Genomic DNA, 72089 nt, shown 5'->3' on the forward strand with positions numbered 1-72089 from the left:
AAGAGATTTCTGGTTCATTGAGGAGATTCATTAAATATTGTATATACACAGCTATGTTTGTCCCTGTGTATAGATATATTTTAAATTTGATGGACTACCTGAAAGATTACATACCATTTTTGGGATAATATCAAATTGTATTACTTTAAGCACATTTTTAAAAAGGTTGCCTAGGTTCAATATGTGGCCAATGAAGTACATATGGTGAAAAGTATCTTAATATACAGATTGCCAAATAGAAACAAGAAATGTAGTTTTTACTTTTAAAAGGACTTTCAGATATCTAGAACTGGGGCTATGAGTCTGAATTTCATGGATTTTTGTCTCCAGACTTACTGGAAATTCTAGACCTCAGATAAGAACTACATTCTAGGGTAGTCAGGGGTGGGAGGAAGAATAAGGAATGAAAGATGGGACTTCCTTCTACTAATTATACCTTTATGTCAGCGAATGCTTAGTTCTCTTTCCTTTTCTCTCTCCTGAAGTGGAGGTGGAGCTGGATCCTGATCCTGGTGTGGTCAGCTAGTTGTGGGATCAGGATATAGGTCTCCACAAGAAGCCAGTTGTAAGAGGCTCCTAGGCATGTGTGTAATGAGGATATTTGACCAGAGAAGAAATATATTTTTGCCATCAGTTTGGAGTTGCACTTGACATTGCTGGGAACATGTTCATGATTCATTTATAATTGGAGGCATTTTGTTTTGTCCAAGGAGTCCTCTCTCCTCCACCTCCTCCTCCATTGTACACAAACTCTGTCTCTCATCCTGTGAAAATGATTTCATGGAGGAAACTCTCCCGGCATTATCACTTATGGGCCCTTGGCGGTTATATGCTGCTGGCCGTTGTTGCTCTGAGACTTTCTTTCAGATTGAAGTGTGATCTGGACTCCACAGAATTTCAAAGCCAATACTGTAGGGATAAGTTGTACAAGTCCCTAAAGCTGCCAGCAAGGAGGTCCATCAACTGTTCTGGGATCATCCGAGGGGACCGGGAAGCAGTGATCCAGGCTATTCTGAATAATCTGGAGATCAAGAAGAAACGGGAGCCTTTCAATGATATTGACTACCTTCGCCTGACCAGAGACTGTGAGCACTTTAAGGCTACAAGGAAGTTCATACAGTTCCCATTGAGCAAAGAAGAGTTAGATTTCCCTATTGCATACTCTATGGTAGTTCATGAGAAGATTGAAAACTTTGAAAGGCTGCTGCGGGCTGTGTATGCCCCTCAGAATATATACTGTGTCCACGTGGATCAGAAGTCCCCAGAAACTTTCAAAGAGGCAATCCATGCGATTACTTCATGCTTCCCAAATGTCTTCGTAGCCAGTAAGCTGGTTCGGGTGGTTTATGCCTCATGGTCCAGGGTTCAGGCTGACCTGAACTGTATGGAAGATTTGCTCCAGAGCCCAGTGCCATGGAAATACTTCCTAAATACATGTGGGACAGACTTTCCTATAAAGACCAATGCTGAGATGGTCCAGGCCCTCAAGATGTTGAATGGGAAGAACAGTATGGAGTCAGAGATACCTACTGAGTTTAAAAAAAGACGCTGGAAATATCACTATGTGGTGAAAGACATATTGTATATAACTAATGAGAAAAAGGATCCTCCTCCTAATAATTTAACCATGTTCACTGGGAATGCTTATATTGTGGCTTCTAGAGACTTCATTCAGCATGTCTTAACGAACCCTAAATCCCAACAACTGATCGAATGGGTAAAAGACACCTATAGCCCTGATGAACACCTTTGGGCCACCCTTCAGCGGGCCTCATGGATGCCTGGCTCTGTTCCCTTAAACCACAAGTATGACATTTCTGACATGATTTCCATTGCCAGGCTAATCAAGTGGCAGTCACATGAGGGAGATATCAATAAGGGGGCATCTTACGAACCTTGTTCTGGAATCCACCGGCGGACTATCTGTATTTATGGTGCTGGGGATCTGCATTGGATGCTTCAAAACCATCACCTGTTGGCCAACAAGTTTGACCCAAAGGTAGATGATAATGTTCTTCAGTGTTTAGAAGAATATCTACGTTTTAAGGCCATTTATGGGACAGAACTGTAAGATACACTGTTGTGCTACCTGTGAGGCAGGAACATGTGCAAACATGCTATAATTGCTGGGACAATGAAGGGTGGGAATCCAGGGCTTGGGAATCTATGGCATCCCTTAGGATAAGGGGACTACTGTTGGAGTGTAGGTATGTAGACCTGTTCCCTTGCAAATTGCTGCCTTAGGTGAAAGCTGACTCTTCTCCAACAGTTCCTATACTGATTCTAACACAGGGAGGATAAGAACCAGTGTTATTTGGAGATAAAGGAGGAGTGTGTCAGGGGACTGTGGATTTCAGCTGAATACCTGGTGTCAGGTTTTGAACTTTAAGGAAAGGCTGTTCCTAATAAGTCTAGGCTTGGGGGGTGTTAATGGAAAGATAACTTTCCCTTTGGTACTGTTAATTTAAAAATAAATAGCTCCTTATTCAGAGCATTTCCTCTATTTTTTGTCTAAGAAGCCAGAAGTAATGTAAACAGATAAAATGTGTGAGAATTTTCTCATAACTGTTGGTGTCATTTAAAATTTCTAGTGGCTGGCAAGAGAGCCTCCATTAATTATCCCAAAACGGTCCTGGCAACAAGCTGTTTGAATAGCATATTCAAAAGAATGTGGAGAAAGAAAAAAAAAATAGAGGAACAGAGCTATTCTTTTATTATTGTGACCACTTGTTTTGTTTACATTACCAAATTCATAACTTCTCTACCAGGGAAAAGGTGGGGCAATTTTTAAATGGTTTGACCACTCATGTCTTATGAGAAAATCATGGCACTAATTTTGCCAGCCTCACAGTCAAAGAATGTTTCATAACAGATAATAGTCATTTAGATAAAGTTGCATATAATTTATTGTTGCACATTTTTAGTAGGGGGGGCACTGCACTGTTAATTATATTGGGAAGCAAAAATAAATAAGGACAATCAAGCTAAACAAGGATATCTGACTATTCCAAGTGTAAGCCTCTTCAGTCAAAACTCCCTTTTTACTATGTGAATGGAAGTGTTCTTTTTGTGGGGAGATAACAATGATGTGTGAAAATGTTACTTAGGGAAGGTTTCCTTTCTGAAACTCTGGAGATAATTGCTGGCTATGTGTCATTGTAATGGGCAAGGGGTACTACAAAAATATAGTGATACTATAAAAAGACAGTGGCCTTTGAAGATAACACAGCTGATCTGCATACAGTATGTTCCAAAAAGGCTTTTTATATACAATTTGTGTAATTTGAATACTCCCATTAATATGTCATAACGTCATCAATGTGTTTCTACACTTCTGATTGTGATTTAAATAAAGTTTCTCTTAATCAGCAGTCAGCTTCGTCTATAGCCCATGTACCTCTCACGTAGTTCCTGTGTGTGACTCTGAAATTTTGATGTATGTTAGTGATTCCTTTTTGTAAGGTGGTTCTCCATTGGTAGTGGGCATCATCATCCCCAACTTACCTGCTTTGCAATACTGAGTCCTCTTTACCTGCTCCCAGTCTCACTGTGGATATGCTGAAGGATAGTTACAAGTGCAGTGTTTGTGCCCTGTGAGGTCTGTTCCAGCAGTGGTAACTACTGGCATGTATGATATTCCTCAGCCCTCCTCTGAGGTGGATGGAAGTACCACTGTGGGAAGTGGACAGAAAAGCATCCTTAAGTACACTTATTCTGAGAAAAAGAACTCAAGTCTTTGGCCACATAGTCAACTTAAAACTTTCATGTGAAATGTTATAATTATATAAATAAATTTTAAAAATCAACATGTGAACTTGTCATTTGGATTGTGTGTGTGTGTGTGGCAGGGCGGTGGGGGGGTGCAGGGTACAGGGAGTTGTAGCAATTTTCCAAGCACTGAAATTTTCTCTAAAAATATATTCAGGTGAATAGAAAGTGCTCTTCATTTAATAATATAAGGTCTTCATATTATAAGACTTACATTTCTCTGTTTGCTTAGTGTATTTTGGAATTCCTACAGTTAAACCAGCACATATGTTGATTTTTTTCCTTCCTGTGGAATCATACCTGCTTCTTTTAATCTTTCTCTGAAAGGACAAATATTGTAATGAATTGAGCAAGTAGGTTTGTATCATCGTTAAAGGTTTAAATTGATTTGTACCTTTCTTCCTTTCCTTTTTTTTTTTTTTGTTGGTACTAGAGACTGGGGATTAAACCCAAGGGGGCATTTTAACACTTTGTCACATCCCCAGTCCTTTTTATTTTGAGACAGGGTCTTGCTAAGTAGCCTAGGCTGGACTGAAATATAGAATTCTCCTGCCTCAGCCTCTAAGTTACTGGGGTTACAAGTGTGTGCCACCACATCTAGTTTTAATAACTATAGTCTTCTTTTCATAACTCTTATTTTTGTTGCACACACTGATCACTGTAATCTTTGCTCTCTTTGTGAAGTAAAAAAATTTTAACAGGAAGAAAAGACAGTTGATAACTTTGGGCCACATGACATAGTTGGAGAAGTCAAGCCATTTTGATTAAAAATGGAGAGAATAATAAACACCTTGCCCACTTATCTTAATTGACCCAAAGATCTATTCTTATTCTTCCATTTAGGCAGTCATTTACCATGAAGATGAATAAGATACGGGTTTTGCCTTTATGAAGCTTAGTGTACTGACAAGCAATGAAATAATTTATTCATGCATTCATTCCACAGATATGAATTGAACTCTTATTATATACCACACCTAGTTTTTGACACAGGGGATACAGCAGTCAACAAAACATGAAAATTCCCACACTCGTGTCATTCACATATGAGCAGTAAACTGAGTATAAATAAATAATTATTAGAAGAGAAGTGTAGAGAGAAATTAAAGAAGTGTTAGGGACTTTGGGAAGGTAAGGTGGGAAGAAAGGATGCTTAAAATTTTAAATAAGGTGGTCAAAGGGGACCTCAATAAAAAAGTGACATTCGAGCAAAGTTCTGAAGGAGATGAAGGGAATGATCCTTGAGGATAAAGGAGGGAAGAGCATTCTTGGCCAAGAGGAAAGATTTATAAGGCCCTAAAGCAGGAACAGACCTGCCATGTTTCAGGAACAGCAAGAAAGCGAATGTAAATGGAACACAGTGGAGGAAGAGTTAAGAGGGTGGTACAGTGGAGGGACACTGTGAAGGCCTCTGTAAATCATGTGGACTTTTTATCTTCTCCAAGTGAAACAGGACCCAATGGAGGGTTTTGATCAGAGGATCTAATTAACATTTTAAGGGGATGACTGACTAGCTGCTGCACTAATAATCTGGTTGGGAGTGAAGAGTGGAAGCAAGGAGACAATCTGGAGTTTGTGGCCATAATACAGGAACTATACAAGTGTCTTGGACCAAAGGAGTAGCAGAAATTATGGAAGTGGTCAGATTTTGAAAATATTTTTGAAGGTTTAGTTTGAGGATTTGCTGGCAGATTGAGTTTGTTTATGAGAGATGGAGGAGTCAAAAATAACTCAAAGGGTTTTGTCTTGTTTCAAGTTGCCATTAACTAAGATGGGAATTTTGTGAAGAAAGAGTAGCTTTTTAGGGGGAAGATAAGGATTTTGATTTTGAACATGTGAAATTGGAGATGTCCATCAGACATTCAAGTAGAGATGTATAGAGGAATATGAATTCAGGAAAGTCTGGTTTGTAGTGCTTATGTGATATTTATCAGCTTACAGAGCACGTGAAGTCATGAAACTGGATGAGTGCCTATATTAGTCCATTCTCTGTTGCTATAATAAAATATCTGAAACTGGATACTTTATAAAGGGGTTAATTTAGCTCACAGTTTTAGAGTTATAAAGAACAAAATTAGATGGCCCCATAAATGCAGCCTCTGATGAGGGTCCCCTTGGCTATATCACATCATGGTGGATGGCATCATGCTGGGAACACAAGTGAGAATGAGAGGTCACACAGTAAGACAGGAAGGCCAGAGAGGGGAGGGCCTAATCTTATACTTTTAAAACAACCCTCTAGCAGGAACTAACAGAAGGTCTCACAAGAACCACATTAATTCTGGGGGGAGTGCCCCCAGTGACCTCCCATTATGCTCACTTCTTAAAGATTGTACCACCCACCGCAATAGGGATCAAGCTTCCAACATGTTAACACTTAGAGGACACACTCAAACCATATCCAAACCATAGCTGAGCCACAAAGAAGTCAACATAGAAGAGGCCCTCAGATGAATTCTGGCACTTTCCAAAATGCAGAGATCAGAGAGATGAGAATCCAACAAAAGAAAGTTGAAAAGGAGCAGCTATTGAGGGTGGCATTCTGGGTTGAGGAGACAGTGTTTCAGAGAAAAGGGAGTGATGACTAAAACAGAACATGCTGGGAATCACTTAAGGTAAGGATGAAACGATTATTATCTGGAATAATGTGGAGGTGACCTTGATAACATCACCTGATTGGAGGTGATTCAAAGAGAATGTTGGAATAAAACTGGATTCCGTGAGTACAGATAAATCATTTGAGGAGTATTACTTTCAGGGAAGAAAAGGAGAAAAAAAAAGTACCATAATAGAAGGTTAAGACAAAGTTGTCTTGACAATTAGGAAAGTGGTAACATGTCTGTATGTTGATGGGAAAGATACAGTTGGAGGAAAAGATGGGGAATGAGATGAGAGGCTTGCCATGTTAACACCCTTATAAAAAAGAGAGGGATGATCAATGCACAGGAAGAAAGCCTTTTCTTCGATGGAAGCACAAAGAGTCGGCCCACATTAATAGGATGGAAAGCAAAGTGAATGAGCTCAGTTGTATGTGGTGGTGTGGATGTGGCAGTGGAATTTAGTTCTTTTGCTTTTTTATTAAAGGAATTTTTTGGTACTAGGGATTGAATCCAAGGGTTCTTAATTACTGAGCCACATCCCAGTACTTTTTGAGATAGAGCCTCACTAAGTTGCTTTGATTTTGAACAAGCTGCTGAGATTGACTTTGAACTTGTGATCTACCTGCCTCAGCCCCCACATCCCAGTCCCTGGGATTACAGGTGTGTGCATGCCACCATGCCCACCTTTTTCAATTAACATGTTATCCGATATATAATATACATGTGAAAAAAGTACAAAATCCCAAACATATGGCACAGTTTTATGAACACAGCAGCATAACCAGTCCCCTAGAGAACAGCACCAGTACCCAAGGTGCCTCTTCTGTGGTGGAAGTTGCATTTTACATCACCTGAAATAGTGAACAAGGGTTCTAATTGCTCTACATTCTCACCAGCATTTTTACTTTTCTTCTTTTTTGATAGTAGCTATCGTAATGGGAGTGAGGTGGAGGTAAACACTCTTAAAGATGGTTTTATTGTCCCAGGCTGTGTAATTTTTAACAAGTCTGTAAGATCCATTATCTTTGTTTCTGTAAGTACAAGTGTCTTTTACCTCTCTTTTGGTTTTGGTACTGGGGACTGAACACAGGGCACTTATCACAGAGCTACATCCCCATTCCTTTTTTTTTTTGGCAATAGGGTCTTGCTAAATTGCTGAGGCTGGACTTGAATGATCCTCTTGTCTTCCACATCACTGGGGTCATGAGAGGATAACTTTATTCTTTATCTGTAAAAATGGAACAAACTTTTTTCCAAAGTAATAGTTAAGACTACTCAGAAGAATATATGAAATACATATAGCACTTAGTCTCTTATAGAACAGTAATGCTGGCACCTATTTTATAAAGTCCCATTTCTGTGCAGCCAAATGTTAGCTTTGGGTATTTAAGAATGACATTATAAATAACCTACTTTTTCCCCCATCTGAAAAAAGGGAACTATGTGTAGAATAAAGAACATAACATTTAAATAGGTAAAAAAAACTATTTTGCCAAATATTACTACCAACTCTTCTCAAAAGGTGACTTTTTATCCCTATACAACTGGTTAAACAAATGTTTAATTACAGATGAAATGGGGTCAACCACAGAATAGAGAACATCAAAATCCTATTCTTAAAAAATAATAGATAGCCAAGACTTTTAAAATTTAAAATAGTTGGTCTTGATTCATCTATAGTCAGCTGCTAAATTTCAGTCACTCATACCTGGAGCCTGATTTTTTTTTTAAGAAATACCCCATTCTTCATTGTATTTTCCTACTTTGACTAACAAGGGAAACTTCGTTCCTTCACATAAACAAAGATATAAAAAAACAAATGCCACACATTTTAGTAGACTTTTTATTTGAAGTCTAATAGTTGGTCAGATGTAGTTCATTTAAAAATGTACGAAACTTGATCAATTTGGCCAGTTCCAAGAAATAATTTAGAAACTAATTTATGTTGTTTGGAATAGGTTTTTGAGATCATTTAACTTTTCCAAATCTAATTGTATTTAAGTTTCTCTCATCAATGATTAGTTTTATACTTTTAAAAAAGGGAAGTTTCAGGCTGGGGTTGTGGCTTAGTAGTAGAGTGCTTGCCTTCCATGTGTGAGGTACTGGGTTCGATCCTCAGTACCACATAAAAATAAACAAAATAAAGGTATTGTGCCCATCTACAACTAAAAAATATTAAAAAAAAAAAAAAAGAAAAAAGTTTCAGCTGGGTGCCATGATGCACATCTGTAATCCCTGCGACTCAGGTGGATGAGAAAGGAGAAACTCAGATTTGAGGCCAACTCAGCAACTTGGTGAGGCATTGAGCAACTTAGTGAGACCCTGTCTCAAAACTAAAAAAGAAAAGCTATCAGTGGTAGATACCCTTGGATTCAATCCCCAGTACCAAAAGGAAAAGACAAAAAAAAAGGGGATTTTCTTAGTAAAATTCCATTCAGATTTTAGTTTTGCCCCGCTAATGCATCAGATAAATTTACAACTGACAAAACTAATATGACTTTATTGAAATGACTATATTTTCTAAGTTATTTGTAAGGAATATGGTGCTTTTTAAAAATGTTTGTCTAATAACTTCGCAATGTCTATTTGAAACAGCTCCACCACTAATTATTCACATTGAGTTTTAAAATGAGTTTATTAAAGAATGTTCTTAAGAAGGCAACAATTTTTGATTTGTCATTAAAAAAAAGGTATGTTTCTTCATGCTGTATAATAAAGGTAATGTAAGAGAATATAGTTATAAGCTTCTTTTTGCTGGAATTCTCTGATAGTACAGTACAGTGTAGTCATTTATGCAATGCTAGAATAAATTAAAAAAAAAAAGTCTCTTCTTTGCTTCTCTTCAAAAAATGATGAATAATAACAGAAGATGGCCTGAAAAAGTCAATTTTTTTTCTATTCATTCTGTAGTATTGGAGCCAGTATCTAGGAAACAGAGAGAAAGAGTAAATTCAAGAAAGAACTTACTTTTAAATTTAAATATTTTAAGAATACTGATTTAAAAAAAAAAAAAAGAACTAATGGTGGTGGTAGTTTGGGGGCAAAGAGAAGGAGGCTAAGCTGAAGAGGGAAGCTGACAACAGAAGTGCCTTGAAAACGTCAATTTTCTTTTTAAGACAGAGAAAAAGACAACATTTTGCTCTCCATGTTTATGCTAGAGAGAAAGGCAAGCTGTACTATATTTGGTTCACATAGCTGTTATATAACCACATATTTTTCAGGTCCTCTATCTTCCCAGTGAGCAGCAGATCAAAATTCTAGCTATTTTTTTTTTCTCTGTTTCTGTATTAGAAACTCAACTTTATTTCAGAAAGCTAACTTTAAGAATAAAATGGACTTACTTTATAGTAGCACCTTATTTATCTGGCATTACTGAAGAACAGCATTTTATTAATTACTTAAATGTACAGAGCTACCTGTAAATGCCAAACTATATTTTAATTTGGGTAAAAAAAAATATTTATTTTCTGTTGATATACAGCAAAGGGAATACAATCTAAGCTTCTCATAAGTGCTCACTTTTTTATTGTTGTTGAAGATAATTACTACACTTTGCTGTGAGGGAAGCTCCTCAGAAGTCACTGTGATAAAATGAGGGTGATTTGCTGCTTTTTATCCATTGAAGTTTGAAGAAACAAATAATCTTGCATTTTTAAGCAAGACTAACACATTCTTAGGACCACCAGACAGAAGTGCCTGTGAACAAAACACATACCTATATACATGGATTCTTTGATATTAATTCTTCTCAGATGCCTTTTTTACTTTTTTGGTTCTAAGCTATGGTGTTACTTACTATGTTGTTACTCTATTAGTTTATCTTCATGCTGTTCAATAGGATAGCCATTGGCTAGCTATATATGACTATTTACATGTAAATTAACTCAAGTTAGCTAATAAAATTAAAATATGAAGCTGCTTATTTGTGCCAATTACATTTTAAATGCTCAACAGCCAAGTGGGGCTATTAGAAAATGGAGACATAGAACATCTTCATCATTAGTTCTACTGAGCAGTGCTGGTATACATCAACTCCTTTTGACAAAGGCCTAGGAATTACAAAATTAATTGCCAAATTCCATAGTCAAGTAAAATATGAAAAATTACACATTATCTGAAATGTAGAAACATATTTATCTTGTGATCCAGAAGATAATAAACCAGAAAAAGAAAAAAAATCAAATATATAATATCAAATATACAATAACACTGCTCCTAGCAACAAAAAATCTTAATTATCTGATGACTGAATTAAGAGGTCAACTATGTCCTTAGTTCTTAGAATGATTATTCCTAGTTAACCTGAACAGTACAAGTCAATGTAACATTGCTAGTTTCAGAGATTTTCTGACATCCAGAGGCTATTTTTAAAAAACAGGGCTGAAGGTATAATTTTATGCAGCCATCAGATATCAGGTTGAAGAGAACAGTTAACATGTGTGAAAAATGTTAAATTTACAAATGTATCTATAGTGCACACATGCATTATTATAAAAGAAGGTGATGTTATTGATGTTTTTCTTTGATGTGCTTATGTGGATTCTCTACATTTCTTTTCAGTGATTAGGTACTTCTTTTGAAATCTAAAGTATGTAAAATGAAAATCCCAACCCATAACCCGAGAAATGAGGCTATTACTTTCTACATTTCTGTTTTTTTTTGCTTCTCAACTACCTGTCTTGCACCGAGTATGGTGGCACATGCCTGTAATACCAGTGACTTGGGAGGCTGAGACATGAGGATTGCAAGTGTGAGGCTAGTCTCAGCAACTTAGTGAGGCTCTAAGCAATTGAGCAAGACCCTGTCTCAAAATAAAAAAAAATAAAAAGGGTTGGGTATGTGAATCAGTGGTTAAAAACTCCTGGGTTATATCCCTAGTACCAAAATAAAAACAAATACATACACAAATAAAATAAAAACGCCCCCATTTTTGGAGAGTGCTAGTCTTTTCTATTTAATTTCAGGAACAGTTAGCTGCTTTATTTTTTATTTTTTGAGTGTTGAGATTTATTAATAGTTGGGGGGCACTGACATAACAAAAAATATTACAAAAAACACCCCAAAACCTATTTTTGATTAACATTAAGCACATGTTAACAAACATCATGAAATTATGTCCATTTCATGGACAAAAGTTTTCCTTGGTAGACTGAGAATTCATAGAAGACAATATAATTTACTAGTCAGTCTACACCCTACCTTGATTATGAAAACATTATTCTTCTAAAAATTTGCATATTTGTTTATGCAATTTTTTTCATTTTTAAAATTTGTTCTTTTTAGATATCCATGACAGTAGTATATTTTGACATACATACATGGAGCAGCTAAGTGCTTTAAACACAAATGATTATAAGTATGTACATATTTAAAATACAATTAGCAAAAAGGAAATATGTAATCATAGAACAGAGAGCAGAGATATACAGCTTCTGAAATATTTAAGAATCAGAACAAGTACCTAGGTCTGCAGTGGAACATTTACTTGCATAGACATAAACAGATAAGAGGAATGGATTTACCATTATAGCTGCAAGGTTCTTAAATGTGCTTTAAATAATCCACTTCTAAAATACAAAGTGTATGGGTATCTAGCAACATAGAAATCCTAGAACAAATTGTCAACATTAAATAACACACCCTTAAAGAGAAAGGTGGTTTTGAAAACCTGATAATTACTTAAAATTTGCTACGAAGTGAAGAAGAAAAACTTAATAATTTGTTTCTTTTTCCTTAAATTTAATCTGTGTAAGTAGTCTGTCATGTGAAATGTATACACACACCTAAAATCAGTAAGAGGACTGAGATCTGGAATCCAGAACCTAACTGAGACAGAAGCCAGGTCTTTAATGGGAGTTGATTAGTTTGCTGTTTTCCTTTATAAACTTTTTGAGTATGTTAAGATTGTCTAAAGACTCATAAAAACAAGATTTCAAATAGCAATTAAACACTTACTTTTACCATCACAGGCTACAATTTTCACTTTATCCACTTTAATAAGTTCTGTCACCTCTCTGAATTCAACATCATTCAATACAAAAGTCCACACATTATCGCAGAATCTGTATGTATTTAGAGAGCCCTTTAAAACAAAACACACAGGGAAGTGTCATTTTTTTCCCTTCATATTTTTCTCCAAAGCAATTTAAGAGAACTTAGCTACTAAGAACATAATATGTTTAATGCTTAGCTGCTTAAGATTTTCCTTAATTTTAAACCTATCTATCTAAAAACAAGTAAATGAAAGGAAAACCTAGATAAATTTGCTAAGAGTTAAAAATCATTTTAATTGGACTATTTCTGGCACTATAAAAAGGTCTGCAAATTACCTGAAATGTAAATAAGTGGTATGAAAATCTAAATTTGTATTTCTACTGCCCTCATGTGGCTAAATTATGAAAGTCCATGTGAATTTTTTGGTAAATATTTTTTAAAACCTATTTTACTGTGTATATTAATTCTTCTAATTTGTACAAAAGCAAGGATTTCTTAGAGACACGAAATAAATTTTAATCCTGTGACTTAGCTCATATATGTATCACTGTATTAGCCACTATGAATTCAACATTGTCTTATGCAACTGATACTCTACAAAGTTTTTTTTGTCTCGTAAAGGTATACCTGAATATTAAAAACAAACAAACAAACAAACAAAAAAAAAAACATTTCTTATAGAGTGTGGTCAAACTGCAATAGACATCAAACATGCCTGTAATCTCAGTGGCTAGGGAGGCTAAGGCAGGAGAATCATGAGTTCAAAGCAAGCCTCAGCAAAGGCCAGAAGCTAATCAATTGTCTCTAAATAAAATACAAAACAAGGCTGGGGATATGGTTCAGTGGTCAAGTACCCCTGAGTTCAATGCTCAGTACCATAAACAAAACAAAACAAAAATCACCCCCACCCAATCCTGATGTATACAGACATGCACACCCATTAAAATTTAGTATGAAACAAGACACTTAAATTCCTAAAATCTTTAGTTCAGGAAAAGCATTAAACATAAAAAAATGTTCTTTGAGGTATTATTTTTAATAGCTGGATTCAATTTAAAATGTGTTATGTATGAAGTGAGAATGGTCAATTCACTCACAGTGATGGCTGTGAGTGAATTAGTTAAGAAATTAAATAAATCTGAATAATCACTGTTACTACACTCTGCTGGAGCTCTGAGATTATAATGATAAGCATTGGTCCCTGCCATCAGTGAGTTTAGCAGGGAGATCATTAAAACAAATATATAGTGTAACAGTGCTATGAAAGAGTAAGTTACTGGGTATGATGGGAGCAAAGCAGAGATGCTCAAGAATATGGAAGACACAGGGCAGAGAAAGTTTCTCTCACAAAGTAGAGGGTAAGTTGAATCTTGAAGAATGAGTAAGAGCTACTGAGGAGAGGTGGGGAAACGGAAAGAAGACTGACACTTGGAATGAGGTGGGAGATTCCAGAAAACAATGGTTTAGGAGGTACTAAGGGGAAGGAGACCATGAAGATCACTTAAATAAAGCCTTTGCTCTATTCCAATTTTGCTTTTTCATTGCTTTGAGGTCAATCAATAAAGGACTTGAAGAAGAATCATATGATTAAATCTTTTTGGCCATGACAAGAAAGGGTTGAGGGGAATATAGCTGGAGGCTAGAAGACTAGAAGCCAATGCCTCTTAGAGGCAGCTGAATCAGAGAGGTAAAAGTAGCTTTACTACAGTAGTATCAAGTGGGACCAAAAGAAATGGAGAGATTTTGAAAGGTAGAACTGACAGAACTCAACAATTATGGATATGATGGAGGGACATAATTCCCAAGTTTCTGACTTGAGCAATTCACAGAAAAAGCCAGTTTGGTAGGAAAGTTAAATTTGGAACTTACTGAGTTTGAAACTAACTTATTGATGTTCAGCAAGGGGACATTAAGGGGCAGCAAGAGACAGTAAAGAAGCATGAGCATATCAATTTTACTAAGGCCACATGACTAGATGAGATCATTCAAGGACAGTATTTGGAGGTTGTGTATAATACTGAGGAATACCTATTATTGTGACGACCGGAAGAAAACTACAAAGAAATCTGAAAGAAAGAGGGTAGGGAATAGAAGAAAGTGTAAGTAAAAATTCTAGGAAGTATAGGTTTCAAAAAACCAAAAACAAATCAAAATAATCAATGGTTATCACAAAGTATGTTACTAAATTTATGAAAAAAAACTCATCAAGAGCAGTTTCAGTGGGGTGGTAAGAAATGGATGGAAAATCATTTATGACATAATATAAGGTAAAAGTCATTGCTGGGTATGGCGGTGCATACCTATAATCCTAGCAACTCAGGAGGTTGAGACAGGAGCATTGTGAGTTCCAGGCCAGCCCTAAGCAACTTAGTGAGACCCTGTCTCAAAATAAAAAATAAAAGGGAGGGCTGGGGATATAGCTCAGTGGTAAAGAGCCCCTTGGTTTGATCCCCAGTACAAAAAAAAAAGTAAATGTGACAAAATATATCTAAGTTGGCTGTGTCAATAACTTGAACAAAGCATATTACTAGGATTTAAAATTAATATATGAATACTCATTTTCAAATATAAACAGAATTTTAAATGTAGTGTGGAATGAAAAACTTAGATAATTATATGTTGAAATTTCTATTAGTTGTACTTCATTTGGTTTGATAAAGTAAAATGCTATAAAACTTGATGGTGAAACAATTTTATTACGTGCTCTCCTATAATTAGATTAAAATAACACAATTAAGCTAGCATATTAGCTAGATAACCTTTGAACCAATAAGTGTTTTAAAAAACTTCAACAGCCAGGAGTGGTGCTGCATGGCTATAATCCCAGCAGCTCAGGAGGCTGAGGCAAGAGGATCATAAGTTCAAAGCCCACCTCAGCAACTTAGTGACTCTAAACAACTTAGCGAGACCCTGTCTCAAAAAATAAAAAAGGGGCTTGGGATGTAGTTCAGTGGTTAATCACCCCTGAGTTCAATCACTGGTACCAACCAAACAAAACCCCAAACAAACCAAACAAAAGCCCCCCAAATTTAAAACATAAGCCAAGTACGGTGATACATGCCTATAATCCCAACAACTCAGAAAGCTGGGGCAGGAGGATTGCCAAGTTCAAGCCATCTGCAGCAACTCAGCAGGGCCTTCAGTAACTCAGTGAGACTTTGTCTCAAAATAAAAAATAAAAAATACTGCTGATGTGGCTCAGTGGTTAAACACCTCCTGTGTTCAATCCCCAGTGCCAAAACAAAACAAAAAAACACAACAACAACAACAAAAAACAAACCCATAAGATTAGGTAACATAATGTAATTTTTTAAGAATAATTTGGTGAACTAGAATCCCTAACATGAAATAACCTTTACTGCATAGAATTTTAAATATTTTTCTTTTTCATTGTTTTTGAGAATCAATCTATTTAGAATCTCAAGTATAGTATAAAAACTAAAATATTAAATTCATTCTTTATATTAAAAATATTACATCTATCAAATAATATTTGGCTTTGGTCAAATATTAATTTTAGCAGTCATTCAGCCAAATTGTACCCTCAATGCATCTCTAATAAATACACACACACACACACACACACACACATATATATATATATATATATATATATATATACACAAATTAAAATAACATTTTAAAAGTTACCTAATACATGTTCATTACAGAAACATCAAAGAACAGGGAAAATGAAACTGTGTTAAAAGATAACTTTTCTTGATCATTAAATCTTTTAATTTTGCATAATTGCTGATTGTTTTTTTTCTTCCAGTGCTGGGGGATTGAACCCAGGGCCTCCCAAGTCCTATCCCCAGCTCTTCATTGCTGTTTGAAGCTCAGTACTATGTTTAAGTGATCACTACCTGTATCTGTGGTCATATAATCCTCATATGCACACAATGACTCTTTAAAAATCCTAGTTATATATACTAGATCAATGTGAATTTTCTCTATGAATAATTAATCCAGTTCAAGTTCATATATTTTGATGTTTTTACTACACACTCAAGGGTTATTTTTCCTATAACATCCTACACAGTGATCTCACTTATGTGGAATTCATATAGGATTTATAACAAAAAAAAAATTAACATGCTACATAAGATTATTCTTTTAATCGGTTCTTAATCTTCTTGCTAGGCCAGCAACAAAATCATAAATAAAAAAACTTAAATGTAATCAAGCAATGTGTCTTTAAAAATTAGATATTACTAATACATTATACCTATTCTCTTTGTTATATACTACACCAAGCTAACCAGAATGTTATTTGCGAATATTCTGGACTTAAAAAAAGAGATTAATTCTGTTGTATCTGAGGTAGGAGGCAGGGGTAAAGGATAGGATGATGAAACCTGAGTTACAACAGTAGCAGTGAGGGGGCGGGAGAAAGAAAGGAAGGAAGGCATGAAGGAAAATTAAGTCCTGGTAAAGACTGAGTACTTAAATCTTTTAGAAATTGAGAAATTTACAAAATTCCATGAAAGAGAAATATAAGTATCATATTACCTGTAAATTTATCTAAAGAGATCTAAACTAGAAATCTACTCAAATGCAGCTAAAACACCATTTAGTCCTTGTGAATCCTATGGTCTCTGATAAGTTGTCTACCATATTTTCTATATGGGTAAAAGTTTATAGATTAACATGGGTCAACTCAGAAATATAGGGTCAGGTTTCAAATGGCAAACTAGGCAGATTTCTACATGTGGTTCTAGAAACAAAAACTAACTTTGCCAGAATTATTACTGTTAAATATATTTTATAGTCTCAAAGACATAAAAATGACCCATAGATGCTTTTATATATGTCTTTTATTCCAGTTTGTTTTTAGGCATGTAAAATTGATGAATAAGACACTTATTTATATATAATATAAAGTAAATGAAGATTTCATCTCTTTACCAAAATTTAAGTTAAATGGGTCTTTTCTGTCTTGTTTATCTCTGTATTACCAGTATCTAGAACAATGCCTGGACCGGAACTCAAAATTTTTTTTCTATCATCAACAAAGACAAAATACCCCCAAATCTTTGGGGTTCTCTTAAATGTAAGGTAACCCATAAATTTTTTTCATATATTCTAATTCTATATTAGCATTATGTCCTATAACACAATACAAGCATATACATATGTTAACTATAACAGGATAACAACCAAACGTTATACATTATAATATTATAGGACTCCACTAATATCATAATGTGGTAAGACTATTTCTGTTCTACCATGCCTTCCAATGGGCAGGATTTTATTATAAAATCACCACAAAATAGAGGATTTGTTCAGCTTTGCATGACTCTTGCAAGTATAAATGATAAATGAGACCAAGCTACCAGAATAAATGGTTATCTACCATTAGTTCAGGTTTTTATAAGCCGAGTCATCTAAGAGTAGGTGGGAGGCAACACAAAGTTACTAGGAATAACTCTGTACAATTTCCTAAAATAGGTGAAGGCCAGAGTTTGAGAAACATAACTGAATTGTAGGGATTACTACACTACTTACCTTCAATTTTTAATTTAATTTTTGCAGGCATTTGAAATCTCAGTAATTCTTCAGGGCAGGTACCAAACATCCAGCTGACTTGTGCAACAATGGTATAAAAATCTAAAGACAACTCTCTCTCTCTAACATTAAGTGGATAAACTTAGTATAGAGCTGATTTAAAATAATTTAGTGATAACAAAACAAGTTCTAAAACTTGATTAGTCATCTCTTCCTCTTATGATTAATTATCATGTAGGGGGTCTCAAAACATCCCTTGATGCAGGCTTCTAGATTTAGGAAAATATCCTTACCCTGAAATTGACTCTGTTCCTGACCCTCTGAGCCAATGCTGAATTTATAGCCTTATCAAACTGAAGAAGAACTTGAAGGGCAAGTTGTGGGGTGATCTGTTGAGACTGAGAGAAAATAAAGGTCATACATCCTTGTAGGGAAAAACATTAAAGACAAAATAACATACAAATTATCACCTAAAATTTAATTAAGGCTATCCAGAGCTTCTGAACTAGAATCCTTTATTCTCATTTACCATAACTGACAATGAAGAAGCAAAGCCTTTTACACTATCTTGACAAAATAATTTTGAAAAGGAAACATGCAGTAATTTTACAAAGCCAGAATAGAACTTTGACACACACACACACACACACACACACAGATTAAATCTTACTGAAGACCATTTAATATTTAAACAAATGGAAATATTTGATATGTTTTTAGTTGGGTTGTTTAAATAAGAAAACTTCTAAAATTGAAATATAAATTCAAAATTCCAATTTAAATCTCAAAAGATATTTAAATTACATAAAAAAATTTAAAACCAGAGAGAATAAGCCTTTATTCTAAATAAAAAAGGAGTAAAATCATCAATTTTAATTTTTAACAAAATATTCTGAAATATGTTCAACCACACCATTTCATCATTGTATTTCTGTTCTACTGTCAGTATAACAAACAGGAATTTCAGGCTGTTCATCTGTCAGTGACATGCTAAATAGTCCAAGTTTTACCTCATATTTCTTTGCCTGGGATAAGGGATATGACAAAAATTATTACAGCTCTAAATGAAACTGAATTGACTTTTCTGTCTCCCACCTGTATGAGCTCATCTAGGCTTTCCTGAAGACTGTTTCCCAAAGTGGTATTTCTGTATAACTGATATGCCATGGCTTATGAGGAAGAAACTGCTTTTTCTTCAGGTTTGCATTGATGTCCTAAAAGTTTAATATAAAATCATTTAAAAAGATCATACTGTAACATTATAAATAACTTATGCAATAGTCTACTTCATATATTCTAATATAAAACCACAGAACTCTTTTAATTAATTATAATTAGGTATAAATGAAAACCACAGAACTCATAATTACAAATTATAATTTTAGAATTTTAAGGAGTAGTTTTTTCTATGATTTTGAAATGACATTCACATCCTTTGAATACAGTATAGATATATTTATTTATTAAAATGTGTCTTTATGGTTTCTTTCAAAACTTGGCCTTTTAAGTCTAGACTTTTTCATGTACCATCCATTCTACTTGTAATCAAGTTATTGATCTAGACATTCTTCAGTGCACCTTTGCATGCCTGCCTCTTTATTTTCCTGCTTTCTTAAAATTCAATAATTATAGAGTGCCTACCAAGAGGATAGTACTGTGATAGAAACCAGGGACAGAAATATGAATAAAGACATACTCCCACTCCTCAAATCTTAAACCCTAGAGAGGGTAACAGGCATACAAAAAGGTTAAATCCAGTATAAACTAAGAACCCTGATAGAGATATACACAGCATACTATGGAGGTTGCCTGTTGACTGAGTTGACTCAGAAAGTTCCCCATTCAAGCCAGACTTTAGCAGAACAAAGGAGGAAAATCATCATATAATGAGAGAACAGAAAAGCCACAGAAGTATAAAACAGTAAGGTTTGTGGTGAACTATAAACCTTCCCATATTATTAGTGCATAAACACGAACATCAAGTAGCAGGAGATGAGGCTAAAACAGAGGGCACAAGGACTTTCTTTGCAAAAGTGGTGCAGGCAGTGAGAATCCCAGAAGCATTTTAGGTAGATCAGACAAGTTGGCTCAAGGGATTAGAAACAGATGAGGGATGGGGACTCAAAAAGGGTGGCAGTAGTATAGACTCAATAAGTACTGAATTTCTACTACATGTCAGGTGTAAGATCCCTGACCTCACAGCACTTGCAGTCTACAAATGGACGGGAGAATATATATTCAAGGAGTAGATAGTTATCAGATAAAACTCAGCAAAACTAATAGTCAGCCTTCAGTCACATATTTTTTCAGCATTTGATATAATAGATATTTATGTTTTCTTGAGACATTCTTTGACTTTTGGCACACCACTCTGAGTTCTTTTCTTCTACCCATTTCACTGGTTACTATAATTCTTGTTTCCTTTTGCAGATTCCTCCTCAGCTCCCTATTCCACCTACTAAACTGCCCTAAGACTCCTTGGTTCTCTATATGCTTTTCAATTTATCTATTTGTTGATGATCCCCACATTTCTATCTCCAGCTAATTTCTCCTCTTGAACTCACATATAAAACTATCTACTTGAAATTGAATAAAAAAGTCAAGTAGATGGCTCAAATTAAATTTTCCAAAAACCAAATCCCTAATACTACCCTTCTAAACTGGCTGTTTGTAGTCTTGCCCATCTCAGTAATTGGTAAACCTAGTCTTCCAGTAAGATAATTAAAAAACCTTACAGCCAACTTCTCTCTTTTATCATCTTTAATGCTATCACCCTACGTCACAATACTGTTACTAAAATTAATGCAATAGTCCAATATGTGGTCTCTTTGTTTCTCTCCCCGCCTATGCCATCATCATCAAGTCCATAGCAGCCACATTGAAACTTTAAAAATGGCAAATTAAATCACTCATCTATTCAAAACCACCAATAGCAGTAAAAACCACCATGTCCTTCCTATAGTTTGCATGGCCTATATGATATGCCCCCTTCACTACCCTCCTGCCTTATCTTCTTCTACTCACCCCCTCTCACTCTGCTCTGGTCATACTGGTCCCTGCTGTTCTTTGACAAGGCAAGCAGTTCTTGCTTGAAGGCCTTTGCCCTGGCTGTTCTTTTGGTTGTGAATTTTCTTCCCAGACATCTACGTAGTTCACTTCTACAACTTATTCAGATTGGTGTTCCAATGTCACCTAATTAGAAAGGCCTTCTGTGATCAAGGAATTACCTTCCTTCCTTCTTGTACTGTTTTATTTGTAATCATGTCAATAACTGAAGCTGACATACATATACTTATTCTGTCTCCATTTATTTACCACTTAGAACAATGTATTTATTATTACTAAAAAGTATTTGAGTGAATAATGGTGGCATGTCAAAGTACTAATATCAAATATCAGAAATTTATCTAAGGGCCTCACACATGCTACTAAGGAAACTAAAGTGGTGAAAATTTTGACACTCTTACATCCACATCTACCTACCTACCAACATCTGCACTTATATTCTTTGTGTCCCTGTCTGGTCTGTCATTAGTTACCTAAATTCAACCCTTTTACTTTTGCATCAGTTCCTATCCTTTTAATACACTTGAGAATATTGTTCTAATAATTCAGTTGTTCTTTGTTTCTCTCACCTTTCTATGTTCATTTCCATCAGCAAATAAACTGTCTTGGGGGAAAATAAAAAACCCAAACCAAACAAACCTAACTTACTTCCCCTGCCAGTTACTCTATTTCTCTACTTCCCCTTTACTGGAAAACTCCTTAGAGTTGTCTGTACTCACTAACTCCCATTTCTTTTATTCTCCTTTTCTCCTCAGCTCATAGCCAGTAGGCTTTTGCCTCTGGCACTCTAATGAAACAGATGGTGAAGGTTATCACTGGCATTGCTAATCCTCAATCCTCACAGGATTAGAGCATTTGACACAGCTGATTACTCCCTCCTTGATATTAAAGGACCTTTGTTTGGCTTCTGGGACACCAGTTTATGGATTGTCATGTTAACTCACTGGTTTACCCTTCTTGTTTGTTGGTTGATCCTCTTCTCCCTGAATTTTTAACGTGACAAGACACAATTTTCCATTTCTGCTTACTATCTACACCTATTCCTTAGTAATATCTTTTGTTTTTTTGGTTTTAAATACCACTTCTGATCATTCCCAAACATACCTACCAGCATAAAAACTTCTCGCCAGTGGATTTAGGTGCATACTCAACACATCAACTTGTCTTTCCCATCTCATAACTCCTTAGTTTTATGGTCTTAAGACAAAACCTGTGAAACGTTCCATATCCAAATCCTCAAAAATCCACGAAGCTTTATCTTAAAAATGCATTAAAAAATCAAACTATTTCTTACCATCTCCACTATTATCACCCTGATCTGAGCCACTATTATAGTCATTTGGATCTCTGATTCCCTGCACTCTACTCCTAACTCATAGGTACATGATGTTTTAAAAATACCAGTTAGAATATGTCTCTTTTCTTTTTTTTACATATATATTTATTTTAGTTGTAAATGGACCTTTATTTTATTTATATGTGGTGCTGAAACTCGAACCCATGCTAGGCAAGTGCTCTACCACTGATCCACAACCCCAGCCACACATGTCTCTTCTATTAAAGACCTCCCACAGCTTCCAAGGGCCCTTACAATAATTTGGTTATCTATTATCTCCCAGCCTTTATCAACTACTCATCTCCACCTTGTTTATCCCTCTCCAAACAATAGCTTCATTTCAATTTCTTGAGCATGACAGGTATGTTCCTGAAAGCATCTTTGATGGCTGCTCTTTCTGCCTAGAATACTCTTCCCTACATAGACACTTGGCCAATTCTCTCCAAACTCCTCGACTTCTCTCAAAAAGCACCTACTCAATAAGGCCGAAACTGACCATCATACTTAAAAGACTAATTCCCAAAGGCATTCTAGAACTTTCCTCAGACCCTTTCTTGCTCAATTTTCATGACCTTCTGAAAGTTTAAATTAATATTACTCAATGCATATTCACTTTCTGCATCCAACGGTATGTAAATTTCATCAGGGCACAGATTTTTGTTTTGTTCACTGAAGTAAACTGGGCATCTTGAATAGTATCTGACATATTATGGGAGCCAAATAAAATATATGTTCAATAAATAAAAGAAAGTAAACTTCAGTAAATATAACGTGTGAAGGGAAAAAGTCCCAAAAGGAGATAAAAATTTACAAACTATGAGTACAGAATTTGTGTCACACCCCATTTTACGGCTGAGAATTAACTAGAAAACAATTATCAAGTGTTTAAGCATTTGTTAAATTATTTGTTTTAATGATCTTAGATTCTAAAAATTCCTTAGTGTTCAAATCCTTGAAATGTGGTATGAGCTACAGAAATTTAGTACTCCCTTCTCATTTCGTAGTTTAGAAAATTAGAAGTCTTCAAATTCGAGCAATCAGTTTGAGACCTTCTTGACTAAACCATCCAGTTAAAATTGGTTCCTTTGTCAGAGTTCGCAAGAGGAAAGTTGGAAGGCAGACCTCACGCTACGAAGCACAGTAAGGAGACTCCTAAAGAATGCTTCTCGAAATTCAGCAAAACCCATAGCCGCTGGACGCTGTAAGACTTAACTCAGTCGGCTAAAAACAGGGTGCTGAGCTGACCACCACCCCAGGTCCGTTTAGCTGGCATCGAGGTGGGGCTGGCGTGCAGCCGCCTCTCCCTCTTCTCTGGCACCAGCCGCGGAGTTAGTAAGGAGCCGCTCCGGGCCCCGGGAACCAAGAACCCTCCAAATGACCCTTGGAGACCACCCAACCAACCGTAGCCTGTTGTGGGGGCGACAGAGGGCGAGGCTCAGGCTTCCCGCGCTAACCCAACACAGCCCACCCACTACCTGCGGGCAAGGCGCTTCCAGCTGGGGAACGCACAGAAGCGGCGCCGCCAGAAGCCTGGCTGGAGGTGCCCACCGCGCTGACCACCTCTTCAGACGCCGCAGAAACCGCAGAGCTGGGCCGACGACCCGGAAGCGATCGCGGAGCCGGAAGTGACATCGGGCGCTAGGACCGCCCACCCCGGCTCAGCGCGCCGCTCAAACTTTGCGAAATGATGGGAGTACTGAGAAAATTAGGGCTGGGCTTTCAAACCCTGCAGCGGCGGTGAATCTACCATTTGAGCAGTTCACCAGGTGTACTAATTCGTTCATAATTTTTAAAGAATCTCCACTATTAGATGCGATATTTAAAAAATGTAGGGCACTTCCATTTTATGTCTGGGTTATGTTCAGTGTAATACTGTTGAAGACTTTGAAATACTAAATTGGAGACTAATTCTGAAGATTATAGCAGGGTGTCTTTTAACCATTCAATATAGGGCGGCAATTAATCTAAACCGGCAAGATTTTAGTTTGTGATTAAGAGTTTTAATTTGGGAGACACTATTTAAATTTTATGACTAATATGCATGTCAAATACTCCAAAATTTCAAGTCCTCATAATAATACCAAATTCCTTTAGGTGTTCATCAGGGCGTATCAAATCCTAATTGCATTAAGCTTAGCAGTTATGTGCACAGCAAATTGCCACTAAGTGGCTGAGTTGATGAAGGAGATAAAGTTCAAAAACAAGCGCGACCAACTGGAACCTCTGAACAGGTTTATTATTTATTATTTTTATTTATGCCATTTTCATTCCCAGAACAAAGCTGTTCTGTCTCATCTTTGTATTCCCTATTAATTAAAGTAATTCTAAATGATCAAATGCAAAATTTAATTATAGTTTAAATGTTAAAGCTGGTTGAATTTTTCACTCCCAAAAGAATAGGAAGTATCCAGACTACATAAAGAAGAGTATCTGAAAATTAGATATTTAAGTGAAAAAAATGGTAGCATAATGAAAGAGAAAAACAAATGCAATCATTCCAATTAATTTATTTAAATTCATGCATGTTGCAAAGTTATGTGCAACAGATCAGGACACAAGTTGTTGTACTCCTAACAAGTCAAAGGAAAAAAAAATATTACATCTTCTTAGCAAATCATGACCAACTGAGTTATTTCTCACCTGAAACACATCAACAATTTGCACATACACCTCAGAACTGAATTTCTCACACTGTGAAATGACAGTACTAAGCTAGTCAACATCATCCTGGGCTGGGGATAAGCTCATTGGTAGTGTGCTCTTCCAGCATGCACAAGCCCTGGGTTCAAACTCCAGCACCACCACAAAAAAAAAAAAAAAAAAAAAGAGAGAGAGAGAGAGAGAGAATGAGATCATGATCTTAATAGTGAAAAGGTCACATTAAATTGTGAACTTGTGGTAATTAAAAATATTTTTGAACTATATCAAAGTCAATTAGTATCTAACAAACTGAATCATTCCAAGTGAATATAATGAGTGCCCCAAGGACTTTGCAAATCAGTGACTCTGAAACACCATTACTTACTAGCTAAGTTTATGTAAACAATTAAGCTACTGTTAAGTCGATATTCAAAAAGTGCGGAGTAGCAGCTCGTAATTATTTTTAAAGTTCCTTCTTTGTCAAACTGTGAAAATGCAGAAAGATACTGATGCAAACATTTTAATCATTTGTAGAATGTCTTGTAAGATAGTTATCTGAAGCATAAAGGCATGTCACACTCTAGTTATGTGAAAGCAATGAACTCTTTTGATTTTCACCTGGTGCTTAATTTGTTGTTCATTTTTCATTTAGTTCTCAAAAAAATATATAGTTGCAACAAAGGTGTCCTTTCAAATTTTAGTCACTCCTTACTATTCAACAAACTATTTTCAATTACCATTTAGGACTTTAAAGAAGTTACATTACTAGGCCTCCCCAGTGATCTGATTTTAAATTCATTCACAATCTCAGGAAGGGGAGTTCCCCCAGGTAATTCTTTTGTACTAATTTAGAATATCCAGTAGATAGTACCTCACTTTTCTCCCCAGTTAGTCTTCTCATGCAGTCTAAGTTCTCCACACTTTCTCCTAGCAACTCCAACTGCACCATTCCCATTCCCTATGACAAGATAAACTCTTCTGGGATAGAACTGTGGCTCAGTGGTAGAGCGCTTGCCTAACATGTCTGAGGCACCAGGTTCGATGCTCAGCACCACATAAAATAGATAAATAAATAAAGTTTAAAAAATTAGAAAAAAAACCTCTCCTATTGCAAAACAGGCCTTTTAAGTACATTAATTCATTTACTTCATTCCTGAGATTTATTTATAATCCATTTTTCAAGGACATGGGGAAAAAGGCATGAAAACAAAATGGAATGGTGTAGCCAATCTCTAGTGTCATCCTATCTCAGCCTGCCATCTGATTGAGCAATGTTAACAATTTTCTATTTAGCATACAGGAAAGGGAAGGCTGAAGGTACTGTGTCATCTTACATACAATATTACTAACCTCATCAAGAAACTGGCTTGTTGTACCAGTTAAGTTCTAATGTTAATTTAACTATCAACTGAAGAAATTTAAAAAGCCACTTTTACATTAAATCAAACACATTTCCAAATTCTCTGAGCTCTCATATAAACAGCTAATACTGAGTTTATACAGTTAGTTGAAAGAAGTCTATTAAGAGACAAACCCTTTACCTTTTTTAATTCTGGAATTGCAGTTGATGAAATTCTAGCTATATTTATTTGTTAATCAGATTTCAGTATTCAGTGCAGTGTGATGTCCCGTATGGAAAACTAAGGTTTATCAAATTTAAAACCAGAAATAATGGTTCTAAACTTTAATTTGAGCACTCTACTTACTAAGCCAGGATTCAAACTTGCTTCTATATGAAAAGAAAAAGCAGAGGAAAATATGAATTCTATTTGTAGGTTTTACCAGCTTTATCCTCTTCAATCCAGTCTTGTTCATACATTGTGCATAGCCCATAGGTTTTCTGCTGGATACAAATAATCAGCTGCCATATATATATAGTACTTTCCTTAGGAGAGACACATTCAATGGCATCTCCGATAACAGCTAAATCTTTATTCCTTTATAAAGGTTTCCCTTCTTTTCAATAACACTGGTAGACCATATTAGAATCCTATTTCATTTCTCCTCCTAACCCCTTGAGTTAGACTATTAAAAGCTTAAATGTGGGGTTGGTATCATGTCTCTCCTTGGTGCTTGCTTAGTACTATAATCAAAGCAGAATAGAGGATCAAATTACCTCATACTTTTTTAAGAGAAACTTTTGGTTAAAAAGGTGCACTTAGAGCCAAAGACAGTGACAGAATATTCAAACCAGTTAAGTTAGTTCCATGACCTTGGCAGAAAGTTAATAAATTATAAGTACTTTCACATCAATCAGCAATGGAAATTAAAATCAAATATGGAAAAATGTCATTGTTCTTTCTGAATTTTAATATTCTGACAGCAAATAGGCTACTTCTGTTAAAAAAAATTGAAACAGACCATTTTGCAACAATATATATTTAGGAACAATTTCTGCAAAAATAAGTTAATAAACACAATAAAAGAATTGAGTGAAAATTATTATGTATTTTTGAAACTGAAGAGCCAAATACTTAATGTGGTGCAAAACCATCTATTAAAAAGCCCCGTCCACTTTGAGACACACAGATGAAAGACTACTTAAAATTGTCTACAAGTGTTATCTAACCACAATTAAATCCAACATCTTTATTCATAATCCCCAAATTCTGAAGGAATAACTGAATAGTTCTTGTCAGTTTATTTCTTCAATACAAAGTGTTTCTAAGATTTCAGCAAGAATAATGGTTTTGGCTTAATTCATTGTAATGACATTAATAAAGGATCTGTCTAGAGCTGCTGGATCCCAGTCAAAAGGCTGCTGAAGAATGCTTCATCCAAGGAATCCTCTAGCATCTCCCATAACTGGACTTAAGTCAGCATGCCAAGTTTAGGACTGATGAGGACAAAAAGTAAAGGAAAATCCCCTTTTATAGCAGACACTTTATATTAAAAAAATGACAATGGTAAAGCCATGATTGTACGATCAGTACAGAAGAGAACAAATCTTAAAAAGCTAAGCACAAATCTACTTCAATTTTGCTACTCTACCCTTCTCTTTTTGTAAAATAGCTTACAGGACATGCTGGACAGCATGACCTTTAAATATGGAGAATATTAAATTTACTAAGTATATGTCACTCAAGTTTATGAAAATTCTGGACAAACCTGTTGTTTTAGAATGATTCTGTGGTTAATTAAGCTCTGTTTGGAGGCACAAATACAATTTATTTCAATATAATAGTACTTACCAAATGAAACAAGGAGTTTACATACTTATCAAATGTTTCATCCCAAACAGCGCAATATAATGATGCTCTAAGACATACAAAATTAACTTAATTTACAGTATTATTGTCTATTATTGTCAAACTCGATTCAACAGAAACTTGAAAGCACATCATATTTGACTAGGTCAAACTACTACTGAGTTCAAATAATTGATATGGAAGTATTTTGGTAAAGTGCCCACAGTGAGAGCAGTTTAAAAAGCAGCCCCTGTTTTCTACAGAAATTGTGACAGTGAACACTCATCACATTCTCTGCAATATCACAAAGCACTCACACGAATTCTGGGGAGTGATACCCTGGACACACAGCTTATTTCACATTAGTGAACAAATCCAAAAATTTTTATAACAGTTCTGACTTTGGGCCAGAAGATAAAATATCCCATATTTACATATGTACAAACCCTAACTTCTAACCTATTAGTTCTAAAAATGGCTTTTTGACTTGTTTTCAGAGGAAAAAGTGTACAATGCACTTGTATTTGTGCTTCTGAATTAAGGAACAATATACATTAAGTGGAAAAAAAAAAAAAAAGCTTGGGATGGTACTATCTACTTAAATTATGTACATGATCTTTGGATATCTGAGAGAATCAGTTTAACTGACCCTTGCCTTAGAGCAACTTAATTTTCTAAAGTTACCCAGGAAATGTATTCAACCATTTACAAAATCAAAACATCTAACATGTACTTTATAAAATCATGATCTTATTTACCTGCCTATTCTTCTACAAGATAGGTATACATTAAAAAATTTTGCTCAAAAACATAAAAATATATATTATTTCTTTGACATTTAGGCATATAAATATTTTACTGAAGATGCATCATCACTCAATAAACAAATGCAAAAACTGCTTTATAAAGTGTAGTTCTCTGCTAATTAGCAATATAAAATACAAAATGATTACAATATAATTAACCATTAAAGAGCTAAATTCGAGAGATTTGCAAACCAATACAGCAGTAAATAGCCCCTTGTACAAAAGTCCATTAAGACAAAGTCAATTTTGTAACAGATTACATAAAAATGCAAGCCAATAAATGCATTATAAATGCAAAAGAGAGCATTGCTTCATCAGCACATTCTTCAGTCTTGTTTGAACTAGATGCCAAACTTACTGTTCACTTTTCGGTTCATCTTGTTTTCCATTAAGTTCTTGATCAACTCTGTTCAACAAAATATACAGAAAATGAGGTACCAGTAACTAAACAAACCTTTCTAAAAGTACCAGTAACTACTTTTAACATAGAATATTATTCTGTTAAAAAAACAACAACAACAAAGCTGTGCAAAGAAGCAGACACAGAAAAAGATTACCAAACATTATTTCCCCATCCAGAAAAGAGAATTTTTAAAAGACAGGACACTGGCAAGAAACATGACTACAGTTTCTTTAAAGACTATAAAATACTTTACATACAAACTCATAAACTTCCTTAAAAGTTCATGACATAGTGTGGCTGCAGCAGGGATTCAAGGGCTAAGAGACTGGCAACATGAAAAATAACTCCCTCAAAAAAAGATTTTATTTACTGAAATATGAAGGGAGATGGGGGTTTAGCTCAGTGGTAGAGTGCTTGCCTAGCATGCCTGACGTCATGGATTCACAAAGAAATATTAAAGTGTCACTAAAGCCACTAAATCATCATTAAATGATTATATGATCTTAAGTTCAGCAAAAAATGCAGGCTTATTGAAACCTAATCATTCTCCAAAATTTATTGGTACACTTAGTGAATGTCTTTCACTTATGCTGATAAAAAGAAACGATTAAGGATTTAAAACCAAGAAATACCTAAATGTACATTTAAAAAAATCTCATTAGAGATTAGTGGTTGTTTGAACAGAGGCAGTATAAATATTTAGGCCCAAGGAGATTTGAAGGATTACATAATTATTGCATAATTATAGACAACCCTTTAAAGACAATATACAACAGTCTATTACTCTCATATATGTAGTAATTTGAATAACTTATGTGGGGACATTTAAAATAATCTGGTATGATGCAGGAAGAGATTATCATACTTGTTTCCAGTACTATGATCATTAGGACCCATTACTATGATCACCTGAATATTAGTGAATCAGATCTAAAAGCTCTGGCCTGGCTGGGTTTGGTGGTACATGCCTATAAACCTACAGACCTGGGAGTATGAAGCAGGAGGATCCCAAGTTTGAAGCCAGCCTCTGAAACTTAGCCAGATCCTGTCTCAGAAATAAAAATGGGCTGGGGGTGTAGCTCTATACCAGTACCAAACAAATAAAAAGCTGTGGCCTGTTGTAAAACTGGATTAACATTTAAAAATATTCTTTATAAATATTTGAAAGATCTGATAATCATAATTATTTTATTTTTAAGCTGTTGAAACAGTTTTACAATCCCTAGCTACCTGGCCACACTGGCACGGAGTTATTTGAAAGAAACACCTGAGACATTTAAAACTGCTGTACTTCAATACTCACAATACTCAATACCCTTTTAAACACCAATACTTAACATGGAGATATTGCCTTACATAAGGTCTCATACCTAGCCATTATTTTGACTTTAAGAACATTTTTCTGTATTAAAATTGAATTTTATTATTCTCAAACTGATAATGATTTATTATTTTTTAAGGCTAAAGAAACTCTGTATAAAAATTAAGTTACTTAAGATATATGTAATATTATTATTTAAGGTTAGACACAAACAAAGGTGAAAAACAAAATCAAAATAATAGTAATAGATTTCAAACAATGCATTTAAATAAAAAAGTATGAGTCCCATTTTTTTTTCTGCTACTGAAACTACATGACAGTTGATTAAACACTAAAAACTTTAAAAAAGATATCATACAGCCCATTTCATCAACAAAAGCAATTCATTTTAAAATCCAGGAAGTAGCTGGCTTCAAAACATTCTACGATTATAGATTTTATTTTAAATTCCAGCCACTTGTCTGGCAAATGCAAAGCAATGCTTAAGAAAGGAATGAGAAATCAGCATGATCTACAAACACTGCCCACACTCTTGCAAAGTGTCATAGAGAAATGTAAACCTATGACTCTATCACATGGTCAACTGAATTCTCACCAAAAGAATGGAAATATATTCAAAATTAAGAATGTTCCAGTACGTTACTTATAGCTGGATCCAGTTTAGCTTGTCAAAATGATTAATACATATATGATAACCTCTCATCTTAATTCTGAAGATTTATTAAACCATATTTTGCTAATGTAAATATTTTTTTAAAATCTATAAACAAATTAGATCCAAATTAGATCTAATTAGATCTAACAAATTAGATCCAAAACCTACTTTTCTAAACTACTTTATAAAGTGGTAACTATTTTATACCTTGCCTTTTCATCTTCTATACCAAGATATTAACAGATAACAGTTTGTTATGCTCAAAGCAAAAGTATTCAAAATTAAATTTAAAATGGAAAGCAGAGTGTTTAACTGTTAAATGGTACATTGAACTTTTAGGTATTTTACCACATGTAAAATTTGACTGGTTAGCAGGCTATTTAATTTAAGCATACAAGGAAATCAATGTTGGTTAGCTAAAGAGTATTTGCATTGCAAATATAATCAACCCCAAGAAACAAATTTGATTACTTAAGAAAGTTTGCATACATATTTCAAAGCACTAAGATTTAAAGAAAGGAATGAAACAGATAATCTTAAAAGTATTGGTTATTTTAAATAGCATTCTCAGTAATTTCTGTGGTTTCACCAATAGTGTTCAGATCAGTAACAAAAGAAGAGGGGCTTTAATTACTAACTGGCATTATATTTGGTATTAAAACAGGGTGAATCCAATCATATTCAATTTTAGGACTCTGGATTTTCTATATTTGGATGTTGGGGTGTATTTATATTTACAAGTGCTATTATCTTTCTCTACAAGCTAACCAACCAATAAAGAAGAGTTAGTCTGTGCAATGCAAATGGACTAGTCTAGATGCAACCCAGTCAAGGTGTGCATATACCTTTTTTGTTTCTTTTTAAACTTTTCTTCTTCATACCTTAGTAAGGAAGAGTTACTTCAGTAAATACACATTATGAGATTAACAAAAACTTAAACAAAATAGACTAAAAATGAAATCATATTAAGTCTCCAGGAAAGACCAAAAATACTGAACACATTATGTAGAAGGTAAAAATTAACTTAATAAATCTGGCATAGACATATTAAAAATACCAAACCTCAGATTAGACTTATACCAATTCTTTTTAGAAGCTAGATGGAAATAAGTGAATCTGGTAAACAGAACAAATTCCAGTCACTGCTAAGTATTAGGGTTAGGTTGATTTAATTAATAATTTATTTATTTATTTAGCAATGTGATTTTTCAAATGCTATGATGAGTTTACTCAAATTTGGAGAGCAACATGTTTAAGTACAGGGAATGTTCTTTAGTACTAACCTATCAGGAAATCATCTCTTAGATTGTAACCAGTCTTTAAAAAGCTGTTATGAAATATGTGTAGTAAGAAATACTGAAAAATATTATCTTACACATCAAAATATAAAGATCCAATACAACTAAAGGAATAAAACAAAACATACTGTTTTATGCATTCTGGTATGCCAACATATTCCATGGGAACAAGTTCCGCTAGTTCTGCCAAATTAAAGACGTATCTAATTTTTTGGCTGAATTTCGAGCTATGAAAAAAAATAAAAACAATTACCTCAGTATTTCTGACTATGAGTACTGACAAGAAATTTAAATAAGGAATTTTTTTCTACATGAATAAAACTACCTAATAAATGGTCTTGTAACAGCCAGGAGTGTTCTGATAAACCAAGAGGGATGCACAATAATTAGGGATTTTAGGTTTTTCCGTAACCTAGAAAAAAGGAAAAGAAAATTATAAATTTCCTACAAATTATAATGCTTTTAAAGACATGTGCCAGTTTATACAAAATAACTGAAATATATCATCTCAAAAGTTCTCATTTATGTATTAATACTTTTAAAGACAAGAAAACATTCTTGAACTATAATGGTTCCTTCTACTGCTATGAAAAAAAAATTATTTCATTTGGCCAAATTTATGTATATGTATATATGTATATATATATAGTATAGAATGTTATTAAGTGTCTCCTAGCATTCATTCACTGGTCTTCAGAACTTGTCAACCAGGGAAAGACTAATATAGAACATAAAAAGCAAACTATTTTTCTTTTTCAAGACTAGGGAGAAATTGGTACTAATTTCTTCAATACCATGAAAGACTCTGTGCAGGCAGAGGTGGGAGGACAGATAACTTAAGGAACACCACGAATCATATCTAATGTGTACACTTAAGGGCTAACATTGTGACTAAAAGTTAAAGACATTATACAAGACCTCTTTAAACAACCAAATTAAAATGTTTATTTATCGGGCTGGGATTGTGGCTCAGTGGTAGAGCAATCGCCTCACACAGGTGGGACCCAGGTTCGATCCTCAGCCCCACATAAAAATAAAGGCATTGTGTTGTGTCCATCTACACCTAAAAAAATAAATATTTAATTAAAAAAATGTTTATTTATCATGCATATTTCACACATAAAGTGATCATCAAATACATATATATTTATTTAATTACCAGTGTGAACCAATGCCAAATTTAGGTACCTATTAAAGCAATTGGAAGATTCAAGTTCCTTCATTAGCACAGACAACTAATTCCTGAGATAATATACTCTACGTATATTTTGGAGTTTGTTCCAAAGAAAAATTAGAGCTAAACTAGTATCTTTAAGGAACATAAAACATACTAAGAAGTATAAATAAGGCAACACTCAAAATTTAACAGGAAAAAAACTATGTTCTCCCTCTTTTCCCAAGACGTAAATTGTAGTAAAGTGTTTTAAATGGTATGAGGGATAATAAAGTGCAATCTTAGCAGTTTGTTTAAAGAATTATTCTTTATGGCACAGATCAAAATTAGTTTACTACATGACATTGGGAAATACTGTCTTTAGAAAATAGAGACCTATTATGAAATTAACACTTAATTTAATAAGTGGCTATAGTATTTTTTTTTTTTAAACTCTGATACCAAGGATTGAACCCAGAGGTGCTTAACCACGGAGCCACATCCAGCCACTTTTATTTTTTTTATTTTGAGATGGGACCTAAGTTTGCTGAGGCTAGCTTTGAACTTGTAATCCTCCTGCATTAGCCTTCTAAACTGCTGGGATTACAGGCATGTGTCACTGCACCCAGCAAGAAACAGAGTATTTTTAAGTGGGAATCAAATATAAAACTTAACTGAATAAAGCCACCTGTAAAAATTATTCAGTTTTTGTTACCTTCTATCAATTTGCTGATAACATTTTCTGAGCCAACCCAGACTGGGCATTTTTCTTCGAGTTGTTGCACCATTTAAATAAACTATCATGTAGTTTTCTGCTACTAATAGCTCCAAAGTGCCAATAACATACCTGCAAAAATAAATTAAGTTTAACTCTTAAATATCACTGTGTAAAACTGAACTAGGTTCTACAAATTATACAGTTCCCTTCTCTCCCACTTGATGAGAACAGACATAATTAAAAATTTAAAATTGCATTAGCTGGCATTATAATTACTTAAAACCAAGTTATTTTTTAGATATAAATATTGAAATATTTATAGATTAAATGACATGATGTTTGGGATCTGTTTCAAAATCGTATAGTGGGGAAAGAATTAGGAATGAAGTCTAAATTGGTAATTGCTGAAGTGGGTGACTTATATATGAAGATCTCATATACTTTTCTGTATATGATTTAAATTTTTCACAAATACATTTTAAAAACTGCACCCAGAATAATCTCAGAAATAGAACAACTCTTTGGAAATGTAAGAAGTGAGTCAGCTCATTACATTAGGCTTCTGTGGGTAAATGTAATTTAGCCATACGATTCTAAGATGAAAGTCACTTTTTTATATTTATATGTCCTCAGATGTTTATAAAGAAGTTGGAAGAGATATGAGATACACCTTCTAATTTAAAAAATGCCAATCTTTTTGTTGAGTTGGAAAACTATAGTTTCATAATTCCAAAAAGCAATGACTTAAAAGAGTCAGAAAAGGGATTGTTTATATAATTTTTACATAGCTTAAGTTCACTTCCTTAAACTAGAGATCCATTTAGCTCAGAATTCTGTCTAAACATTTTAAGATATACTTACTTAAAGAGATTGTCCATCAGGTATCTATAGTTAGGTTGACCACTTTCAGGCATAAAACAGACAGCAAATACAACAATGGCATTTAATCCATCCCCATAATATCCTGAAAAAGAAATCAAAGACAAAATCACTAGAAAAAAAATAAAAACAATTACCTCAGTAAAACAATTTTACTCTTAAGATTTTTTTTAGAGGACATCAGTATGATTGATAGAAAATAATCAATTAACACAGTTAAAGAGCCATATTTTAGCAAGTAGACAAATAACATGATATAATCCAAAAAGACACAACATCTGAAATAAACATTTTATGCAACTTAACAGTTAAAGTGGGTGTTTTCTAAAAGTTAGTTTTATTTTCAACAATGCCTAATGTTTTGTAGAATTGAGGGGATCAGAACCAAGAAAGAATTATATCTCTGACATAATTCTCAGTGGAAAAAAAAGGTACTAATGTGTTTCAACTGCAATATTTAAATATTAAGCTGTATTCAGTAACAATATTTTTGCTTTAACCATCATTTCTATTGTTTCTTAATATGAACTGAAAAGACTGAACATTTCAAGAACATTAGAATCTTCACTAACTTTCCTAATTCCTCAATTACAAAACACATTAAGTGTAATTGTCCAATATAATTATTTTCCTGTATAAAAAATAAAGTGCTATTTTTGAAAGATATTAGGTTTAAATCATAAGGCAGGTCTCACAACTTTATTTCTACCAATGAGCTGAATTAACGAATGTTGGACTTCCTGATTCAGATTATCCTGTTTCCTTCATCTGAATAAGATTAAATTAGGCAGAAGAATATTACTGCAAATATTCAAGTGATTTGCTTTCAGATGAATGAAGATTGTAGAAATAAGCAGGGGAATGCATTTGGCAGAAAGTAAATCAAGCAGAAATGATTCTATGTAGAAAATAAAATCAGTTTGTATGTCTCTGTCCAGTGTTAGGAGGATTTAAAGAAACAAGATGTGCTCTATAGAATGATTTGCATTCTGACTTTCTGGCACTATTTACACAGTACCTAGGTAAACTTTTATATATGGTACAGTCAGACCGACAGGAACTTGTACTTTCCTAGCTGTCCCATTTGACTAGAAAATCTCCTAAGGGAAGGAACTAAACTTTATTATTTTTGAATACCCCATAAATATGCAACATGGATGCTCTACAAAATTATAGAATGAGCTAGTTCTCTAGTAAAGCTAAATGGTTTGTTAAGGGCTTTAAGGTAAATTAGGAGTTAAGTTTACTAATATCAATCCAAGTTTTACTAATATCCAAGAAAAAATTTGTATAAGAATGTTCACCAACAGTCATATTCATAAGCAGTCTTATTCATAGTCCAAACTGGAAGTGATACACATGACTATCAAAATGAAAATGGATAAATAAATTTAATTCATTTATGCAATGGGCTAGTATTTGGCCATATAAAAGAATAAACTATAGCCAAGCATGGAGGTGAATGCCTGTATTCTTAGCTATGAGAAAGACTGAGACAGAAGGATTTCAATTCCAGGCCATACTGGGCAATTTAATGAATTGTAAGAGTGTCTCAAAATAAAAAATAAAAAGGGCTAGGGATGTAATTCAGTGGTATAACATCCTTGTATTCAATACCTGATAGGGGGGTAACAAAGAAGATGTGTGTAAGAACATGAAGGGATCTTAAAAACATGCTGAAGAAGAGTGGTAAACAAGAATGCATACTATTTTTTTTGCATAAAATTCTAGAATAGGCAAAACTAATCACAGGGGTAGACAGTAGAGTAGTGGTTACCAGAGAGGGGGACATTCATTGGAAAGGGTTATTAAGAGAATTTTATGGGGCAATGAAAATGTTCTATATGTTCAGGAGTGGGCATATGTGATTATGTAAATATTTGTCAAAACTCATTGAACCATATATACTTAAGATCACAGCATTTTATTCTATATAAATTATAAATGCATACAAAGGGGAGAATTAATAAACTCCCTGTTTTAGGTGGTATAGAGATAGGGGCAGATGGGAAATAGTTTTCACTGCATTTATTTTGGTACTTTTTGAACTTACTATATGCATATATTAATAATTTTTAAAAATTAATTCATTTTGTTACACATGACAGCACAATACTATAAATTATAGTTCACATTACACATATAGAGCACAATTTTTTATCTCTCTGGTTGCATATAAAATATATTCACACCATTTGTGTCTTCATACATGAAGTTAGGGTAATGATATCCATCTCATTCCACCATCTTTTTTACCCCCATGCCTCCTCTCTTCCCCTCCCACCCCTCTGCCCTCTCTAGAATTTGTCTATTTCTCCCATGCTCCCCCTCCCAACCCCACTATGACTCAGCCTCCCTATATCAGAGAAAACATTCGGCATTTGGTTTTTTGGTTAACAATTTTTAAATGTAGGTTTTATCCTTTTACTTCAAACCTGTTATGTTCTTAAAACAATATGAGAAATATTTATTATGTTTTCAAAGTTATGCAAGATCTCTGGGGATATTTTCTGAAAGCATACAGAGTTCTGATGTTGCATTAAAAAAATCTGAACAAACTTCAGTAACTTTTACCTCCATGACTGATAACTTTTTTATAGGGCTCAATTGCCTTCATATCAACCCTGTGATCCTGTTCTCCAATCCTGAACATACGCCAGCGTCGTCCATCTTCTTTTTCTTCTGCTGCTGAATATTCAGTGATTGAGCCTTTCCTAATTACTTCTGTTGTTTTGGGTTTTGGAAGATCATCTGTCAAAATAAAAGGGTTTTGAATCACAAATTGTTATTTCTATAATAAAAATCAAGTTATAAGTTAACCACTTCACTATCTAGATTAGTTAGAGATTTCTTTTTTCTTTTGAGATGTGGTCTTTATTGTCCAGGCTGGCCTCAAATAATCCTCTCCTGGGCAACTGGGACTAAAGGTGTATGCCACCATGCAGAGAATTTTTGCTACACTGTCTGTGGAATTTGAAATATCCCTTCCATAATACAGGAAAAGGCTTGCTTTTAATTTAAGGCCATTTATTCCTTTGGGAATCACAGTTTTATAAAACTTTTTATTGCCCAATTCAACAAAGACAGTTAATCACAGTGCAATGTCTATCAACAAGTTCAGGAAAAACAATTCATACAGCCATATGAGTCTTTAATACATTGACCCTTCAGGCATTTTCAGATCTCAATTATGATAGCACTGTCCCAGACAGTTACTACCACAGGTTACTTCAAGTAACTGAGAGTTGATTTCTTTTTAACACATAAATTAATTCCTCCAAATTGTAATACCAGATAGAAAGTGGTTAACTATTCAATAATCATTTCTCATTTAATCAGTTTTATGAAGCAGAAAAGTATTTATAATATTAAGAAGAATACATGCAAAAGTCTATTTAAATTACCATTAGCAAAAGCATAAGCATCAACGATTAGATGTAATTTATATTTCAAGATTGCAGTAGCTGATTTTTAATGAAATAATGATTTTCAAAATTTTAGTATCATAGTCCTTACCAAAAGATGGGGGGAGGGGAAACCTACTGCATGTTAGTTGTTTGTTTCCAAGACAAAGCTGTTAACGAAAATATCCTTCCAGGAAATGACTACAGCAGCATTAAAGAAAGAAGAGACAAAACACATAGGCAGAAAACTATTTCAGTATCTTATAAAATATTGCTTGTTACTGGACTGCTTATTGAACCAGTAAAACAGGGAAGAAGAACAAAAGACACAGCATATCACCTTCACTGCAGATAAAATACCTACCGCTAAACACTGCTTTGAAAAAAAAAATCACTTTAAAGATAAATAGATATAAAAATTATTAACTATATAAAAATATGTAATAAGAATTGTAATGTATTCCACTGTTATATATAAATAAAAAAAAACAATTATTTAACTCAAGAAAGCATGCAAAATAGAACACATGCCAATTCCTTTGAATTCTAAATAATTAAAATGATAAATATCAGGTTTGGGGGCCAAGAGTATATATTAATTCAAGTTGGTAATTTCATAAAGTAGAGCACTACCCAGGCAACCTACTTTAAAATCACCCTCCTAAGTCTCCCTTCAGAACTTCCTCTCCACATTTTTAGCACATTCCTTATTATATGTCTCTTGGAAGGATTTTTTTCCTTACTTGATCAACTGAAAAAGACCTAACTATCCAGCAATATTTTTTTATGTTGATAAAAAGAAACAAAAATTGGGCATCAAGAAGAAAATACAGCTACATATATAATCTACTACAAACAGTTTTGAACACTATAAAATATTTAGATGTTTGCAGAAATTTTAACTTAAATATATGAACACTGAAAAGAATAACATATTTTGAACAAAATCCTCTAATACATGGGTTTTAGTAGGCTTCATGATAAAAATTTTAAGGCTTATCAAGTATTTCCAAAAGAGAATATAATTGCAAAAACATGTGTCTGTGTGCTTATATATATGTAAAGGTAAACATTCATTCATAAAAAGATCAGATAAGCAGTAAAACAATTACCTTCCCACTCAAACTCATTACTGTTCTCTGATGGTGTGTCTAAACCATCCAAGTCAATCTCCCCACTTTCATCCAAATCATCTGACAACACAGAGCCATCACCCGGATCCAGTGTCAAGCTAATCTCTGGAGCCATTAGTTTCTTTCTTACTTTATTTCCATTAACTTCTAGTAAGCCTGAAAGTGGAAAACAAACACACACAACAATAGTAGAAGGAATGCTCAGATGATCAATTTAAAAGAGAAACACTTCAGCCACTTTATTCTTGAGAAAAACAATATTAAACAAAATCCCCAAGCACTGATTTATGAAACTTGAAAAAAAATTTTTTTTAAACTGTCGACGGACCTTTATATTTTTTTTATTTATATGTTGTGCTGAGAATTATGAATCCAGTGCCTCACATGTGATAGGCAAGTGCTTTAACCACTGAGCTACAACCCCAGCCCAAAACTTGGAATTTGATTACTAATGCTATTTTTGGTAGTAGTACTGGGATTGAACTCAGGGGTGTTCTACCAATGAGATTATTTTTATTTTTTGAGAAAGGGTCTCAGTAAGTTGTCTGGTCTGTTATGGAATTTGCAATCTTTTGGCCTCAGCCTCCCAAGTAGCTGGGATTACAGGCATGGGCCAACCTGCCCAGTTTCATCACTACTGCTTTTATATCATTGGCAAGAAAACAGTGAGGTATATATGTCTTTTTAAGTAACAGACAGACTTCGCAGTCACCTTTACCACTAAAAAACTATTTCCTCCTACTTGTAAAAACTTCTAAAAACTGAGGATTGTCTTTTTTTTTTTTTTTTTTTGAGAGACAGAGAATTTTTTAATATTTATTTTTTAGTTTTTGGTGGACACAACATCTTTATTTTATTTTTATGTGGTGCTGAGGATCGAACCCAGCGCCCCGCACACGCCAGGTGAGCGCGCTACCGCTTGAGCCACATCCCCAGCCCTGAGGATTGTTTTTGAGGGTTAAATTCCCCATGCACTTCAAAAGTGTTTTCCTCAATGTTCAATTTATCCTTTGGCTCCTTAGGATGGAGTAAAAGCTCATTGTGGCGTTTTTTTTGTTTTTTGTTTTTGTGTTGATAAAGAAATATGTTAAAAATAACACGAAGTCCATTGGCAGTACAGGTATCAAATTCTTACCAGGCTGGCTCTCTGGTCCAGTTACATCTAGTATATCTGCTTCAATACTATCATCTTCTGGTAAAGGTCTGGAAGACACAAACATACTCTTTAATGAAGAAATTAAAATTTTTTGAAGCTTAAAGATCTGTTAAAAATAAAGCTTATAGGAACAATTACATGGAAAACAGAACAATGCTGTTTCTTAAGATTTGGTAATTTACAAATCAATTTTTTAGAAAATTCTGTTGGGGTTACTTGTATGTCTGTGACACATAAAAGTATATATAAATTCTTTATTCAACAGCTCTTATCCAATTATAAGACATAAAAATTATTAAAAAATCATAAAACGATCCAAATGGATAAATATGATGTGGTGCATGATCATCACATAACAAAGCTACTTGCTTACTCACAATGAGAATATGGTAATGCTGGCTACAATTTGTTTGAGTTTGGCATTTCCAAATTACTATCATCATCATGTGCTAAAATGACTCAGTTCTCCCGCCTGCTCCTGCTGTCCATATGCCAATTGCTAAGGTACCTTACTGGGTAGTATGTTTTCTGATCATGATGGCACAAAAAGCATCATTTAAATAGAAGGCCTTTCTTTGCAAAGTGTCAAAGGGGCTAGTCAGATGATTCAGAAGATCCTTGTTTATTTATTTACTAAGTTTTTTCTTACAAACAACTTAAAACTCCCTTCTCCTAGAAGCCTCTCATATTCGAGTTCTAAAAATCCCACATTAAAATATTGTTCATTAGACAAATATTTTGAAACTTAAATGATCAAAACAGTTAAGAAAAATAAAAATTACTTATATGTTGAGATGGAAGAAGAGAATCATTCCCAACTACTGCAAAGGAACTTTCAATTCCCAGTATTTAATAACCACCTTGTTAATACTATTTTTTTAAAAAAACCTAATATTCATTAAGCAACATCTCAAAAAAAAAATTCTGAAGTTTTGTTCTACATTTGTTTTCATCAAAAAGCAATGCTCACATTGGAAAATCTTCATCTTGCCATTCTTCTTTCAGTTCTACACCTTCCATTCTCAGCCTGGATTCAATGTCAACTATTGACTCCTGATAATCCAGAGAGCCAATATCCTGTGAAAAAAGAAAAATTGACAATAACTTAATTTCCACTTCACATTTTTATTGGCTGTAAAGGTGCAATCTTATACCTTAGTATAATTTTCAGTTGCATATATGCAAATTGTGTCTCAAATTGTGATTTAAATTGCATTAAAAAAATTGAGGTAAGATAAGAAATTATAGTTAAATACAGGACTGGGTGTAGTTCAGTGGTAGAGTACTTGTCTAGTATGCCCTGGGTTCAATCCCTAGTACTGAAGATAGAGCTTGATTCTAGAAATTAAACACTAGTAAACAATATTTATACTCAAAAGATTCAGCAGAGTCAAGTAGTATGCTACCATTTATATTTTCTTTATAGTTTTGATGCCACAATTCTTGAATCAGTCTATTTAGTAACTTGTCCAGTAAACAGAATTAGGCTAACTTTTGATCTGCTTCATATGTATACCATGTCTTTTCACACAGTGTAACTTTTCAGACTGAACTTAGTGGTATTTTACTGTAAGCAATTATATATTTTAACTTGTGTTATAAACTTTTATTTTAGTTTTTTAACAAAGGGCATGAATGCCCGCCCCACCACCCCCCAACTCCGAATCCTCATTTTACAAAGTGAGGAGTCTACAGATCCTCCCTTTGGTTGATGGAGTAAGTTGATACAGTACAGAAGTCATGAAAAGTGGCTGGTAAAGAGTGCAACAAAAACAGTGACAAATACAGGCAATGAGGTATATATAAGTATTTAGCTCATTTACATTAGAGTGAATCAGTAGATGAAGTTATTTAAAAAACAGCAGTAACATATTTCTTAAGATCCATGGAACATGACTAGAAGTACTAAAAACAAAGTTAACAAGTAGCTGATGCCAGTAGAAGAGGAAAGAGGGTGGTATGGGGAGAAAGATTCATAACATAGCAAGTCTTTACTGTTTTCATAATAAGCCTTTCTACACTATTTGATTTTTTAAAAACTATGTGTATAATTTAAAAAAGTACTTTTCAAATAAAATAAATGATACCAGCAATACCAGTTGTTCTTCTAAAACAAAGATGTGGTCTTGTTTTATGTTCACCTTATGTCATTACAATACTCAAAGAATATAGTAAAGTCGTACCAAAAAACAGCATTATGTTCCAGGACAACAAAATTACAATGGAGATTTCTTAAAAGTTTTAAACTTCACATGTTAAACTAAATTCTGTTCTCAGTCAAGACTGAGAGGGTCTTCCCAGTACACATCCAGAGGAAGGTTTCAAACATTCTCAAAAGGTTTTACATTTTTGAAGACCTACTCACTGGCACAGAAAAAAATGGCAGATGCTGACTTTTCCTCACAAAAATATTTGCTTGGAAAAATTAGTTTATTATGTACAGGAATAAGGAATTTTTAATTCTGAGAAAACAATGAGCCAGGCAATTTGGAAAAATTAATGGGGAAAAAAAGACTTAAAATACAATGACCTTGACTTATTTAGCAGTTTCTGTTTCTAATACATAATCTATACTGTATTAACATCCATTTTCAATGTTGACTTTATAGATTTTGTTCTGACAATAATTCTCTGTAAAGGAGATGAGAATCAATGGGAGTGGGGGACACAACTGTCTTACCAAACAACCCCTTCTATTTATATAATGAATTGAAAAAAAGACTAGTTTCTCCTAGATGGTTAAATTGCTAGATATTTCTTAATGTTTTCTCAAGTCTTTGGTACTTGCTCTACAGTGAACAAATATATTTCTCTAAATTCAATATAATCAGAAATGCTTCTCATTATTTTGTCTCACTTTTCTATAATTGGAAAAAATATTAGGATGTTCTGGGTTATCTTTCTCAAATAGTTCAAATAATCAGAAAATATTTAATATTTAAAAAATAACAGCAATGACTGAAAGTTGCAATCAATATATTCCCAACTCCTGGAACACTGCTTGGCACATTTCAGGCCTACAAATATTAAGTGGAAAAATACTTAATTGTAAGGTATGACACTGGATAGAAAACTGTTGTTCAGCCTTAGGTTTATTTTGCTTGTTAAATAGGATTCTTGTTATGTTTTACCCTTCAAAAATGTAGTGAAAATACTTTGTAGGAACCCACATATGTGCAATATAAATTTCTGTTGGCAAAATTATTCCTTATTTGTAAGAAGAAATATTTCTATTGTGAAACTCTAGAAGAAAAACCAAGTCTTGTAGCTAATTTACCACTTGAACAAGCTTATCACTTGCAAAATGCTCCTTTAAACAAGAAAGCCAAATCTTTCAGTTATTTCAACCTACTTATTCAACTTTTACTCTAAAATATTGAATGATGTAATGTTAATACATCTCAGTTATGTTGTTATGGACATTTAGTTTGATGGCTAATTAATTAAGCTAGTTCAACAGAATATGAGAGTGAGAAACATGATTAACTCCACCTTTCAACAAGAACTTTAGGAGAACAGTACATTAGGTAGATAAAAACAATTTCAACAATTCAGACTACTGTTCTTGGAAGCACTTTATCACCAAGCAGCTGTAAGAACAGGAAACAAACAAGAAAGGAGTTAATGTAAGCACAACCACTTTGAAGGAAATCAGGATACTGCTGACTCACAAGTTAACTGTGGTTGTTTCCCATTTTTTGTTCAAAGATTTTTCTTTTTTAAAGGAGAATGGGGAAATAATACTTTACCATGTTACTTGTGAAAATAACCTAATACAAAAGAAATAATCTGATTTCTCAATAGATTGGTGGTAGTGATAGCATATCCTTATTTATGGTAGGTATCTGTGGAGGTCATAATAATGAATTTCAGTCTTTGACATCAGTGAGATTAAAAATCAAGGAGAGAATGGATTTCCTTCTAACAGCTTCAGAAGGGAGGTATGGTGATAAATCCAACAAAGATAAAGAAGGGAATTTCCACGCATAGCTGAGCAAGCAAAAATCAAATATTAAGATCATATTTAGAACTGTATAGACTATAACTTATAATTGTACTCAGCAATTTTACTATTACGTAGTTTAACACTGCTTCTAGAATAGGTGCAAGTAATGACCATCTCTGCTGAAATCAATTACAGCTCGAAGAAAGAAAACCCAGATAAGTCTTTTATTTACCCATTTAAAAGAAAATGTTTCATTCTAAAATACTGGTATTCACTTTTTAATGAACAGCCTGCATATTTATGAAGATCATTAAGACATGCCTGAAAAAATCCTACGTGTTTGCCTGCCATTGCTCCCCTTGGGATCAGGTAGGTTTCTAAGAATGCAATGAGATCTCTATCAGAAATGTTAACACAAAATTTAAAGAAAAATTGTGGAGTGGTGTTGACATTTCACATAAGTGTGGAAATAAAGCGCAGAATAGTTATGCCACCTACATTTACTAAATTTTCAGTGTGCAGAATATGCTAGAGATGCTCTGATACCTCTAAAAACATTAAAATCTAACACCTGTTATAATTTTGGTTATAATATAAAACTATAATTTTGAAATATTACTATTCTGCTTCATAAGATGTAAGGTTAATGAGATACCTTTTTATCCTGTCAAAGAGAATTTATCAGATGTATGCATGTGTGTATACACATACATATATATACACACATACACACTCTTACTTTCTGGATGCCTTCCCCCCATATCACTCCATCAGCCTACAATGGATACAATGGATAGAACAACTGTCCCAAAGAGTGCTTTTCACATTTACTAACCACTTTTGTTTTTTCATCTGTTTCAATCAACAACTTTGTAAGGTATAAAACATTGGTGTTATCATTTTCATTTTATCTTATTTATATGAGTCAAATGACAATACACCCTCCTTCCCAGATATGGACCAGAACTGTTTCTATTATAGCACACTGTCTCCAGTTCACTGGCAACTTTATACAGAATAAATCTGTAATGCCAGATTTGGTTACACTTGGCTTCAAAAGTCCTGTAATGCCTAACAACCATAATAGTTTTTTTTTTTGTTTTGTGATAAGCTAGTTTAACTTTCATGTACAGAGGGTGGGTCTGTAATAGTTCCTGTACATGCCCAAGATATTAGGCTGCACTAGAAACTATTATGAAGACTAGAATAAGAGTTTAGAGAGAATGTAAAATGACAAGATCTAAGGAGAAAATGTACAATATAACCAAAAAACTACTAGTTTACAGGAACTTAATTAGTAATTTCGGCTATGACTTCCGAAAGCTTACACATTCACAAATTACATAATTTCTTTTACAATTGCAGAAATTTTTATAAAACATTTGGAAAGATACATTTAACTGAAAATACGAAATCAAACATTTGGAAAAAGAGAGCCTAATTCAAACAAAGTTGAGGATGAAAAAAGCAACACTAAAATGCAAAGACACACTTCATTCAACTAATGGGAGGCACCATGACTACCTTGATGGAACACTACAAAAGCTGTGCCCTCAGAGTTGCCAGGACAGACAAAGGAAGTTTCAAAGAAACCTAATAAAGACCCAAATAAGTTTCTGACTTAATATGACCTGGTCTAATAATTATACTTCGGGAAAATCCAAACCATGTTTTCCTAGATATTTAAACAAGAAAGGCGTGGTGAAAACTCGCAGGACTCAGCTTTTCATGTACACACCTATATTTGTTTTAGCTTCCCAGAAGATCTATTTAAGCCCTGGTTACTTAGGCTGTTTCCGTGTCTATCCCCCGAGGGTATGAGGCACACCAGAAGTCCAAGTTTCTTTGTTCTGCACCTGGGCCGACGCTGGTCATAAATAAGGAACCAAAGTTGTCAGCGCACCAAGGCTGGGGTGGCGGGGGGAGTAGAGAAGAGGGACGATTCCATCTCAGGGACAACCAACAAACGGAAAAGCAGGAGGCGGGTGGGGGCAGGGAACGGGTGTTGGCAACCGCGAGCAGAACCCAGGGCGGGGACCTAGGCTGGGCGGGGATCCGGAAAGCACCTCCGGGGCAGGTTCCGAGGCGTCCCCTACAACGCACACCCCACTGGGTTTCCCCTCCCCGGGGGGCGGTGGGCACACGCCCCATAGGCGTACGCCCCCAGGCTCGTTCCCAGCCCGGACTCGCAGTGCCGGGTCCTCCCAGGCCGCACTAACCCCGGAGGAAGCCTTGGCCCCCTCGTTCTCTTCGCCCCTCCAGGCCGGCGACGTGGGGCTGACGGCCAGGTCGCAGAAGGCGGCACCGAGCGGAGCCCGCTCCCCTCGGTCAGCGGTAGAAAGTCCAGCCCGGTTTCCCGGCCGCAGCTGTAGAAGAGGCGACAGAAGCTGACCCGGACGCAGTGAGATGCCCCAGCGGAAGTGACTACCTCCCGGCCTTCTTTAGGCGCGGCAGCAGGCGGAAGCGGAGGCGTGGTGTCATTTTGAAACCCACAGCGTCGCCCCGCCCCCTGGGCGGTCGCAGGCTTAAATTAACATGTGCGTGCGCGCACGCCCTGCGTTCCAGCTGGTGGGGCCGGTGGCTAGGACGCACCACTGGACTCTCGGTGCTTCCTCTCCTTTTGGTGTTAGCTGGGACGCTGGCCTGCAGTTGCGACGAGGCATTTTTTTTTTCCTGCTTGTATCTATTGATCGTCACAATAACTGTGCATTACAAAATGGATAAAGGGGAGGAAAAATATCCGATGCTTCATTTTGGAGAGCTGGACATTAGAGGAATCCTTAGAGTTTGGTAAAATTCCCCAGTGTGAACCGCTTGACAGCAGTGCTTCCCAAAATGTGGGGAGCGAAGCCAGCCTTAACTACTTAGCGAGGCCCTAAGCTGCTCAGCGAGAACCCGTCTCTTAAAAAGATGATGATGATGATGATGATAAAATAATAATAATAATAATAATAATAATAATAATAATGCTGTTAATGTGGCTCAGTGGTTAAGTGCCCCTGGGTTCAATCACGGTGGACCTCCACCTCCCCCAAGTGTGGGAAGCGATTAGTCTTTTTTTTTTTTTTCCTAGTTAGTTGTGGATCAGACTTTGATAAAACAGAACAGAAAAGTTAAAAAATAAAAAATAAAAAAAAAGACCCTCACAAAATCCAAGTCAAAACATTTTATTATTAGAGCACGGGACATAAAGTTACTTGTAAAAATGCCGTGAAGGATCTCAATTTCTATACTTTTTTTTTTTTTTTGCTGTGGACCAATAAAGAACAATTCTCAGAAGGGGTGAGGTCTGTGTACCACACTCAGAAGCAACTGTCAGCTGGGACGCTGGCCTGATTCATGGTTTCAAGGAAATGAGATTACTTTGGAGAACATCATAATCCCTCTCAGAAGTTTCATCTACTAAATCTATACAAAAGTCCAGCGGTCTACTATTTGGGCAATTCTATTAGGAAATGAGAAGGCCTGAGAGGAACAGAAAAGTAAAAATTCAAATAATTGACCCAAAATGCTGTTGACTAGATTCATGTTGCTTTGGCAACATTTACTCGCTGTTGGCAGTTAATTAACTCTTCTGTGCTTCATCTACAAATGGGGGGAAATAATGCCTACTTCGTAGGGTTTTTTTTGAGATAAAGTGATTTGTAAGAATAGTGGTTGGCATGTTGTAATCACATATAAGCATTAGGCATCATTATCATCCTCCTAGTAATTTCCCTAAATAGCTGGCAGAGAAAACAAACTAATCAACAGAGCTTTAACTAAACAAGTTGGGCCATTTAAGAAATTTCATTCTTTGTTGCAGATTTTTCATAATTCCAAATTTTACTTTGTTTTGTAATGTGCAGAATTCCCCACAGGGTGGCAGAAAATTATTTGAAACCATGTAGAATTACATGTTTTTGTGATCTTTCGTTTCTTCTTCATTTCAGTAACTTAAGCATTTAAGCTTTGATCAGTGTTTGGTTTTGAGTAAGCCATTATCCTATTTGTCTTTTCCCCCATCTTGATGAATTATCCACATGTATTGTTGAAACATTAGAAACTATAGGGAAACCAAAATAATAATCACTATTAATACATTTATATATATCCTTTCACATTTGTGTATACATATAACTATAAACTACATATGCTTTCATAAAAATATGGATAATGTACTAATAGTTTACAATGTTATTTTTTCCTTTTCAATTTTTTAATTTGTTCTTTTTAGATATACATGACAGTAGAGTGTATCTGGACATATTATACATACATGAAGTATAACTTATTCTAATTAGGATCCCATTCTTGTGGTTGTACATAATGTGGAGTGTCACTGGTGATATATTCACATATGAACATAGGAAAGTTATGTCCAATTCACCTATTTTCCTTTTCATATAAAAATATATCATTAACTTCTTTTCAGGTCAATAATTATATTTCAATATCATAATATTTATTATAACTTATTTATTAGCAATCTTTTATGGAACATTTTTTTACAGTTAAAAAACATTTCTTGGTGTGTTCCAAAAGTTGGAAACATAGGATTAACTTATTTTCAAATAATAATTATACTTTGAAATAATATGCTCAATATACTTTTCTTCCACTTCTTACAAGAGTCTAACGCAATGGATCCAGTTATTGATCTGAAAAAAAAAAAGAAAGTTATTAAAAACATACTATTTTCCCTGTATTTTTAGACTTTTGGAACAATGTTGAATGTATTTTTAAGATTACTTATTGTTTCTATATGCCTTCTTAAATATTTAGATTCTCAAAAAATGGAAAAAAAAGATTCAGGAAAAAAAGTATGGCTTCCAGACCTTAGGTAGAAGGTATCACTTAGAAAGTGGTACGTTAGCTTAGAGCTGCCATCAACCTTTTCCTTTGTGGTTTCTAGCTTTGGTCTTATGTTTAAATAGGCATTCCCCACCCTAAAATTATACAAATAGTTACTGTTGTTTTCTTCTGGTGGTATAATAGTTTCTATTTTTTACATAAGAATATTAAATTCAATTGGAATTTTATGTATATGCTTGTAATATGAAAAGTGGAATCTGACTTGATTAAACTGACTGGTTTGCCTAACAACATTTATCAAAGCATCCAATAATTCTTGAACTCAACTAGGATTCAGCCAAATGAATATTTACTTTCTGAGATGTCATTTTAGGTTATTCACTTCTTTAAAGTAGCCAGTCATTTGATAGATTTTTTTTGAACAATATTATAAGTCAGTGCTGTTGGACCCTGAGGATGCAGGAAAATAAGACCCAGTGTCTACCTTCAAAGACCTCAACAGACTAGTATGAACGAGGAGCAAATGAAGATAATAAACACTTGGTGGACTGAGGTGACCTTGGTACTTCTAAGGTACACCTAAATGAATGGAGTTAAACAGATGGGAAGGAGAAGAGAAAAGTAATGTGAGCCTTTCTGAGGGAAGAGATCTCGAGCTTAGTGACAAGAGAAATTCCCGTTTCAGAAGGAATGGCTTATGCAGAGATTTCTAGAGACTGTACACTGTTCAGTTATAGCACAAGCAGTGGGAGAGTGGGTAGTTGTGAACAGACCATGATGAAAATGGGTTGTCAAAGACCAAATTAAAAAGAAAATTTTTAATGGTAAGGATTTAATTCAGAGCTAATATAGTGAGCAACATGCAAAAGCAATCAATCATTACTGTATAATTACACTCAGCAAGAAGAGATTGAAGGATGTTTCTGTGTAATGACATAGTTCTCCTAAGAGAACAGCTAGAAGGGAAGCAATAGTCATTTGATTACGTGCTCTAGTATGTGTGTTAAGATTGTTCATGATTTCTTGTCATACTCCATACATAGAAATAAAAGCACTCAGCCAACATCAACTTAAAGAGATATTGAGTCTGTGCCAAGAATTATGGGACGTGATAAATGGTAAAAGGTATCATATAACCTATGCTAGCAGAGAATGACGTTATCAGACTCTGGGGAGAATAGGTCCTTTGCCACCTTTTTAAAAGTTAGAATAACAACAGTGTCTCAGGGTGACTGGTGGAGTGTCATTTCTCTGGGAAGCTGTGTCTGCTATTATATACATGTTTTCTTTTTTAAAAAATATTTATATTTTAGTTGTAGGTGGACACACAATATCTTTATTTCATTTTTATATGATGCTGAGGATCAAACCCAGTGCCTCACACGTGCTAGGTGAGTGCTCTACCACTGAGCCATAACCCCAGCCCTATATACATGTTTTCCATAGGGAAGAACCACTGGTAGCCTGGGAGGTATTAATTACTACACACATTTTCTTTTCTTTTTTGATGATGATGATGATGTGTTGGCAACTTTTCCACATGGAAGCCATGGACTGGGTATATATTTTATAACCTATTTCCATTCTCCACCAGGCCCACTCTTCCTTGAAAGTATGAGAATCTTGTTCTACCTTCTGTGCAACACACAGATTCTTGGATAGCTCTTTTTGCTTCTTTGTGCTTTGTTATTCCCATTGCTACTCCTTCCTCCTTCATCAAATCAGTCTCCCTGCATCTCTTCAACATTAAGAAATTTTGATGTTCTATTACTCTGTACTAAGAGGCCATGTTGTACTCCTACAAATTGTTTTGGTAAATAATTAAAAGGGCATCTCCTTACGTGGCTTTGTCTGGTGTTCTTCTTTAAGTCCTGCCTGACAGATGACACAATCAAGGTAACTAGTAAGAGGAGAAAATTCTTATCAGGGTTATTGCTAGCCTATGGTACAATTTTATGCAAAATAGTCATCAGAATCCCTTCTGTCTAGATGAAACACCTTGGGGCATGGTTGGTGATCTGAATGCTACCTTTTCTAATTCTCACATATACACTTTTGCATAAATTTTCAAAATATAGTCTTTACTTCAGGGCAGATAGAGCCTTGCTCCAGAACATGCAGCTTGAGAAATTGAGTGGTCCTTCAGTTGAATGCTGCTCACCTGCTTACAACCTGCTCACCTAAACAGACTGGCCCTAGTTCTCCACTAATATCTTGGGATTGAATGTAATTCTTTTACAAAAGTGCTCCTTTATTCTGTTAATAAAGCATTTTTTGAGGATTTGTTCTGAACATGAAATGCAGTTTCTGGATACATTCATACATGGTACTTAATAATTGCTCACAGAGCTTTCTTCTCAACCTTGACCTGAGATAAATGAGAGATGCTGAAGAGTAAGACATTTGAGATAATACTAAGAAAACACTTGTATAAGTTCAAATTTCAGAAGGCATAAGATGCATTAAGTAAAACTCTTGCATGCTGCTTTCTCTCTAAGAATTTACGGACCATTATTCTTGCTTACAAGCATATAAATTCAGTAGTGTTTGGCAGCTCACTCATAATTTTTGAAAAAGCACCACATATCTTTTTTACATGGAGTGAAGATGTCTTTGCTAGTTAAGCTCGAGGGTAAAACTGGATACAATTATATATTCATTTAATTATTCATAACTTGAGCCTGAAATGAATGTGTATATATTTTTCACTTATTCACTTTATAAAATTCAAAACTAAACCCAGCAGCAGTTTTGTCTTTAGCATGGTAACAAGTTTCTACAATGAACTAGTCAAAAATTGTTCCAGAGAGAATTTGTGCTTTCCTATTTCAGAAAGTCAAATTGGACTGCACACATATATTACACATCACCCTTGTGTTATGCTTCCATATCCCAGAGAGTACTGGAGGGAAGCAACAGCACATATTTCTAAGAAACATTTCCCTGTGCAAAGTTAGGATGTAGCTATTACAGGGGAAAACTAAGCTTATTTGTTAGAGGATTTTAGTGCACAGGACTTTAAAGATTCGACTCACTCAGGAAAATAGCTAGATTATGGTTTGAATTTATGCAAGAGTGAGAGTTCAGACTGCAATAGTCATTTCGTTGAGGATAAGAGAGATATGCCTTTTATCTAAGAGAAGTGAGGAAAGACTAATAGTAGTTTAGATTACTCGCTGAAACCAATGGTGTGAACAAATCTTGGAATCCATATTTAAGTCCTGTGTAAGAATGTTTTCGTGAGTCATAAAAAAATGACAGATGTGAGTTTAAAACTATTTTATAAAATATCAAAAATCAGCCATTTGGTTGCTAACATGGTTACTATCTACACAAATCCTCCATACTGCATAGTGTATAATATCTTCTGTCTCAAACAGGGCTCACTACAAAAACAAAAAAATCATTTTACTTAGTAACTAATGCTCCTGCATTGAGACATGCTATTACTATGATTGGTTTATAATTAAAATAAAGAGTAATTTGAAAAGTAGCACATGATCTTAAAGGTATGAAATATTAGCAGCACTGTGACCAACTATGCTTAGAAATATGTTAGAAATAGTTTCAAATTAGAAAAAAAGCAAAGTTTGATTGATTGATGATTGATGAGGGTGGCAATGATGATTTTACCGGTGATAGGGCTTTTTAAATTCTTTCTGAGCTGGGTTAAATAAAAGTAAGAATTGATCAACTGAAGTGACCAGATCTATAGTCAATTATAGGTTCCTCATCCAGAATAACATAGAGTTAGATATAAGACTTTCATTCAGCAATTAGTCATTCACTGCTTTAATCATTTGTTCCACATCTTCAAGCACAATCTTACTTGTTTTGAAAAAAAACAATTGCATTTCAAAATTTACAAGCGATTGCCAGGTCAATCGGGAATTTTATTACATTTAACAAAACAAAGCACTATGTAGTGTAACAAAACATGACATTCTGTAAGGCAAATGCATTTTTATTTAACACAAATATAAAAACTCAAAGGCAAAATTATCTAGTTCACTATTGAAATGGATAAAAAATGTATTTCCAAAATATTCTTTGTTCTAAAAGTAGTTCAGTCAATTGAGAGAATCTAAGTGATTATTCGTATTTTAAATCATGGGACATCTGTAAATAAATAAAATGTACTAGTGTTCTTTTCAAATATTTTTCAGTACAACTGAGAAGAAAATACTGAAATTGTAACATGAGTTTTCGTTTTCATTTCTTTGCCCTTGTGGTAAAGAAAGAGAAACACTGCTAAAGCACTGAATAATGAGAAAAAAGAAGAAAGCTTTGCAATTTCAGATATGCATGTCATAGGAACGGATGAAATGACAGAAGGCTCATATGAATTTTCAAAAGACCTTTAAATTATAAAATTTAGGTGTTTTTTTTTTTTTGGAAAGGAACACTTACTCTTTAGCAGACTACCCATTAATATAAGAGAACATATACATATACTTTTAATATGTATATATGTATAGAGTGAGATGCCGTTTCATTTAATAATGATATTACCAGGCAGCATTCACAAAAATTGCATCTAATATGCCTTGTGTGTGTGCAGTTTGGGGTATGGAGAGGAAGGGGAAGGATTTGAATCAATAATATAAGTAATGCCTGAAATTATATTGTTAGTTTTTCTTTAATTAGCTTATTATACTGATCCATGTTAAATGCAATTATATTTTATAGAAGGGCTTAACACATACACATTATGCTAAAATGGAAGATGTGCTGGCTATTTTGCTACAATCTCTGTGGCCTTGGGCAAGTTACCTAACTTCCTTCCCCTGACTTCCTTTTCCTTATCAGTAATTTATGAGATACCATTGATTCATTTTACCTAATTTAGCATTTTGTCTGAAGCTGTGATCTTCATATCCTTACGTTTTAGGAGTTCATTGAATGTTATATAGATGTTTAAGTACAAACATCTGATAATTTCACATTTATAGCCCATCTTTTTCAAAAAAAATTGCATAAAACAACATAACAATTAAAACCCAAACATAATTCCATCCATCATTTCAGATAATAGGGAAGCTACTATAGAGAATCTGAATATTTTTCATAGATACTGACATTTACAGTTTGTAGTTTTGCAAAACATAGTCCACGGAGTCCTGAGCTCACAATCAGCAAATTTACTTTAGAATTCCGATCTGACCACTGAATTTGTTGATCTACCTCCCCAACATGCACTCTGGAAAACAGGAACAGTGAAAGTCTCAGTCTCAGCCTTTGCCTTGATTGACATTCAGAATGCCTCCATTTTGAAAACGTAGAGTTCTTTAAAAGTTTGGTTTATAAGCCTGCCACTTCTTATGGTTTTGCCTCAGCGCTGAAATGAAATCATTTGAAATGTGTTCCTTTTTTCATTTTAATACTTTTTTGTGTTTTGGCTATTTACAAAGCCATTCTCTAGAAAATTATTTTTTTTGGCTTAGCTATATATATATTTAATGTATTAATGGAAATATGTATGTTTTTAGGTTCATCTGGCTAGGGTATAATCTACTTCCCAAGGTATCCCAGGAACCTCTTAAACAAGTGATCTTTTTGTTAAATTAGTAATTTTATCTAAAATCAACTTCTTATTTCAATTTATTTTAGGGAAAAAAAAAGTCACAGGTTGTGGTCTTTATTGCTCTTCTTCTCCCACACCTTCATAAATTGGCCTGGTGTTTAATTTTTGGTCTAGGAAAGAATAATTCATTTTTATTTTCATTTAATTTTATTAGTCAAGGAGTAGTCCATAGAGATTGAATAAATTTAATCCTTCTGCAATTAGTGTCAAATTTATTCATTCTGGATGTGGATAACTGAAGAAATACAGACCCTCCCACATACTGACAGACACCTTTATCAGGTTTAATGTTTTATGTAAATGATCCCACTTGAAAGGAAGCTTGTCTTGTTCCTTATTCCTCCCTTTCTGTCTTTGTTAATTGTTTTTAAACCTAAGCTTGCTTTCAGCATTCTGGCAGGACTGTGCTGTTCACTGGATTAACTGTGGGATCCTACAGAGATAACGCACTCTGCTATTAATTTTGGCTCAATTGGATAGAGAAAGTAAATCCCCCCAATTTTAAGAAAAAGTTCCCAACCACATAACTTTTGTGGGATGCTCTAACAAGGATGATATGATGAGACCTCATGAGGATTAAAATGATGTGGTTTGTCTCCGGTGCAGCGAGCAGATCGGATTATTGTGAGTAGCCATTTGTCTTGCACAGCACAATCCATCTGCATCATCCCAGTTTTGTTACCTAGAAATGACTTTTCTGAGCAGGAATATTTTCCCTCCTGTGGAGAGGCCAAGATAGAAAAAACTTACCAAGTAGCTCAGCATCTAAAACATTTAAAATACCCTTTCTTCTTCTTTTCCTTTAAAACCAACATATGGGGTAATATGGTTAATTCTATACAGGTTTTATAATTAACCATCTCAATAGATGAAGAATATAATAGTCTAATACACTACTCTTAATTTAAACACAGACTGGCTATTACTAACCATGACTCATCAAGATTTTTTAAAAAGAAAATTTAGTTATCTCTTGTCAGGTCACTATTTAATGTTACTTTCTATATTTGCTGTGATAAGCATTAAAATCTGTATATTGGTTGATAAATCATTGTTTAGAAGTGTCTAAAGGGTTCAGTAAATGGTATGAAATTGCCATAGAGTAATAAATGGTTATTTGATAATGAATGAAATTGTTTGAAAATACTGTTAAAATGTCAAGTTAAAACATATATATCATTACTCAAAAGGAAGGCAAACATGGAAACCACAGTGACATCATAAATATACTGCAATAAACACATTTATTTATACCAAGGCAAGTTGTAGGTACTTTGTATAAATGCGTACAAATTGATATATGAAGTTAATTTCAATCTGTAAAAGTAATTGCATTGGTTTAACTTATTTAACTCTGCTTACAATAATATTTATTGCAGAAAAAGAAGGTAAAGAAATAAATGATGATAAATAGATAAAATACATAGGAAATGGGAATTGTTTTACAATTTAATTACACTGTCACATAAAATTATCACACAAATACACCAACCCGACAGCAGAAATACATTAAAACTCTATTATCCAATGCAGAGAACAGTTTTTTTGTTGGCCTTTATTTCATTTGCACATTTAAAATTATTTTATGTTTTTCTGCCAGCATAAAGTATCTAAATAATGTCAAAAAAAGGGGCAAGTTAGGGACAAAATTATTTTATAAAATAAAATTGTACCACTTGGTACAATGTTGTGAAGACGGATATACAATCTAAGAAAAGGGTAATAATCCACATTCCCCCATGAATGATATATTGAAGAAATATAAATTCAGAAACTCACAATAGAAAATGAAGCTAATTGAGTTGTTAGACTTGAGCAGAGCTCATAAGATGCGTACACACATAACTTAGTATCTGTACATCTAAAACGACATAACATTTTATTTGGGGTAAATACAAATTGCAAAGATTAGTTGGTTTTACAAAATTAACCCAAACATTTATTTCCTAATGTTTACAAGGCGACGCTAGATGCTATGGATATTATTTCGATTTTCTCTTGAAGGCTGATCATTTGCCCTATTTTGCTGTTTCTAGGCTGAAAATTGGGCTCAAAGTACAGTGTCACAAAAGTTTCCAGTAAATTTTGAAAACTTGGACTCAATTTCTGTGTTTGGTCTTTAATCATCCTAACATTAAAAAAATGCATTTAGTAGCAACTCCACTAGTAACATATTTAGGTTATTAGAGCAAAGACAATTGTATTCATTCTATAATGGGAATACAGAATTTAGTGAGGAGAAAGGGAACATGATAATTAAAATAAACTAGTCAAAGGGAAAAACTCATTGAAGAAATGAGTGAGAATTGAAAATAATTATGAAAGTGAAAGCTCAAAGGTTTAATGTAATTTAATATCAAGTGATTCAAAAAAGTAGCACGGCAATTATTCCTGAGGGCCAAATATTTAGCCTTTGACAAAAAATAGCTTTTTAGATGATTTTAGTCTTTATGAAATAAATCCATTTTTCTTTCTCTCTCATTCTCTCATTCATTCAAATAGAAGGCAAATATGTGGATCTTTTACAGAGTGCAGTCAAATAAGCCATTGTAAACACTTACAATGGCTGGATCATAACAAATTGGAACTATTCTTCTGAGTTGTTACAAAATGCCTAATGGGGAAACATAAATGATGAATGAAAAACTGGAAGGAAGTTTTCATGGACTTAATTGGCCAGACAAGGGCTCATATGAAATTAATTATGCAGTTCTCTGAACTAAAGAAATTTCTGATAATTTTCTCACCTTCAGTATTTGAAACATGTTTACTAGTACAGGTCTTACTGAGTCATTCTGCAGTATTGTCTGCTGTTTACATGTATGCTTGTGTGTTTATGTGTAGGTTCTTAATTATTAATGAATAGGTTCTGTTATTTGTACAGATTTCTTTAATTTTTTTAAATAAAACAAGCAGTGGAAAGGATGAAAGTACAGTTGCAACAACATTCAAATAGTTTAAAATTTCAAAAACAATAAAATAAGAACAAATTCAATTTTAATATGTATTTCTCTTTTTATTGCTGTTAAAAGATCATTTTTAATAAGTCAGATTTAATGATTAGATAAATGTAAACATAATTCTTCTCAGAGAGAGAGAGAGAGAGAGAGAGAGAGAGCGCTACATTTGATTTTTTCCTAGTGGTATGATATATGGTAACTAAAGTGTATTTTAAATCTTATGGGTTTCTAGGCTCATTTTGAATTTCAGCTGGTGAATTCATTTATGAAAGAAAAGATGTCAAATTTGAAATAGGTAAAATACAATAATAAAGCTAATTCAAACATGACAATGGAAAATGGAGATGCTTAGAGAGAAAATTTAGAGTTTCAGATATTGATGAGAGTAGAATCATAAAATGTTATTCTTAGAATGGCTTTCATATTCCTATAAATTAAATAAATTGACTCACTTCTGAACATTCGGGTCTTCAAAATGATATGTATATACTGAAAATATGATCTTTTTTATTGGCTATTGCTACAAAAGGGTCATAAGTAATGCCAGCCATTATTAGAATTTAGAATACATTATTTATTGTTCTTCAGAATGGACTATTATATGCAATTGTTATTTAAAAAATATTGAACTTTTATCACATTAAAAATGCTGTTAATTTTAAATTCAAATTCCTCTATTCTTAATGGGAGAAATAATTAATCATTAAAAAGTTTATGCCCTTACCTTGAATGTAAAAGTAAAACTCAAGAAAGAACCAATGTAATTAAATAGAAATGCCTTCATCTTTCTGAATATATAAAATGCCATCATACTGCAATATAACTCTTTTGCCTCTCATTTCTAATATCCTCTCGGTATTAATGTTTTCACTAAGACAACTATTATTGTTACTGTTCCTACCTGCTCCACCATGACAACAACTTCTCACTTGACATACGTTCCTAAATTGTGTCATTTGGGTGCCTAGGAAAATTTTGGAGCTTATGTATGAACTTGCAAGAAGAAAATAGAATAAATGTTCTTCCTTTTACCTAAGATCAGAGCTGGATCTTATAATCATCCCCTTCTCCCTCTGTTAATACAGAAATTGCATTAAAGACAGGTCAAAGATAAATAGGAGACCACCAGTCATATCTGATTTCATGTGAGTGGAAAGAGGAGCTTAAGAGTGCTGCCACAGAACTTCTGAAGGCTCAACTTGTCTTAGACTTGTGTTTCTATAGTCATAAAACTCTTTAGGGTATGGAAAACAGGGATGAAAGTGCCCAGGTCCTGTGTTTGAGTTGTACTAACTCTTTGAGAATTTAAGCAGCTGCTGCTCCATGGAGCCAAAGAGTGGAGGAGAGAAGTGTGCTACCAATTGGTGCCAAAACCATATTGGAAGTCCTTGTACCCAGTTTCATAGATATGTTGTCTTAGCTTGGCAGACCTTCCTTGTTTATTTTAATTAATTTAATGTATATATATTTCTTGCAGAGGTTGGGGGAGAGAGGGAGGAGAAGGGAGCATATTATTTAGCATACTTGGAACCCAACCTTAAAAATCTGTAAGGGTATGCTTGGAGGCCCATTTTACTAGACAGATACTAAAGCCACCATAGAGAGCTTTTTGATGTATTATAATTTTTGTTTTCTTTTTTTTTCTTAAGCTAGATATTATAAAGGTGTAATTTACATGTTAAAATTTATCTCATTAGATGTATGGTTCCACAAATTTTGACAAACCTATACAGTCTTGTAATCACCATTATAATCAATATAGAGAATATTTTTATTATCTTGAGAAGTTCCCTTTTACTAGCCTCCCATTCTTAGACTCTGGCAAATATTAATCCACTCTTGTCCTCATAGTTGTGCTGTTTTGACTATGCCATAGAATTGCAGTCATACAGCATTCGAACTACTGAGTTTTCTTTCTTTCAAATGGCAGAATGTTTTGGAGACTTATCCAAAGTCTCATATATCAGTAGTTCATTCTCTGTTATTGATGAATAGTGTTTAATTGTATGGATCTATTTACCCATCAATAGATGAGCATATTTGAATTGTTTTAAGTTTTTTAAAATGTGTGTGTGTTTGTGTGTGTGTGTGTTTGTGTGTGTGTGTGTGTGTGTGTGTGTGTTGGGGATTGAATCCAAGGAGCACTCTATTACTGAGCTACACTGATTCTTTTTATATTTTATTTTGACATGGGGTCCTGCTAAGGTGAGGCTGGCCTTAAACTTGCAATTCTCCTTCCTCAGCCTCCCCAACTGCTGGGATTATAGGGGTGTGCCACCACAACTGTTATAAGTTTTTGATGATTGTAAGTAAAGTAGTTATAAACACTTAAGCACAAGACTTCATTTTTTATACACATATACACATATGTATGCACACACATATACATATAGGTATAGATACACTAGATAGATACCTTTGTTTTTCTTCTATATATGTCTATAGATAGATAGGTATCTTTGTTTTTCTTGTGTAAATATCTAGGAGTGGAATTTCCAGATTGTGTGGTGTCTTTAACTCCATAAGAAACTACCAAACTTTTCCAAAGTGACTTTACCATTTTTCATTACTTCACTGCAATACCTGGTGTTTCTATTGCTCTACATTCTCATTAGCTCCACATTCTCATTAACACTTGATGTTGTCAGCTTGTTTGGGGCCAGTCTAACAGGTATGTAGTAGAATACGTTGAAACTTAATTAATTTCACATAACATTTGAATTCAATGAAGTTTAAATAATTCTATTTTGTTTTCCAGTTGAGAGGCTAATATTGAAACACACAAAAATCAAATTAAATATTTCAATTGTAGTCAAAGATGACAGCAGAAAAAGATATCAAAAGAAAGTACAGGATTTATTTTCATTGAATTGTTAGGTTAGACATCACTAAAGTAGTCTACTCTGCCTGCATGTTTGTGGATACCTTAGTTCAGGCTTTTATCATCTCATCTTACATGATCATGTGTCTTCTAGATTCTTTGTACTACAATCAGTCCTTATTATAGTTACTAATTTAATCTACCCGAAACAGTTTTCTTTTGCTACAAAACAAATTTGCACAAACTTAATGGCTTAAAACAATCATCATTTATTTGTTCATAGTTTTGTAGGTCAGAGATCTGGCCACAGTGTGGCTGGATTCTTTGATTAGGGTCTCACAAAGCTAAACTTAAGGTGTTAGAGTTGCACATGCTTCCATCTGGAGTATAGGATCTTCTTGTAACTTTATCAGGTTGTGGCAACACTCAAATCCTTGAACTGAGGATCCCGTTTTCTATTGGCCATCAACTGGGAGATGCTCTCAGTTCCTAGACATGTGGCCCCTTTCATCTTCAAAAATAGCAAATTCTTATGCTTCAAATAGAGTGAGCCCAATCTCATTTAAGGGCTCACTGGATGAGTAATCTATTACTCACCCAGAGTAATGCCCACCCAGACCTTTCTCATATTCAACTATTCTGGGAACATAAATACTCATGGTTAGGATAGCTCACACAGATTCCATCTACAATTAAGGGAATGAGATCCTTGGGGATCATTTACAATTCTGCCTATCATGTGTAGGAAATAGTTATTTAATTGAGCAACAGTAAACAAATGAATTTCTATGTTGCTCATTATTTGCTGCATCTTATGTTTTTCTTTTGGGCTCACTTTTTTCTTTGACAAGGTACTTACATTCTTTAATAATTATTTTATTGAGATTCAGCTTGATTTGTTAATTTTGTATTTTTTTAATATTTATCTTTTTTCACATTTTTAAAAATTTTAAATGAATATCAGTCTTGCATCTATTTCTTTATAGATCTTAAATGTATTTGTTTAAAGACTTAAGAAAAAATTTTAAATGATTTTTCTTCCATCTCTAGTAAAATTCTCTTCCAACAATAGTTTTGTTTGGTTTTCTTAGAATTAGGGTTCTTCCTGTGTTTTAGAATTTACGTTTTCAAACTCATCTAGAGTGGTTTTATATTTTTATATTTTTTTATATTTTTCTCTGTTAGTTGCTTATTTTATAGCTGCTTTCATCTGCTCTCCTCCAGAGTATCCAGCTAGAATGCAGTCTGCTGTCAGCTGTTCCCAGCTCCTGTTCTAGAGGATATTAATGATACACAAGGTGATATTGGGTCTGGTCTGGGTCAGGAGGTTGCATCTATCCTTTCTTCCCCTCCAGATGCTCATCTTCCTATAAATCATAACCCAAAGCATCCTTGAGCTGAAACAGAGGAACTCCATTCTTAGTCCTGGCTCAAACAGGGAGTGGGGTTCTAGTCTCCACCCCTTCTTGGGCACCTTAGTTTCTATTGTCTCATGAAAGTGAAATTCCTGACTTCTAAGTGCTTCCAGACCCAGGGTATATTTCAGAGCCTCAGCCTCACTCGACTTTTTAACAGAATTACTCTGATTGCTGAATTGAGAATAGGCTTTGAAGATCAGTGCTGAGATTGGGGGACATAAGGGTGGAGGCAAGGAGACTAGTGAGAAGGCTGATGCAATGATCCGAATCAAAGATAATGGTGGCCCAGGCCAATACAAAGGAGAATGAAGAATCAAGAATAATTGCAAGAGTTCTGATGTGAGAATCTGGATGGATGGTTGTGTCATGCACTGAAATAGGGACATAAGCTGGATCTTTTTCCAAATGATTGAGGTGGTTCTCCAAATCTAGGTGATTATGGGTTTAGCAGAGTACTGACTCCAGCCATGAGGTAAGCATGTTCAGGGAATTTAGTCTCCAGTATTTAAGGTCAGAGTCTATTGGACCAAAGGATCAGAGCTCCCTAAAAAAATGGGCTCCTCTAAAATAGGAATGATTCATTCTGGGCTGGAGGTGATAAGAGAACCACTTGTTTTTGACAGTGGGTGACTTACTCTAGATTAAACCCCTATTTCTATATATTAAGTGCCAATCTTTTGCCTGAATCCTGTATCTAGTCCTACTGGGAGGGGTACTTTGGCAGTGAGCCTTGGCTCCAAACTGCCCTTGAGAAATCAAAGAATAATTCTGATTTATAACCAAAGTGTCATTTAGGCATATCTCCTTGTAAAAAGTGAAATCAAATGTTGAGGCAATTATGAGAATTATTCAGGCAGACATTTCTTTCTCCCTTATATGGATATTTCATGAAAAATTTTTGGGCTTGTCATTAAGTAGCTCATTACTTTAATTAACCACTTCATTATGTAAGTGTAGACACAGCTTTAAAATTATTTATACTGTTTCTTCCTGTGTGTAAATAATTGCAGAGTAAAAATATTAATTTATGAATATAATTGTATAGGTGATCACTCTGCATTTACTCAGAACTAGCAATTAGCTCATGCAAATCAGATAAGACAAAAGTCTGCCGGATCCTGTTCAGAATACAGGAAGAGTTAATTTGCCAGAATGCCTGCTCCTGGCCCATCTGATTCTCAAAAGTCACGTTCTTGCCTCTGAAAATCAGAAACCGGCCGTATTTGTTGTGAGCTTTATGATCACTCTTAATGCCCTTGCAAACACAGGAAATAAAATGCTAACAAATCATCAGCCATTATCTAATTATATTTATCTAGACAGATAAAGTTGTGGGGGGGAATGTGGATCATATTTTTTTAAAAAGGTCTTTTCTCGTTTGGCAAACAAAGATGAAATTTATAGCTTAATTATTCCTCATAGTGCTGTATAGAGTCTTTTCTGTTAATCATACCCAGGTCCTCAGATTTTTTCCCCCCCTATGAGGTCTAATTGTGTGTTGACTCTCAATTATATCAGTAGCCCATCCTGTGGGGGTAGTGCTAATGGGATTTAAATGCTTGTGAGGTTTCATTGGAGTCCACAGTGGGAAAAAGTTCTGATATAGACAGAATACCACTCTTTCCTCAATACAGACGTTAACTAATAGAGAGGAGTACAATCTCCTTGGACACCTTACATTGTGGAAACAGATTAGTTCATCTTCACCAAAACTCATGCTCTGCTTGAACAGCAGCAATTGAGCTGTTCTGATCACTGGATGTTATTAGGACATTCGTTTACTACCTATTTCAAAACATGGTTCAGAAGTTTAATGAAGTACATCCACAGGTCTTTGTCAACCAAGCTGCATCCCCTGGCCACCGTGATTGCTTATATTCTTCACTCTTTGTGTGTTTGGGAACGTTACCTAGGAGCTAGTCTCCCAAAGTTGAACACTACCTTGAAAAGACACAGAATCCAGTGGTTAGAGAAGATGACACTTATTTATTCAAAAGTTCCTTATTTCAGTTTTTCAACCCTCCACTTAGTGCAACACCTTGACACTTCCACTGAGGGGAGAGAGGTTGACATTTGGGGAAAAAAATCAAGTTGCTTAAAGTCACTATTCACAGCAGTGATGCAGACCTTAACTACCAGAGGTTGATCCCTGAGTGACAGCCACACACTAGGTATTTTACAACATTATTTCTTTATTTTTAATCCTTTAAGTTTACATTATAGAAAATCTGTGTACAAGTTTCAAAAAACTTCAAAGTACAAAAGTATATACAGTGGAAATTTTCCCTGCTGTTTCTGTTCTGAGCCTCTCAGTTCCCCTTCCCACAGGAGCTCATGATACCTGCTTCCTTTACATTTCACTCCAAAGGCACTAAATGTCATCAGTTTCTTTAGAGCTAATGTATGCATCTATATGTAAAGGCATACATTATTTCTCTATCCTTTTAAAGATACGTCCACTTAAAAAGGACAGGGAAATAATGGCTTAGCATCTAAGTTTTCTTGGTGTGACAGTAACTGAACTTTTCAATTCTAATCTGGAAGTCCTGATAAGACTTGGACATTGCCTGAGACAAGACGAAGCCTTATTCTCTTGACTGTACACTCTCTTCTCTTTGCCAGAACATTCCTCTCTACTCAGCCACTACACTACTAGCCCTCAAAATGCTGACTGTCACTTCCTTTTGTTTCTCTTTTCCTAGGGAGGAGTGGATTTAGTACCTCTAACCCCCAAGTGATGTGTCCTTGCTCAGTGATGGCCTACTGTTCCAAGTTTATCTATTCATTTGTTTTTTCTCTTCCACTATCCTTGGATGAAGGCACAAAATTGCTTGATCAATGTTTGCAGAGTGGATTACACATAATAATGTTAGAAACTAATTGAAATAGAATGCTAGGGTGGTTGATTACTATTTTAGAGGAAAAATCATAAAGTGAAAACAAACAGAATCATTAGTGAAGTAAGGATATGTTTATCTTAAATGCAATGAAGATGATTATAAAATAATTAAATTCTAATTATCTAGCATCATAAGGCTAGATGTGTTTAAAAATTCTCAAGAGAATCTCAAAGAATGCTGCAAAATGACAAAATTTAGAGAATGACAACATACAAAAAATCATTTTAAAATAAAAAATCTGTTAAATTTTGTTGTCCATAATTATCAAATAGTATACAGAGAAAAAAATCACATTGGACTGAATCATAAATCCTGATTATTTAAAGGAAAACAGAGAAAAATGTAAAAGGGTCAAAAATAAAATCCATCTTCTCTTTAAAAGAAGTACACTCAAGTGAGAAAAATAGTGAATAGTAGAGCCACTTATTGGAAAAAAACAAAACAAAATTCCCTATATTCCACTATTCCCTAGTGAATGAGCAGGCTAGAATTAAGTGTTATATTTTTGTATTAAGGATCAAAACTTTGGGAAAAACTTTGGAGAAAACAGCAAGCAGGGCTGGGGATGTAGCTCAATGGTTGAATGCTTGTCTGGTGCGTACAGGACCTGGGTTCAATCCCCAGTATCACAAAATAAACAATAACAACAACAACAACAAAAAAAAGCAGCCATTTTCTGAGGAGATAATCTTATACATTTAATTGTCACATTTCTCCTCCAATACCACATTTTAGAATTATATTTAACCATCAGACATGGACATCATCATGTTTTTACTTAAAGCAAACACATTACAATTATATAAACATGCTTCAGTGTCTAAAGGCCTCTAGGTCAGGAAATCCATCTATTTCACTTAGATTTTTCATATTGCCACCAAATTAACCTCTGAGACTGTTTGCTTTGCAATGTGGTTAATATTCCACGTACATTTCCTAAGATGACTCTGTAATCCATCCTCCCCGCCCATTCTTGCTGTTGGGTTCTTGCCATGTCTTCCTCTGTTCTAACCCTGGTCTCCTAACTGTCCTTCCTATCCCTTCTCTTCTCCTTTCCAACACAGTTCTCACATGGCTGCCATGTACAAGGGACAGAATGTCAGCATTTGTCAAGTACAGCATCCTATTTATTTGTTAAATTGTTATTTCCCTTCCCCCTGAGGATACAGGCAAGGAGTTTGTTTTCTACATTGCTCTATCCCTAACACCTAGAGCAGTGCTTGGCACATAGTAGGTGTAAAATAGTGAATTCATGCCTTAGTGTAGAATGACCATTTCACTCCCATCATTTTCTGAAATCTTATTTGATCTGCAAGGCAGAGCTAAACCTTCTTAAATGATTTCACTCTGAGCATTATAATTTACATCATACTACTCATCATATTCTGCTTTGCATTAAATTATTTGTGTATAAATCTGTTATTCTATTAGATTGTAATTATCTCATGTGCAGACTGTGTTCTGTTCACCTCTGTTTTCTTTACAATGTCCAACATCTTAAATAGTAATGTTAGCTTCAAGCCGGTGAACAGGCTTAGCTTCTTTAGCAGGTGAATATGATTACCCTAAGTGGTCAGATCCAGTGACCTAACTAATTTTAAATGGGGGCAATCACATAATTACATGGGATACAGAAAGAATATAAGGCATGCTGTTGGTCTGCAAGAGGATTACTGTTTAATCGGCAATATAAGACGATTCCATTGACCCAAGCATCAGAAGCATCTGTGTACTTGTCAAAATTTTCTGTGCCCTACCTGAGACTTTCTCAGAAAGAGAATCAAAATTTCTGGGGTGGGGAAGAGGATGTCTGAGAATCTGCATAATTAGGACATCTTCAGGTAACTCTTATTTGCAGTAAACTGGTTAATTATAGGTTTATTTTTCCTTCCATTGCCATGGTGGTATATTTGATCCTTAATCAAACACCCAGTCGACTCCCAGTTCCTAGGAATAATATGAAGTTCTTCTAGGTCAAAATGCAGTGGTTTAGTATCACATTACCTCCATAAGTCTGGTATCTCATTCATTCATTCATCAAAATTTATTGAGAACTTTCTTGTTGTGTGTATTTGTACCCTTGAGTCCTGGGTCTTATTGATAGATTTCTATTTTGGCCCTGAGTTTCAAATCCTCATCTCTTTGTCTTCCTATTAGATAAGTTTTCTTTTAAAATCTCATCTTACCCTTGCTTTTCCTCCCCTGAGAGACTGGAGCTGTGTTCTGAGCTCTAGACCAGAGGCTGGGGTCCAGCATCTGTTGACAATGTTCCCACAGGCTCAGTATTTACCTGCTGGTCTCTGGCTTTCATCTGGCTCACTGAAATGTCAAGTTTAGAGCCACCTCCTCTGTCTTGACTCACTTTAGTAAATGCATACAGCCTTTATGTGGATAATATGGTTCAAAAGATATATGAATAGGTAGTTTTCCCTATCGTATAAGTCGTATACAGATGCCAATTGTTATTACGAAAAGTTAGGGCCCCAGGTATACATGTGGGACATTACCAGCACAGAGGATCCAGATGCTAGCTGAAAGCATGGGAAGCCACTAACAAACACCCTCTTTATAACTGCAAAATTAAATAAAAACAAGGTCTCCTAAATGCATATTTATGCTTATTCCAAAACATATGAATCGCAACTGACAGATTTACTTAATGCCTACTTGAGGCTATGTAAAAAGCCTCCATTTTTTTTTAAAGTAATGGAAAAAATGAAAGCAAGACTCTTTTGGTTGCCTACCCAACAATTGTTGTTTCTCCCTGCATTTCTTTCTTGCTGGAAAAGCTGATTCTCATTTCTGAGGCTGAAGTGTCAGAAAAGATTTTTCCAGCTTCCTTGCATGTGACCCAATAAGTCTTGGCCAATAGACCCAAGGGGAAGTTCGTTGGTGAGGGATTGTGAAATTTTCCTCTCTAATAAAAAGAGAAATGTAAGAAAAATAATGCCTTTTCTGCCTTTGGGCATGGTTGTTTGACAATAACTTGATGTATGGAACAGCAGCAGTCACCTTGATATAACAAGAGGACAAGTCTGAGGATAACCGAAAGTACCCTGAAGCCCACTGAATGCTAAGATAGAAAGAGTTTGGGTTATTGGTGCCATTGTTGAGCTATTGAATGAACCTTCCCTGTAGCCTCCCTGAACCTGCTACCTTTAGACCTCTTCTTATGTGAGATAGTAAATATTCTTTTGTCTAAGGCACTTTCAATCAGGATTTCTATATTTGCAGCTAAAATAATCCCAGATTTAAACAGAATCCTTCAATTTAAATATCTTAGTTTGTTATTGCCCTGCATATTTTTAAGACTAATTTCATCTAGCATCCTTTCCTGATTGAGACTTGGCTTGAGTAGTAGCAACAGTGTAGTAGAGGTGTTAGGGAGTGATGAGCTTGTATACAATGTATAACTTCAGTTTTATAAGCCAATGAGAAAAATTTGTTATTTTGCCACATGAGGTAATGTTGATTCTGTTCTATAAGATAAGAGTGTGCTTTGGAGACGTGTACAGAAAAGGGGTGTTCAGTTGGATTAACTAGAATAGACATAGGACTCTATGCCTTTGACTCAATTCTCCAGTTAAAATTTCTTCATCATGATATAACATTCTGACTTGTGTATTTAAAAATACCCACCAAAATAAAATGACATGATAAAAGAATATCCTTTTCACTTGAAGCATGCTGGAAATTCCTGTTCAGTTAATTGAAGATGTGTGTATTCATCCAGGGTTGAATAGACTGTAAAGCAATACTAATCCATTTTCTTTTCAGCTATACTGACCCAGGGGATGTTTTTTAAAGTTTATATGCAAAAAAGATACATTTATTGTATATTTTTAATGCTGTGTTCTATATATTAGGTGTACAATAACCATAATCACACATTTATTTATTGAAATCTAGTGAAGAATCTCATTTTTACATATGATTTGCAAATATCATTTCAGGGCCCTGTTATGAGAGCCCAGGCCAGTACATAATGATTTTGTCTTTGCTGTTGATAAAAATGTTGAACTTATTTCATTTAAATTAGTATCATTTAACTAGAGTCTCAATTTTTTTTTAGCAAGAGTTTCCTTTCTTTCTTTTTTTTTTGTAAGAGTTTTCTGTGTGAGAGATATTGTGTGCACTGGCAACATTACTAATAATTTCAATCTCATTAGTTTATAATTATTCTTTAAAAATGAAGTTTGTAATCATAATATGATTGAACAAATTAAGGAAGGCCATAAAGAGATGTTGAAACCCACAATAGGAAAAGGCAATAATTTTAGCATTTTTAATATCCAGATAGTAATTAGAAGGGCGAAGCTATTTTAAAGTTCTACTATAAAAATAGAAATGAAATGATTAAATTATAGTAGTATCTTTTTTTCAGGAATCTGATCAATGTGAGCAACAGATAACAAAAGGTATATATCCTCGCCAAATATGACATTTTCCACATTTTACATAAAGAAGACAATCCTACAGTGACTTCTAAGTATGTTATATATTGTGGAGGTTAACTGAATTATAAATGAAGCAATTATGCTTTACAATATAATCTAATCACTCAAGACTGGAAATTACTAAAGTGCATGAACATATATTATAAAGCAATAATAATTTTTTTGTATTGCAAAAATAGTACATATCCATTTTAACACTTAGAAAATACAGATAAACAAAAATAACAAAGAAAATAGAAATGAACATAGCCTCGTTACTCAGAGATAATGATATTTTGATGTATATTCTTTGATCATTCTCTATATATCATGTATGTACAACTTCTATGAAGTGGGATTATAGTTAAATATTGTTTTACATTCTGATTTTAATTTTGAGATAACCTCAAATATACAGAAATTTTGTAAGCATTGTACAAGAAGTCCTTAAACCCATCATTCAACCACCCCTCTGCCACTGCTCAGTTTGCCTCTATGTAGCCCAATCTTGAAAGTCCGGCTGGGTCACCTTTAATTTGATTTTAAATTTTCTTTCTTTTTTTAATGTAGCAGTGCTAGGAACCCATCTGTGCATGCTAGGCATATGGTTTCCACCAAGCTATAGCCCAGGCCTCTCCCTCAAATCTTTAAAATAACATTGTTATCTTCCCGAGTCACTAAATAACTATCTACAAGGCCATTTTAAAAGGCAAAATATTATTTCACTGAATGTATTCATAGACATTAGGTTCCTTCCAAGAAATGGATATTCTCTTATCTGAATCTTTACACAATAGATTATTATTTACTATTTCTAAAAAGTAAAATTACTGTTACCAAGGGAAAGGCATGCATATTTTTTTAAAGTTCTCAATTTACAGTGCCACATTTTAAAAGTTGAGCAAAACTATATGAATCCGTATGCTATTTATATGGAATTTTAATCACTCTTTAATGACCTCAACAAAACTAACTTTGCTTAGTTACAGAAGTGGTAGTTACAATACAAAAGGAAAAATATAGAAGTAATGTTTACCCAAGAGAGAAAATGGTTTGTAAATCTTTTACAAGCACATTTATCTATCTAGTGCTGATTTCTAAACAACGGCCATGTGCAAAACAGTGTGCTGAGCATTGTAGGTGACTTACGTTGTGTTAGATGCCAATTCCTTCCTCAAAGAGTAGTGAGGAAATCATCAAATTAATGAATTAAAACTCCTTAATTTATTTACCAAAGGAAGGCCCTCTAGGACCTCTGTTTGGCAGGACTTCATTAAGGATTAGTTTCTGTTTTTAAAAAAATTATTAAAAAGCATTTTTAAAAGTCTATAGTTGAGGGGCTGGGGTTGTGGCTCAGTGGTAGAGCGCTCACCTAACACATGTGAGGCCCTGGGTTTGGTCCTCAGCACCACATATAAATAAATAAAATAAAGGTATTGTGTGCACTTACAGTTAAAAAAAAATGTCTATAGTTGAGACTCACTAATTCAGAAGAGTCTCTCATTTGCAATCCCTTAGTACAATTTATTAGAATACTACATGGTATAGCACATTTTTACAATTAAAATATTTGTGCTTATAGAATAATGGTGAATCAAAATATTTAAAAGTGATTTTTCAAATTCTAGGACAGTCTAGTTCACTTTTTTCCCCTTAAGGAACATGGATTTAATCTAAATACATACTTTAGCCTAGATGCAGAAATTGGCCTACTTAAGATATATTAAGCTTAAAAAGGCAGCCTAATTTAGGGCTCCTTTATGAAGAGGGACTGCTGAATGATGTATTGGATAGTTTTACTGGACTGGGTGCTTACTACCCATGAGACATCATGCCAGACTCTGCAGAGACTGAAATATGTGAACCTGGTTTTGCTATCAACGAGTAAGAAAAAAGAACATGAACAAGTTAATAAAAAAAAAGATTTATCTTTTAATAAAATAAAGATCTATGCTCACTAAATTAAGAAAAAAAAGTGGTCTTAATTTTTCATTATCCCCAAGCAAGTTCTAAGTCATAACATCTTGGGAATCTAATTTGCTACTCTCCAATTTGATAAAGCAATAGGCCAAGGAGAGGAAGCAAACTCCTCATCTTAGAACAGATCTTAAAAAGGCTGATATCATTGGCCAGTGGGCTGTTTTTTGGTGCAGACCTGCCAGAACACAAGTATGAAGTCACTTTGGTAACAACCTGCTAAT

General features: G+C 34.4%; 3 protein-coding genes across 9 annotated transcripts; 1 reads left to right on the plus strand and 2 right to left on the minus strand.

The window, feature by feature from the left end:
- Positions 1-490: 490 nt before the first annotated feature.
- On the plus strand, positions 491-3733 carry Gcnt3 (glucosaminyl (N-acetyl) transferase 3, mucin type). Its single transcript, XM_046461391.1, has one exon. The coding sequence runs from the start codon at positions 773-775 to the stop codon at positions 2069-2071; it is 1299 nt and encodes a 432-aa protein (XP_046317347.1). The 5' UTR covers positions 491-772; the 3' UTR covers positions 2072-3733.
- Positions 3734-8984: 5251 nt separating this feature from the next.
- On the minus strand, positions 8985-23884 carry Gtf2a2 (general transcription factor IIA subunit 2). Of its 2 annotated transcripts, none has more exons than XM_046461392.2 (5): positions 23751-23884; positions 18969-19087; positions 18167-18271; positions 12324-12450; positions 8985-9293 (listed from the first exon to the last, which is right to left on the minus strand). In XM_046461392.2, the coding sequence occupies exons 2-5, from the start codon at positions 19038-19040 to the stop codon at positions 9268-9270; spliced, it is 330 nt and encodes a 109-aa protein (XP_046317348.1). In that variant the 5' UTR covers positions 19041-19087; positions 23751-23884; the 3' UTR covers positions 8985-9267. The 2 variants fall into 2 exon arrangements, with proteins under 2 accessions (XP_046317348.1, XP_046317349.1); XM_046461393.2 differs by having other exon boundaries at positions 23785-23883.
- An 878-nt stretch (positions 23885-24762) lies between these two features.
- Positions 24763-47402, minus strand: Bnip2 (BCL2 interacting protein 2). Of its 6 annotated transcripts, none has more exons than XM_046461267.2 (13): positions 47195-47402; positions 46714-46842; positions 42000-42106; positions 41009-41076; positions 39853-40029; positions 37911-38087; positions 35319-35421; positions 34455-34586; positions 32912-32998; positions 32715-32813; positions 32134-32169; positions 29268-29315; positions 24763-25065 (listed from the first exon to the last, which is right to left on the minus strand). In XM_046461267.2, the coding sequence occupies exons 3-13, from the start codon at positions 42047-42049 to the stop codon at positions 25020-25022; spliced, it is 1023 nt and encodes a 340-aa protein (XP_046317223.1). In that variant the 5' UTR covers positions 42050-42106; positions 46714-46842; positions 47195-47402; the 3' UTR covers positions 24763-25019. The 6 variants fall into 6 exon arrangements, with proteins under 6 accessions (XP_046317223.1, XP_058440832.1, XP_046317226.1 ...); XM_046461269.2 differs by lacking the exon at positions 24763-25065 and adding an exon at positions 27205-27751 and having other exon boundaries at positions 47195-47401; XM_058584849.1 differs by lacking the exon at positions 46714-46842.
- Positions 47403-72089: the final 24687 nt, after the last annotated feature.

The sequence above is a fragment of the Marmota monax genome, unplaced genomic scaffold, assembly GCF_021218885.2.
Source record: "Marmota monax isolate L192 unplaced genomic scaffold, Marmota_monax_Labrador192_F-V1.1 WCK01_AAM20220418_F8-fsc00001, whole genome shotgun sequence".
Taxonomy (NCBI): Eukaryota; Metazoa; Chordata; class Mammalia; order Rodentia; family Sciuridae; genus Marmota; species Marmota monax.

What these genes read in the sequence shown, in the direction of transcription:
- Gcnt3 (XM_046461391.1), top strand. Translation starts at nt 773, where the DNA reads ATGATTTCATGGAGGAAACTCTCCCGGCATTATCACTTATGGGCCCTT.
- Gtf2a2 (XM_046461392.2), bottom strand. Translation starts at nt 19,040, where the DNA reads ATGGCATATCAGTTATACAGAAATACCACTTTGGGAAACAGTCTTCAG. An exon ending in GCCTAGATGAGCTCATACAG is followed by an intron (nt 18,272 to 18,968) that starts GTGGGAGACAGA and finishes ATTTTCTCTCAG; the next exon opens with TCTCAACAGATCACCCCACA. An exon ending in TGTAGCCTGTGATGGTAAAA is followed by an intron (nt 9,294 to 12,323) that starts GTAAGTGTTTAA and finishes TCTGTTTCCTAG; the next exon opens with ATACTGGCTCCAATACTACA.
- Bnip2 (XM_058584849.1), bottom strand. Translation starts at nt 42,049, where the DNA reads ATGGAAGGTGTAGAACTGAAAGAAGAATGGCAAGATGAAGATTTTCCA. An exon ending in GTTACAAGACCATTTATTAG is followed by an intron (nt 32,814 to 32,911) that starts GTAGTTTTATTC and finishes TTTTTTTCATAG; the next exon opens with CTCGAAATTCAGCCAAAAAA. An exon ending in ATACCAGAATGCATAAAACA is followed by an intron (nt 32,170 to 32,714) that starts GTATGTTTTGTT and finishes TTCCTTACTAAG; the next exon opens with GTATGAAGAAGAAAAGTTTA.